The following is a 72,089-nucleotide window of genomic DNA, read 5'->3' on the forward strand; positions in this document are numbered from 1 at the left end:
AGAAAGTCAACTAATGCTGCTAGCAGAGAACTTTGAATACCTCAAGCAACTGTATGGTGAGTTTTGAGACGCCGTTTCTCAATGAAGCCCTTCCTCACCGATGGATAGGTCGCATAGGAAATGAAAACCTGGCTCTTCTGTCATGGCCCCCGAGATATCCTGATCTTACACCATGTGACTTTTTCCTGTGGGGGTATGTCAAACAAGCCGTGTACGTACCACTTCTACCACAAACTCTGGGCAACCTGCAGTACAATATCACAGCTGCAGTGAATTCAGTTATACAAGAGATGCTTCTTCGTGTGTGGACCTGGCTCTTCTGTCATGGCCCCCGAGATATCCTGATCTCACACCATGTGACTTTTTTCTGTGGGGGTATGTCAAACAAGCCGTGTACGTACCACTTCTACCACAAACTCTGGGCAACCTGCAGTACAATATCACAGCTGCAGTGAATTCAGTTATACAAGAGATGCTTCTTCGTGTGTGGAATGAGTTCGGCTACCGCTTAGATGTTTGCCAAGCAGCAGGCGGCGGCCATATTGAATATCTGTAACCTCTATTGTAAGATTGTAAACTTTACACTTTCCTCTCTCTCCTGTACGTATATTGTTAATATGTAATGTATATTCAAGGAAATATACATGAATGAAAGTGTATCCTTCATTTTGAATAATACTTTACATTCTATCACTGCTTCTGCAGCCATAAACCTTATACGAAGCAGTACTGAAAAGGTGTCGGTTCACAGATATGGAACGGAAAAAAATACACGTATAGTGAAGCCAAGGAGTCGAATATTGTGTTTGAATATTAATCAAAATATCAGTGATATTACCTAATAAAATCACAGAGCTAAGAACGTGAATAAAAATTTCAGTAATTGTAGTTTTGGTAATTAATATCCGAACGTAAGTGTCCTATTTTGAATTCGGACAATGAACCGCACTCTTCATCTAATACGGGGTGAAGTCCGAGGATTAATTACTCAGCTAATTTGAAATGATCTTGTTACCCAGAGGAAAAAGTTTTCTTGAAGTGACCAAAAAATAGCTTCTGGCAACCAAATATTTGTTGAACCAAGTATTTGTTGAAATGGCGACAAACATGTGATCGTTCACCAGAACCAAATTATTTTAGTATTTGCACACATTTGTTTGGAATTGCAGAGTTTATAAGGGGGTCCAATAAGGAAAAAAATTAGGGAAAGCTGGAAAAAAAAATTTATATCTTCAAAAGAGTGTTCTTAACAACATACTAATTTTGCATCCCTCTACCACCCCGGATTTGGCCGCCATCTTGGAAAAATGGCGCCCCAAATCAGTTTTTTGCAAATATCTCGCTTGGAAAGCATTTTATAGCAAAAGAGGTTATGACAGAAAATAATCTACATAAAATTCTCTACAAAAAAGTTCTGTGCATTTTTCTTCTAGGATGCCCCGTTTGGGTGCTAGCTGAGCGAGAAATGTTGTTCTTTTTCCTGCCCAGTTTTGCAAGTGCGGAACTCACGAAAACGTCTTTTCCATGATGTTTTGTAGCATTTATCTTCTATAAAACTGTACTTTTTACATTTGTTCTTTCTTACAGAATGTAATTTATGAGTTCAATTGCTTTCATCATTGCATGCAGTTATTTATGTCAGCTGTGTGCAGGAGATAATATGTTTGGTCTGAAAGAGAAGATAACTCCAAAGGAGCATGTTGACTTTGTCCATAAAGGTGGTTTCACAATAAAACGCCATTGTAATCAACGGGTCCCGGGTTCGATACCCGTTGACACAATGCACAGTGGCTCGGATCCCACTTTAAACTGTAGGTCCAGTCCCGATTAATCTTACCGTGCGTGCGTAAAGTGAACTTAAAACAACAATTCAAACCATAATAAAATGATCAGAAAAGTTCTGGTCATATATAACAACTGAGCCGTGATGCGCTCCATTAAGAGTTGATGTTGTTGTTGACTTGGTGTTTTGAGTCCACTTTATGCACAGAAAGGTAATCGGGACCGGACCTACAGTTTAAAGTGGGATCCGAACCTCTATGTGCCTCCACTGGGTATCGAACCCGGCGCTCCATTAAGAGTTGTGGGGGATGGCAGAGCAATTGCCAGAGTCAATGAATGCTAAGTAGATTTTTTGGCATGCTCATTAGTTTCCAGATAAAACAGATGAACAGCATGTCGATGCACGAAAGTCTCGTATATAAAAGGATAAGCAAGACTTTCAGTTCTTTTGTCAGTGAGGTCTCCCTGATGGCGCAGTGATAACGTATTCTCCTTGTAATCAAAGGGTCCCAGGTTCGATACCCGGTGGAGGCACATATTGGTTCGGATCCCACTTTAAACTGTACGTTCAGTCCTGATTAGCCTTGCTGTGCGTAAAATGGAATTAAAACTCAAACTCAATCAATATTTTGTCAATGATTCTCATCTCACCCACCTCCCTGATTTTGATGGCATAAAGTCAATGATTACGGTAGTAACAGGGATTAAGAAAACAAATCCTTCTGATGCTTATGATGTTGGAATGTCTTCAATGTTGAGTATCGTTGATAAAAATTTGGTAAATGTCAAGTTTGGACAAAATAAGAGAGTTAATCACTGGAGCGGTCACTTCTGAAGTGAAAATCAGATGTGTTGATCCAGAGTTTTTATTTAATAAATTATTTTACTAAAAAATCACAAGACCAATTCAGTGAAAACTTTGAGTACAAACTTGCCCCATACCAGTAATAGCTGATGAGGTAGGGATGTGGACAACCAAGAAGCCTTCTCTTAATGATCCTCTTTGTACCACTCGCTGAGAGACAAAGATGCTGCGCCGCCAGATTCTTCGCATTATACCCTTTAAACGCCTTAAAGATTACGCAAGCGGACTTGTAGCTGTAGAAAAATTGGGCTAAAGTGTTCAATAACGTGTTCAAAATCTGACACTGGTGCATTTACTTCGTAAGATTGGTTTCGAAGAGACACGTTCCGCTTCCGTCTGAAAGCTGCCTTGTTCTACTATACTCTGTCCCCAGAATCTCTGGAACAAGCCCGCGTGTTACATTAGAGAAGGGGAGAAAGCTTGTGGGCGGGCGAAGTAGTGCACGCTCCTGTAAGCGGTTAGTAGCTGCAGTCGTTTTCCCTCCACCATGAAATATATTCGCTCTCACGTATTCATTGGTCGAGTTACTGTCTTCTCGAGTTACTACTTGTGCATACCCTTGTCTTCGTTCGCTCTCTCCAGAGATTAGCGAAACAAAGTATAGAAGACGAACGGAGCTGTCAGATGGTATCAGCACATGACTCTTGGAAACCAATCTTAAGAAATAAATGCAACTTTTCGAACTGACGCCACACGGCAAGCTGCACGTGTCACTCCAACTGGGCCTTGTTCTCGATACCTTGCTTTGTAGCACCTCGTCAGTTGTGAGCGCATACACGGTGAATGTTTTGGACTAAAGGGGACCGTGTCATTACTTAGCTTTGAAATCCCTGTGTAGATTGTGGCTTGTCGCTTTGCTTCGATCTTCAAGCTCACGTCAATTCTGATGATCTATTCCACATTCACTTACAAGAATTCTTGCTGGTAGAAGACAAGCGATGTTTTGGTTTCTAACAGTAGCAGAAATACAGACATTATGTTCATTTGTTTTATGTTAAATATTACAAAATTATGTTTTAATTAATATACATATATTACCACTTGAGAATACATTTTCAAGAAGAGTCCTTACAACATTTAGATAGGCATTTTAATAAGAAATAAGGCTTCAAGCTGCCATGCAAAAGCGTTTTCTTGAGTTTCGCTCTTTCACAATGGAGCGGGGGAAAATGTAAAAAATACTCGATTCTCTAGTGCCATACTCCTATAAGAAAAATGCACAGAACATTTTTGTAGAGAATTTTATATAGATCAATTTTGGCATAGTCTCTTTTGCTGTAAAATGCTTTCCAAGCAAGATATTTGCAAACAACTGATTTTGGGCGCCATTTTTCCAATATGGTGGCCAAATCCGGCGTGGTAGAGGGGTATGTTGTTAAGGACCCTTTTATGAAGATAATAAAATTTGTTCAAGCTTTCCCTAATTTTTTTCCTTATTGGACCCCAAAATCATCCCTTGTCGACTGGCCTATTAGTCAAAATTACCAAATTTAGTAAGTCTTAGTACTTTTTTGTTTATAGATATACGTACCAACCAAACGTGTTTTGTTATTTCAAATAAATGGGGGTTTTCTGTGCATAATAAATGTTATGAAAAATAACCCCTCATCGAGAGCACTGTAAAGTAGATTTAAAAACTAATATTAGAAGGCTGTATAAGGGTAGTTAGCAGATGGACAAGACAGAAAACAATACATAACCACGCGATTATGCTGGTGTGAGTTCGAGCGTAACAGCCATGTTAACTTCAAAAATGTATTTTGTAGGGTATACTGTGTGGATCACAGGTTTACATTTGAGTGTCCACAAGAAAAATATCACCCCTTGCACTCCGTAAGATGTACGTAGTACATTTCATGTTGCAGAAATTTGAACGCTACGAAGAAATAAAGAAAATCGGTTACAGACCTCAGAAATGTGGCCAAGAGAATGTGAAATGGGCAGACAAAGAAAAAATGTTAGGAACAATTGATAAAAGAATAGAATAGCAATACTAAAAGTGATTAAGAAAAGAAAAATGTCAGGAACACCGGTTACCGTGCTAAAATATGTCCGTGAGGAATAGTTAAGGAGGTGAACAAGATATCAGGTGATAGATAATATGGAATTAAGAGGATCCTGGCATGAATCGTAAGGCGCAAGATCGAAAAGCTTGGATGCTGTACAGCCACGGACATTTCTGGGTTGTAACAATTTAATTTAAAGTCAATGGAGTTGTTACAACTCAGAAGTGTCTGTGACTGTACCTATCAACTGGGCAGAGAACAAGGAATTAAGTAAATTCTCGGAATGCTCCTTGGGATATAACGTGATCACAATTCCTGAGTAGAATTAAAGTTTCCAAATTAAAATATACTCAAAACTTGAGTTAAATTACATAATTTCAGTCGTAAAATATTAACACGTTTTTTAAATAACATGCAGTAACGTAGGAAACAAAATATTAGACACTATATGTCGAGTGTCTTTCATGGACTTTTTATAAATGATCTATGCTATCACGAATGTTGGAGTTAGGGATAAAAATTATTTTACGAAAGCCAAGTTAAATGAAGATGCATTCGTTTTTCAAGCAGACATTCACAAAAACACACATGCATGTGAAGACTCAATTAGTGGACGAAACATGAATTTCCGTGCGTCTAACAGCACGAGTCAGCGCACGAAATTTAATGTTGTTTTTTTATCTTCAGTTAACTTTATGCTTGCTTTACTTTGGATGGTAAAATCTTATCTTTCTCTATTAACTTCCAGTTGCTAACGCACTGGAAATATTTAAGGGGGGTCTTTACCATTGTTGTAAATCTAATATGCCAGTTTATTCAGGCAATCCAATGAAATGGAAAGTCAAGCAGCGTTATATCTGGAAAGCACTTGGATGAGTGACTATCTTTCTACCGAATCAAAACAATTCAATTACTGTTAATTAAAAATGTTTACTACATAAAACTCGTCATGTTCCGAGTAAGGGGTGTTCAATAAATATTCGTACAAAGTCATAGAGAGCAGCACCAGATAACCGAAGACAGACACAGCTTGAAGACCAGACGGAAAGATGCGTCAGTAGTGCACCAAAAGGCACGAAACGAGTGGTGTTATCGTGGCCCTGTTTGACGGTGAGGATGCCTTCGAAAGAAGACGTGTTGCGGGAACGTGTGTACAAGTTCTACGTGACACATGAGAGTAAGGGGAAAATGTATACAGTAAGGCATTTTGCAGCCGAGGGAGTGCCGCGAAGAACTATCTACGACATCATTAAAAGATGTGAGAGTGAGACAGTGGAAACGGCAGTCGGGATCAGGACGACCAGCGCGTATTTTCCCGAACAGGACGGTGCAGCAGCTGAAGAAGACACTTCAGAACAATGATGTGATGGTGTTTCAATGCGTATGGCGGCGCGAGAATTGAAGTCTTCTGCATCCATGATCCACTATGTAGTGCATAAGAATACGGACATACAATACAGGAAGAAACAAACCATTCCCAAGCGCACAGAACAACAAATAAGCATGGCTCAAATCAAGTGTGGCCGCCTGTTGCAGAAATTTGGTGGTCGTGCTTTCATCTTGGATGATGAAACCTATCTGACAATAACCCATTCCTCCATCAATGGAAATGATGGATACTACACTTCAGACCCTTCTCAAGCTCCAGCTAGTGTTGAATTTGCCACCAAGAAGAAATTTGAAGAGAAAGTGCTGGTGTGGATTACAATGGGTTCAAAAGGTATCAGCCAATCGTTGGTGCGGAAATCTGGATTCTCTATCAACGCCCAGACGTACCTGGAGGAGTGTGTTAAGAAGAGACTGATACCTTACATACGTGACAACTATGAGCCAGAGTCCTATGTGTTCTGGCCTGATCTAGCATCATCGCACATCTCCAGCAGGAAAATATTGAATTTGTACCGATAGAAAATAACCCCGCTAATGTTCCGGAACTTCGACCTATCGAAAATTTCTGGGCAATTTTGAAGGCTGCTGTTTATGCTAAGCAATGGCACGCAACAAACACAGATCAGCTTATTCGACGGATCCGGTACTATCTCCGGAACATTGATCTGTCTGTTGTACGAAACCTTGCAAGATCCACCAGACGTCGTATCGAAAAGGTGCCTCGTGACGAAGTGATTGAAAGCCGTTCGTGAAGCCATAATATTCTCTGTGCTGTGCCTTCCTATATGTATCACCGTCTTACCTTTTTCTGTATGTCTTGTTCAAATATATTTCTCACGGAATCTTGTGCGGATTTTTATTGAAAACCCCTTAGATTAATTAAATTAGGTCTATTGTTCCTATTACCTGTTCCTAAGACAATAAGTAGCAATAGAAATATAAGTATATTGTGTCTCAAGATTTTCATACCCAAGTAACACGACAGCGTGCGAATACAAGAGACAAGAGTAAGAATTGCAATCAAGACATGGAGTTAAGGCCACAACACGAACTACTGTAGAAGGCAGGGCAACAAAGTTGTCGAAACTTCAAAATAACAAGCCATTATAAGTGTTGATCTTGATTGTTGTAAAATTAGGTTATTGTAGTATTCGGCTTCATATTGATACAAAGATGATGAAAAAGGAATAAAATTGAATGTTTGCAATAAATTCTACACGTACGTTTACCTGCAAACACACTACCACCATGTAGTACGTGTACGTATTCTCATATTATTCGAACACAGTCTGTAATATTTTTCTTGTTTGTAATATTTTACATGATATAATTGATTTACTAGATAAAGATCGCTTTGGAAATGAATTTTCACCGCAGGTTTTTAAAAGATAGCGTTATACAAGGGTTTGTCTCATTTTACACATATCACACAATACATTATTAATCAACTTACGACAGTTCTCCAAATGATTTTAAGATTTATTGAAATGTGTATAATACTGTACTTGCAAAAACAAAACATGCAGAATAACAACTGGAGTTAGTGAATAACTCCGGTATATACAGTACAGTCAAGGACACTTCTAATTTCTAACGAACCCATATGTTATCAATGGTGGATTGCTGCAACTTGCTCCAAACCTTATAATCCTAATGTGACGTGGTTATTTATAGAGCCGGGCTAGGCACCAAATACTGCCCAAATAGATGGGCAAAAAGGCACTAGATATTCGTAGAAAGATCACGATAATTACCACTATTTTTTTTTCTAAAAACAACATTTGATATTAGGATTCTAATATTATGCATATGAAAAGCCAAAAATTCAAAATGTCTCATTCAAGAATTCATTAACTATCAAGTGATCCAAGCTTCTCTCATAGAAACTTCGAGAAAAAATATGCAGAAAAATCCTCTCAACTTTGTAAGAAGCTAATGAGGTACATTTCTCTGCAGCAATTCCAGTACATTTCCACAGTTCACTTGCGCTTAAAAATCTCAGCTATTCCCATATTTACTGCATTTATTGTCTTGCTAATTTGAAATAATATTTACGGCTACTTATGCACAGAGGCTAGTCGATCTTAGCAATCATTAAAAGCTTATGTGCGATATAACGGTCAAATATTGAGTGACAAGTAATTAATCTAATTGCCCGTTAGTAGGAATTAATTGCAATTGGTAATATTAATATCCGTCGCGAATACAGGTGTCTAGCGAACTGCCTTAGCCAGCACTAGCTTGCTCAACCACCGTTTTTCGCCCGAATTCGGATTTACATGCATTCTTATGGGAATAGCAAGAAAAATGCAACTTCTTAACCAATGGACCGAATTGGATGAGATTTTAACCAGCGGTAGAACACATCTTGAAAGTACTGATTTCAAGATTTGAGCCTAATCAGAACAGAACTACGGGAGTTATGAATTATTAAAGATTCATCGCTGAATTGAAAGGGAGAAGCTACCCTACCGAGTTGTTCCTGCTTTTCGTGACTGAATACAAAAGAGGAAGAGTTAGCCTAATCTCTGCGCGAGGGGCTGCTGCCAGGGGTTAAGGACCTGAGTGAGCATTGGCCAGGATATGAGGACAACGGTCAAAGCACCAGAAACAATAAACAAGCACCTGATCATAGAGGGTACAGCGTCACTACGTTCAAATCTGGAATAAAAGGGATGATTGGGAACAGTTTTGCACAGTTTTGCCTACAATCGCCACCTTAGAGTGAGCTACGCGCGACCGAGCTGCGAGTTGCAAGCAGACTCGAGGTCTGGATTTGTTTTTCCTCGAGTGAGTGTTTCAGAGCCATGGAGTAGAGCAGAATAGAACCAGGGGGTCCTTCCCCCTTCACCGTCAACGCATCCGTGCACATACGTGTGGTTATGTGAGAATAACGCCAGACACGTCCACCTGTGTCAATCGTCCGAAACAACGTCCAAAGTAGTGAAAGTTAATAACATTTGATATCCATGTGAAACCGCGAATGGCTCATCGCGTATGTTCGTCTCATCGCCCAAGTCACGTATCTGTACTTACGAGTGACCGCGAAGAACTGACCTATTATTGCGCAAGTTGTCGTATGGAGTCGACAGTGGGCGTGTACCGTCCTGGACGTCCCTGCGAAGTGAACGAGTGAAGCCAGGATCCGAGGATGCCAGATGGAGCTGCCGACTGATCCACTTTCGCCAACCAGGATAATCGTGAAGTGCAACACTGGAGTGCAGATGTCTTCCAGAACTGTAGGACCACTTTCACCCAACCCAGGTCAGAGGGAATGCAGCTAAGGTAAGATCCAACCATGTGCGTGTGTGAGAAAGACGACGACTATCTACCGCGAATCTGCGTGAATCAAATCATTGCTTAACTTAAATCAGTGCTATGGCAACCCTAGACATCTGTTTTCCGGCGGAGTAATCAAATGTTAAAGATGAGAGTTTATGTTAGCCGCAAACGATAGTTCATGAAATATATTTATACCTTCAGAAAAGATAGAAGGGGTTCGCACAAGGAACAATTATTCACTTGATACTTAAAATCCTAAACGATAAATTGTAAACGGCAATGTCGCCAAGACATAGCAAGAGTATGGTCAGAGTAGTAATTAATCTAACCTTTGTAATTGTCATATTGTCGCCATATGCCATGGAATGAGAGTATGAATGTGAGATCGAGTGAAAGAGGGCAAGATGTACTGTTTGTTTATCTGTGCTTTAATATATATGTATATTCAGAAACACCGTAGTATTATGTAACGTCATTTCAGGTATTTAAAATCAAATCCTCCTAGGTTTATTCTCGGTAACTCCGACTGTTAGGCACTTATCCTGACCGTATTATAATTAATGTAATGTTTAATTCGCCCAGCAGGTGAGGCGAGCGATTCTTCGTTGTTGCGTTGCTAAGCTCAGTTCAGCTGAGTTAATTGAGTTAATTAGTTAGTTATTAAATTAGCAGCCCGTAACAGCGAGGCAAGAGATTTGAATGTAGATATAAATAAAATCTTTTAAGAACGTAACCTTCATTCTTCCCATAGATAGACCTAACAATGAATTCAGTTAACGTAAGGGTAATAACATTACAATGAACGTTATAGATAAGTGGGTGCCACTGCAATTAACAAATTTGACTTATCTTGAAAACTGAAAGCCCGAATTGAATCGGAATGAAACGTAAGTGAAACCATTATGAACTTCCTTCCGAGATGACGTCAATAAGAATATTGAAAATGACGACAAGGAGGTGATTTCCTTTTACAATTATGATAGGTGAAGATTTACTTTAAGTTGTAGTCGCCATAGGGAATCACCTCCTCAATCTAGCTGTGAGAATACATCAACAAGGAAATATTTTGTCCCTCTTTTTAAACATATGCACTTATAAAGTTAAGCAACCCCCTACTTACTGCAATATGCTGTAATGGCATATGGAGGGGCTGTGAAGTTAGTGCCCAACACATTCATAATATTGTCATTTGTGGAAGTGGTGCGATCAGCACCACGCTCCGGCGGCCTATATTCTCCACCTGAATTCCTCTTCCCTTAGAATTGGATCCGGGTCTCCCAAATGACAGTCAGACGACTACTGACTTGATCACCATGTTTGTATTTTACACACTTCACGTTCGGAATTAGGACTACCAGTCAAATAGGCTATTTTACGCAAAATAGAATTTACGTATAATGTTGTAGTAGTCTGAAAGAAAAAAACTAGTACTAAGAGGCTACGAGTATGTTCATAGGAACAAAATATACTTTGATATGAAAAGTAGACTACTTGTATGTATTTTTTGAAATATAAACGAACAGACTTATGAAGACAATTTATATCAAAACAAATTAGGATTTGATTGGTCATTCAAATACAAGTTTTAACATTGTAGTTCCTTAAGTATGATTCAAAGTACAGGATGGCAAAATTGTTTCAAATTCTAATAAATATTTAGCATTATTTGATCAGTAATGAACCTTATCTTCCAGATTTTCAGACTTTTCGGAAATATATTGTTACTGTTAATGCAATGCCATATATGAAAGAATAACGCAAATTTAGAACTTAAAATTAACAGTTAATGGAAATATGTTGCTGTAAATAAGACACAAATGATCTAACCAAGTATGTTAATTCAGGCGTATATATACACAACGTTAAATTATAATTTGCTAGCTTTTGAACTCCACTTAATTGCAGATTGTCTATTAGAGGAGCATCGCGAGTTCATTTATGTTGCAATATAAGAGGAAGAACGGAATGGGTTATTGAGATTTTGGAAGATTTTCATTATTTGTGTGTATTTCTTAGGGGTGTGCGGGATCCCAAAATGTCGGTACCAGGATCGGGGAAAAATATCCCGTCTCAATCCCAGTTTTAGGAAATTCCAAATTCTTGAGATCTGCAGATTTTATTCCAGACATGCAGGAACAATCACTTCAGCGGAAATAATGTGTACAATTCGAGATTTTCACGCTGTCGGGAAATTTCGAATATTTGCCGACTTAATCTGGAAATGGTGAATGTTTCCCGTTCCGAACGCCGGGATTTGAAACGTTTCCCGTTCCGATCCCGTCTCGCAAACCCCTAGCATTTTAATAATAATAAAATAAATTTTACGCCAAAGTTTCCTCGCTCGTGATTGTGATAGTTCTTTCACGTATCTCCAATGGTTTACGTTAGTAAACCCAGTCAAGAAACTTTTTTTTTGTCCACCGTTGTCAAGAAAACAGCGGAAGAATTGAAGTGTAAAGAGCGCAAAGCACCAAATTTAGAACTGGAGTATTCTGCCAGGAAAAAAAAAATGATCTGGTGGTCGGTGAAACACGGCCATGCACGCCAGCGTGACTGGGTTCCAATATGACCGCTCACGTTTATTTCTATTGTGATGTTTCTTCTAGCAGTACGCCAGTGTATACTCTGTCCCGGGAATCTCTGGAGCGAGCGAACGAAAACATGTCTCTGCGCAAGTGGTGACTCGAGGGAGCTCGTGAGAGGGGAATTGAGTATAGCTACCAGCTGTTTGCAGCTGAGTCCACTGCTTTACTCCGCCAACTCGCTTTCTCCTCTTCTCTTCCGTTACGCGAGGCCTTGCTCCAGAGATTCCAGGGGCAGAGTATGGAAGTTCAGCCGAAACCGTATCCAATGTTTCCATACCATAACGCCGACGGACTATAAATACGTATCTGTTCATTTCCTAATCCCTGCATTTCACAAGGAACCTTAGACCTCCCCGATGGCGCAGTGGTAGCGTCGTCGCCTTGTAATCAAGGGGTCCCGGGTTCGATACCCGGTGGAGGCACATAGTGGTTCGGATCCCACTTTAAACTGTAGGTCCAGCCCCTATGCATAAAGTGGACTTAAAACACCAAATCAATCACAAGGGGCCTTACCCGTCGAAGAGGCAATTTACGTTGCTTGTCTCTTTCTGAATTTAAACCATGCGTTGAGCGTTATGGACAGAGACACGAGACGTAATCATACAACAGCTTTTTTCTAACACTCACATGTTAGAAACTAAGCATTTTCTCACACGTGGTCATAACTTTCAGTCGTTAAATATATAAGCAGTGCGCAATAATTTGCAAAAAGTACTTATACGATCATGAGATACGGGACGACATGAATTTGGCTTAACAACTCAGGCAGTACCAGTAGTTGTTGCAATCAGGACAATAGTTCCGGCACCTTTAACCTCACTAGAAAGTACGCTGTGAGCAACTTGCACACCCTTCATTACCGGAATCAGATCTTCGAGTATGCCTTGCTTACCTTCCCACACGAGACACCTGTGTTTGTCCGATGACTACCAAAAACTTCACTAATGAGCATTTAGGAGACGACATGAAGAAAGCTATGCGACCCCAGAGGGTCAGTGTGCTGCAACGAAACCGTTGGTGACAGCGATTATTACGCAAGACACGTACAAAAATTACCCAGAAAGCCCTACCTGATCTAAGTCATCAACTGCGGTGCCTTGGTTAGAAGTAAAACACTCCTCCAATTACAAAGTGCGCATAGGGGGAAGGGATGGTCATTTCCTTATTACAGAGTTCCAATGATCGAAATTACAAAGAGGAAGAAAGGTCATGTGCTCCACGTGGCGGTCTGTTATAATAGCAATTCTAATTTGCCTTTGACACAATTCAATTATGCAATACCGTGGCGTAAAATTAACACGTTTCATTGGCCACCTTTGAGTCTCGCGCACTTTCTCTCCGGCATTAATGGAGCGAAAAGAAACAATTGCGTATGCTTGATGAAGCTAGCCATATATTGACAACTGCTTGTATTCTGCTGATTTGAATATGACGTAAGACTGCACTTACGTAATCATTCTTGTCTGACAAGTACCTGAAATTTGGAAAGCAGAGTATAGGTCATGTATTCAAGATATTTCCACTCTGGTAATTATTGAAATGCAAGAGCCACAGATTATTTTTTTTTCACTTTCAGAGATATGGCGTTCATACAATGGAATTCCACCATTTTAAATGTTTTTTTCTGACATTTTTGGCTAATCGCGACGACGAGGATGAGTGGTGATGAAGGAACACTAACAAAGAGCACCCATGCACTGGAGGGAATCGAACTCAAGAACTTCAGTGGCGAAATCGAAAGTCGACAACTTCACGCCCTCGGTCACGGAGCTGGCTGGCTTTTGAGTGTAAAACCCTGATGAAACAAATTAAGGATCTCTGATTTTCCGCAAACAATGAAACCACTAATTAACTCTTGGCGTTTTTCTAAAACTCGAATTTGATTTTGTTAATTTGGTCAGTTACAAAAGAGAAATTTGATTATATAACATCTCCAAACCAAGTGTGTGAATTTCGTGAATATATTTTGTACATAATTTTATTATTAGAGTAGGTATACTAATGTGGATTCTCCCGTTATCTCTCGTCAATAATCTACTCACACCAGATGAACTCAAAGCAATTAACTCGTCGTCGTGAATTTTCGGTAATGCTCAAGGTATGGTGCGATGCACTACACCATGGACGTCAGGAATACGGGGCAAGAGACGGTCACAGCTCCCCCTGGAGCAGCGGCTAGCGTGTCGGGAAGTGGGATCGCGTCTGCGGGCAAACTGGATGCAATATCCGCGCAAATGGAACTATGTAATGAAATAATCTCGTACAACATTGACAGTTGCAATTAAAATGAGCACTTACATTGTTACAAGAGGTGTTGGAAATTATATCCTCCTGCATCCACACATTTACGGCATTTTTGCAGGAATTTTTCCCTAACACGTACCAGTTCCTCTTCCGAAATTGCTTCAATTTCTCTCCTGATGTTTTCTTTCAAATCTTCTAATGTATGGCTTCAGGTTTAAAAGCTTGGTAGCTCGCCACGTAGACGTCATGAAAATTTCTGTTTCTTGTGCAAGGCGCCGGAGGGATTTCTGACCGTACTTCAACGCTTCTCCTCATTAAGCATACGCCGTTTTACCCTTTGCTTCTTATCAAGAACAAACCCTGATTGCCTAAATTTGTTCCCAAGTATTCGACCACTATCTCTGTGTGCAACAGGAACATCTGGGAATTCTGCTGCAAAACGTATTCCAACTTCTTACAATAATTCGTAATGACGTAAGAGTCATATATAAAAATGCTTTGTTTTAAATTGTACGGATAGCGTGGCATTATTAGGACTGCAGAAAAGCACCAGTAATACGTAAAGTAAAACAAAACAATGTAAAACACTTGTTAACACCAGAACACTTCACAAACTGGACACCAGTTATCTGAATACTGAAGCACTGACGCGTACAGTGCCAAGGTCAGCGTACAGCTGTGGGTCTAAATACCGGCAGACGCGATCCCACTTCCCGCCGCGCTAGCCTCCAATCCACGGACGCCTCGACCATAAAAGGCACTGTATATATTTCACACATAATTTCATTTCAGTCACAGTAATTTACGTTAGTTATTATAAGGGTGTTGAAGGAGCATAATACTTTCAGACTGAAGCAGTGTTTTTTAAGGGGGCATCACTATTATGAGGAAAAATATGCCTCCTTTGCCCCGCATGGAAAAAAAAAATTACCTTACTTGCCCCTCCCTGGAAAAAATCCTGCGGACGTCCATGCACTACACGAATGTATGTGAAATAGTGGGGAGCATTTGGACAGTGTTATTTTCAAAACTAAATGAACAGTTACTTATTATGAAACACGTTATTCTGTATTTTCACACAATACAATGTGTAAAAATGGAAAATCCTTTGCCTCATTAATTTCATAGCCATTTGATTACGATACTTTCACTATGGTAGAACAAATATTTGTCAATCTCTAATATTAATTACCAAGCCTAAATAAAGCATTTTCATTGATTGTAGGGTGACAATGAAGATTCAACATTTGGATAGAAGATGGCGTCCATATATTTTTTCGGTTGTGCATCAGATTACAAGTTATCGATATTTCGGAGTAAAAAAGTTTACAAAGAACTAACATATTATAATATATACTTTTAATTGATTAAAAGAAACACGATCACGGGAACAAAATGAAGCAACAATTATACAATGGGGAAGAAGATGTGATATCATATTTCGCTTATCAATGCTGAAACAATCTACAAATCACGCCATGTTTGGTATCATCCAGAAACCTCATTGATTATGCCAAGATCTAGATTTCGCATAATGGAGATTGGAATTCTTGATGAAGGAAGAAAGCTGAGGTGAAAACTGACTTGCAGCCGATTTGCTGTTATCCACGGTCCCTCCCCTTCCACACCCAACGCGAGAAAACAAAAATTAGGAGCAAAAGAAGAAATCGTGCTCTGCAATACGTCATCCGAAAACATTCCAGAGTTCTGGTAAACGCTCGGGACTTGTTATGAAACAGAAATCTCTCTCTCCCATCATCACCCACGACCAATGAGAGTAAACAAAAGCATGAACGGCTTCTTTTTTCACCTAACAACACGGCAGATGTAATTTTTCCAATCCCTTGGTGTCGAGTCTCACAATCTATCAAGTACATCTTCTTCCTACGAAAAAAACAAAAGTAAAAATCGCCGTCCGCCATTTACGACTGACACCCTGATCTAATTGGGGAATCTCTTTTGTCTCCCTGCATGGATTTCACCCTTCCATTTTTTTCCAGTACTTCGCACCCATTTCGTCAACCACCGTGCACAAGTATAAAAGGGAAAGGTGGTGTTTTGCAAGCCAGCAGTCTGCTCACCTCCCAGGGAAGCATTAGACGATCTCCATGGCTCAAACAAAGGTGGGATTATTATTGTGTGAGAGTTATGAAGTGGAACGGTAGCTGTTGTGTATAACAGCATGCTTTCTACTCACTGCTTTGGTGTTCTGTGTTGGGTTTATCTTAGTTTCGAGCATTAGGGGGTATCGGTCGAATTGTTGTGCAGTCTCCACTGGCCAGCTGTACTGTGAATTGTCTTTCTCTTGTAAAATGGGTAGGGTACAACGCAGATCTACAAGTATTAGGAACTTGGGTGTGTAAGGAGCTACCTTCTGGTAAGGCAACCAAAGTCTACATCACTTTTACGTAGTAGCTGCTTCTTGCAGGCCAACGAAGCTCTGGCGCCTGGACCCAGGGCCAGGACAATCCTTTGTGGGATTGTGTTGTCCTGTGCTTATTCTTCTGTGGTACTGAGTGTCTCTTTACAGCCTCAGCTTAAAACCAGTGTATGAGGATTTTATCCTCGGAGACAGTATAGTCTTAAAATAATTCTTGAAGCTTTCATGGCGACGAATGATGAAGAGGTTTTTCTCTGGATATCAACCAGGTAATTTCCGGATAGGCTCCCGAGCTTTCGAGAACCTACGTCAATCTCATCACTTCAATCCCTGAAGAAGAGAGTTGCGCTGGTTCTCGGAAGCTCGGAAGCCTATCCGGAAAATACCTGGTTGATATCCCAAGTAAACCTCTTGATTAAATACGTAAAAATAGAATAACAAAGTTTTTAACAGACATATTTTATTTCCTTGTTAGGGGCCTGTCCTCAATTTTGATTTAGTTAAGGGGCTTATCCCCGTATTGAGTGACGGACAAATATAGCCTATGGACTGTGTACCCATGCTCAGTGATGTGCCGTAGACTATAAGTTTACGTCTACATGCGTTGTCTACACGTAATATACGCGTAGATTACATTGGGTTGTAGTTTGCATAGACTACGTAGACAATTTAAAGTGCATTAAAATTAATTTTCAAGGGTTTCATGAGAAGAAAGTGACATTTTCAACTATATTGGTTCCTAACGAACTGAAAAGAATCCTATTGACAACAAAATTTATCTTCTCTTCTATTATCAACTATGGAAGATAATAAATAGCATGCAAAAAAATAACAGATGGCAGTCATGAGGCAACATTAGTCTTTTCCCCATAAAACACTAGAATATTTCCTATATTATGTTTTTTCCTAGTTGAGAAATTGTTCGAATTTGGAAGAAAGAGGATGAAAAGTTCTCCTCACACATCAGCAACTGATACGCAGTATAATTTTCTTTTAATTCCACGGCGCCCTTTAATAAGTTATCACCTTTCGCCATGTTGTTTACATAGTTTACGTCATGTACGTGTATAAAATTGTCTACGTGTAGAATGTAGACTATCGTTGTTTCGCGTAGGCGCATGTCGCTGCCCATGCTACAAAAGTCAATCAACCATATAATGTGAGCCTATCGAGACTATAAACCTATTTAGTCTAGTTACCAAAAAGAAAATCTGGAGATACTAATTTTCGTTCTTGTCCCAGTTTGTTCACCGAGCGAAGATCATTGCTAGACTTTCTTGACCTTACAAATTACCTCTCATAATATCATTCTGAACATTCATAAAATGTTCAAAAGTACCATTTTTAAGTATAAATTACAGATGTATGATTCGTTCTGAAGATGTATGATTCAAATTTCACCATTCTCTTGTCACATTTTATATTGTTCAATGCACATCCTAGACAACTCCGTACCATAATTACACCGGTTTACACTTTTTCTGCTTCTCTTGTGTTCAATTAATAACACGATGTGGCTTATATGTAATATTAAATCGTATTTCTAGTGTAAAAATAATGTATATAAGCATAGCTAAAGGTCAGGTTTTACGTCACAGAAGAAAATATTGGCGTTGGTGTATCGAGAGAGTTGGAGTCTTTAAGTTAAATATAAGACAAGAATCATAGTTTAGGATATACAATTTTATTTAAAGTTTATGCATTAAGGAACTGAAAATTAAAGTTTAGTTTTGAAGCTATATTTCATTAATTGATATGAAACTTATATTTTTTACACTTTTAGAGAAATCCTTGTCAGCAGATGCTTCAGTACTACTAAATATCGTCTGCTAATATTTTATATGACTAAATTTCCATTTCTCATATATTATTTCTATTTATTACTATTTTTCACGCAGTAAATTACAGGTTCAGTTTTAATTTTCCGTACGTGTGTATACTGCATCGTTTTACTTTTTCTTTCCAATACTTCGTTTGAAAATGAAATATTCATATTTGCAATGTTGATTTTTTTGGGCTTAGTTTTCTCATTTGTTACCAGAATAATATCCGTTTCTCATTATATCTATAAACCACACGCCGGTCCCCGTTGCGGAGTGGTTAGCACATCGTGCTACTACGCCAGGGGTCCCGGGTTCGAATCCGTTCATGAATTTCATCACATCATCACGCATCCCCATGTTTGCAAATTAGCCAAAAGTAGCACAAAAAGCGAAGTAAAATAAAGCTAATCAATCACTCAATGAACCATAAACCACACAAGACCTACATGGTTAGTTTCATAACTATATTGGGCTGGTTTGCGTAACACGTTAGTAAGTCATGCGATATGCTTTTTTGTGTCATCCTCATCGTCGCGATTAAATGTAAAAAGATGACTATAAATTATCCAATATGGTAATCGTGCAACTTTTATTATGCATTGCATAATCCGTAGACAGTCTATTATTATTCCATGTCAATCTTATATTATTTCTTGCTGCATTTATGTCTCTTTGTTTTTACTATCTTTATGTCGAAGAGGAATAACACTATTATCCGTCTTTTTCAGATGCTCCTTTGCACCATCGTGCTTACTCTAGCCACCAAAGTGGTACTAGGGGGCGGAGGTTTTGGTGGTGGCCACGGGGGAGGCTACAGTGGAGGAGGTGGCCATGGAGGAGGAAGCTCCTTTGGTGGAAGTGGTGGCTACGCAGGGTCTGGTGGCCACGGAGGTGGATCGTTTGGCGGATCGGGAGGTTATGGAGGCGGTGGTGGATCAGATGCTTACAGCCAGGTATGTGTGCATAATTGATATCTTTTTCGGGCTGACCTCCGTGGCGCAGTGGTTAGCACATCGCGCTACGACGCCAAGGGTCCCTAGTTAGAATCCCTGTGTTTCTTCTGAGTGTTTTCTTCTTTTTTAATTACATCATATCGTCACTCATCCTCATCGTCGTGATTAGGCAAAATTGGCAGAAAAGCGACGTCATATAATCCAATTCGATGAATGAAGCAATACCTTTCTTTGCAGTCGCTAGCGCAACGCGCTACGGAGCAGAGATCCAAGTTTCGAATCCTGGGCAAGCCATTTCCGATCATCCATGTCATCAAATTATCCTCATCGTCGCGATTAAAAAAAGAGAAACAAGATCAGCGTGAATTAACTGAAACACAAAAGACAAGTATGTTTATTGGGGTTCAATTTTTTTGCTATTGACAGAAGTTCATGGGTATTTAAGTCCACTTTCCACACAGAGAGGCTAATCGGGTCTGGACCTACAGTTTAAAGTTTGATCCGAACCACAATGTATCCAATGGCTTTTTGAAATAATGAAATAATGTTAGTTTACATGCATTAAAAGTATCTTGTGATATGTATCAACGGTGTGAAATGTACGTTCAGTGTTTACGTTTGAATAGACTGGCAGTTTTGGTACGTCACAGTAGAAATAATTTATTCGATTAGTCGTGAAACATAAAATGAAAGAACACTTACTTACAGTAAAAATCAAGAGTTGATTAACTAACTAGCGCAACTTCTGTGCCATGATTATAGTTTTTTAGTGTATCGGTGCTTCTTATTTGTAATATAATCCAGGGGGAAAGTATATGAAGGGAATATATAATAGCTATGGGACATACACTCAGCACGTCACCATAACCAAACGGAAAGTAAGGAATATCATTTATTTCTTCTATCTCTATGGCCGTATAGTCATAAGAGCAATATTTTTGAATTAAATGATATTCCTAAAATACAATGGCAAACTAAAGATTTTTGTTGAGAATGTATGTGGATTTTTTTTCCTGTGAGCATAGTAATATAATTATTATGGCAGAAAAACCTGCACTAATTATATATTGACAGTTAGACGAATGAAAAATGTGTATGATATGTAATTTTGCAGAAAAAATAACTAAATATCTTCATGTTGAAAATGATGTGTAGCAAAAATACGTACGACAGACTGGTTCATTTAGCTGTGTTAGTTATTAAGTTCAATCTTTAGATTATCAATTCCCATGTTTCCTCAAATATTGTTATGTAGTCTAATTTTATCACTTTTATGTGAGAGGGTGCTTTCCTTGTGTACATCCTCGTTCTGATAATTTGCAATTTACAATTTACAATCTCCCTACCCACATTAATAATAACAATTATTGTAATGGATAACTTGTTGCAACTAAGCAAGTAAGACAGCGAAGAGAAAAGGTAAAATATTTATCAGTTCTATTTTCAATTGCTATAATTTCACAGTTCTACTTCAGCCGCTGTAACCCTTTTGGATTTCAAAGTGTTGCATGTAGAAATGAGGCTAATCCCCTTCAATTTTCTGTTTTTTAAAATGACATTCTTATGCTGCCTTGTAGATAAAAATATGATTATTATGATTGGATAGAGACGAACCAAGAACGAAATTGAAATTCTACATAGTGGAGTGACCATGTATTGAGCTATAAAGGGAGGTCCCTCTTAAAAATGTAAAGTTCCACAGCGTCCGTTGCACCATGCGATGAAGGCATGTGGGAGGATCTGGATGTTGGGCTCCACACATTCGCGATCCAGGCCATTTTCTTGGAAGCTCCAGTCACATTTATTTTCCGCGGTTTCGCCCAAGTACCCATTTTATTACATACTGAGTGAATCCAAGAGTCGGTTTATGCAGAAATACCCAGGATCATCCACCCCTGGAATCGAACCCGTGTCTTCCACATGGCTGCAGATGCTCTGCTGACTGGACCACCTCGGCTCGTGAAAAATGGTCATTTCGTTATTCATGAACTCGACATTTGTCCTCGTCACTGCCACTGTCCTAAAGAACAGAAACAAAGAACACATTTATAATGAAAACTGTCATCCTGCCTGGTACTTTTCCTTCTGGGATGAAATAACCAGTTAAGCTTTATCTGCCAATATGTATATTTCAACTATGAAACCATCCGGCCTTAAGGTCCTAAGATTTCGGCCTGCGTACGGGACCGTTGGCCACACACCATCGTGAGGAAATTGGGGAGCTACGAGTGAGTAGCGTAACCCGGTCATGGAAATCTACAACGACTGGGGATTCGTCGTGCTGATTGGATGATCTACCACCTCGGCTGGTGAGAGTGAGTGAGGTAGTTGGTAGGTAGACCCTGGCCCTCAAGGGCTGTTGCGCCACAGGTTATTATATTTATTTTAGAAACACAGAACTTAAAACGAAGGCCGTGGTTAGATTCGATCCAGCAATGTAGTCATGTCTGTGAAAATAGCACTGGTGCTATAAAGCTCAGTGAACCGCCTTGAGGTTTTACAACTGCAGAAAAGCCATGGAACTCCTTCCTTCTACCCCAAAAGCAGCTCAGCATCTTTCGATCCCATCACAAAATGCAATCCATCAATTTCAGTTAAGTGATAATTGATGAATGGGTTGGACAATGGCCTAACACTTTTAAGAGATTAATGCCACCAACGCACACGCCGTAATGGCTGCTTCAGCACGACTTCCAAATTATTCACAGCTCTTGCAAAATTCAGAGAAGCTCGTTAAAATCTATTGCCCAGTTTCATTCACGGATGTTCCGATACAACACCTCCACCTCTCTCAAAAGGGAAGCCTTATAATATTGTATAAAATGACTATCCTTAAATGGCAATAAACATCCTCACATACACATTTTATACATACACACACATACTTGAAAAGAGACGCCATCTCCACTACTTGAATCTTACTTACTTACTTAGTCTTTCGTTCTCCAAGGCTCTGCTCGATACATATGATGTAATGTTATTCCCTTCTTACCTTTAATAGTCGTTACCTTGTTACATATTAGCCTCTTAGTACTTACCCTGATCCAAGTTTTTGTCTTCTGTTTACCTCTTCAGCTGCTTTTTCAGTTATGTTGATTGTTGTTTTATTGATTTGGTGTTTTAAGTCCACTTTATGCACAGTAAGGCTAATCGGAGCAGGACCTACAGTTTAAAGTGGGATCCGAACCACTGTGCCAAGTGCCCCCACCGGGACCCCTTGATTGCAAGGCGACGGCGCTACCACTGCGCCATCGGGGAAGCCCCTCAGTTATGTCGAACCGATGTTTGAAACACATGTACTAATTCATAGGGTAATGCAGTATTTCCATTATACTATTCTCACAAAACGTTAGAGAGGAAGACGGCAAAGTGATGTGTTGTTCAAGCCCACTTTATGCACGAATAGCTAATTGGAACTGCACCTACTGGGATCCCAATTACTGGGATATATTATACATATACCAATGGAAATTAGACAAAGGAACCAAAGATTATAAGATGACATCGTTTACCAATACACTAAAGTGGGGAAAGAAAAGAAAGATAGTTTCACCCGCTCTCGTATTTAATGCACTATCGTGCTGCCACACACAGCTAAGGAAAGGCTCTGCACATCATTGACCTTCACAGCACATGCTACTTGATAGGAAGCTGAGTGTGGTAAACTTGAGTTACGGTACCACTTTCCACGAATCGAAAAGAAGGTGAACCATTCTTGGTCAGCATCATCTGCATATAGTCCATCCATGCAGGTCTTGTAATCCACCACACACCATTACTAACCAAAAAGCATGAGCCAAACTTTACTTTCGCCGACCTCTGTGGTGTAGCGGTTAGCATAGCGCGCTACGACGCCAGGGGTTCTGGTTTCGAATCCTGGCCCGGGCATGAGTGTTCTTTGAGAGTGTCTCTCCATCAATTGCACTATCATGACTTATCATCATCACCGCGATTATCCAAAAGTGGCAGAAACGCGACGTAAAATAACCTAATTCAATCAATCAAACCAAACTTTATTTTTCCTGATGTGCTCCTTAGTTGTTCTACAAGAAACAGAAAGAGATTAACTGATAACTCTGTAATTTGATCGACTACTTTTTTCCTAATCAACAGTCTATTACCCATTACATACACAATTATTCGACAGGTAGAAATACTGCATGATAAATAATGCAACAAAAATTACACCCTGTACCGTACCGGGAATCTGTGCAGAAAGCGAACGAAAACAAGTCCTCTGCGCAAGTAGTGACTCGAGACGGCTCGACCAATGAACTCGTTTGAAAGGAAGTAAGTGTATGTAGGGGAAAACACGGCTACAGCTATAGAGCGACCACAAGGAAAGGAACCTTCGACGAAAAGTCTCCGGCAGCTTTCCCTTCCTCCGTTCAGCTCGGGCCATAAGAAAGCATGCTCCACCCTGCCCCTCCTTTCCACGCGGGAATACGGTGCACAGGAGTCGCGGATCTGCGCAGGTTTCTTTGCTTGTGGTTCCACTATACCAGCAGTTTGCAGCAGCGCGCATACTTTACTCCGCCCACTCGCTTTCTCCCCTTCGCCACCGTTATGCGTGGCCTTGCTCCACACATTTCCGAGATAAGAGTGCAGGTTAGATAGTTCTGAAAATATTCAACTAAAAAAAAATCAGTGAAATGAAGGCGCGCAGAAAACCAAAATGTACAAAAAAATATATGTTTCTAAAACTTACTGCACGCAAAGCTCATAACAAATTCAACGAGTATTGCATAATTAAATAGCATTACGGTCACTTATATTCCGTCATGAATTTATTCATATCGTTGCTTCTCACTCCTGAGGTCATGATCCTGTCGTGATTCTTCTCCATGTTGCAATTTATCAATATCTGGCTCCCATGATGGTTTCTCAACGTCTTCCCTTTCCTACGTACGCTATGCTCCTATCCCCTGTCACTTCAGCGAACCTCTGCATGCTTCATTCATTATTCACTGTTGGCATCCACTTTCAATATCTTCTAATTGAAATTCAAGGCAGATTTCGCGAAACATATCTTCACTAGGTCCATCCGGAGAAGGTGGCACATGAACGATAATATCCATTATTGTTTGTCATCATGGGTATCTTTCATCCTGCCGCGTCTTGCATTCGGACTCAAGTACACATAAATACAAAGAATGTTACTATATTTTAGCTTTCCATATTTCTTAATATAAATGTAGTTTTCATTGATATAGATGCACACTTCATATTTCCTCATAAAATGGCTAAATACGCAGCAAATATACAAACACATATTCATTCATTCACGTACAATACATATAACATACAACATAGTACGTAACACATGAGATATATATACACTTATCAGTGGCGTAGCATGAGCATTTCGGATGGGAACGCCAAGTTAGAAGGAAGGGTAGGCCTTTTTTTTTTTTTTTGCTTAAGAGTTTACTTATGGAATTAGCCGACATATGTATTGTCTATTTAAAATCACAATCTCATTGTGTTTATTACATTAAGTCAGCCGGGTTCCGATAAAACATGATCCATGCTTTTTTTATGTAGAAAATAAGATGCCTCAGTGTGCAATAAATGCTTGGAGCACTGGTGTTTATACCATTTTTAATTAGATTGCTCAAGTCAGAAACACCGCACACCATTCGGAGTATTTTGCTCCACACGTAACACATGTGTAGCAAAACAGTATTTTATAATCAAGGAAACCTTTCGGCATGACGCAAGTAATTAAAAACCTACCTCAATCACAAGCGCCTTTAGAACAACAGTAGACTTCATTGTTGTGGATGATACAACTATTGAATGATTTGGTTTATTTTACTTCGCTTTCTATCACTTTTGGCTAATCGCAAATATGAATATGAGTTATGATATTGATGAAGTTGGTGAAGAGACACTCACAAAGAACAAACATGCGTAGGCTCGGGATTCGAACCGGAAACCTCTCGCGCTGTGCAAAACACACCGACACGAAGGGGGGGTGGATGATCCAACAATCGTACACTCTACTGACGTAACAGTGCCTATTAGTAGTAATTCAGAGTTTCAGACCACTGTTTATTGTATCTTGAGAATGCTGATAAATATTTTAAAATAATTTTGTCAAGAGATCATACAATGTTAAGAGTTTTGAAACGAATACTAAACATTTCCACTGGCACAATATTAGGCAGTTAGATACTAACGAAAAAATATTTTTTTAAATAAATAGTTTTGTGGGTTAGGTGGTAGAGCAGCCACAGGCTGAACTTCTACCACGAGGACTTTATCAATTTGTTTGACAAAAACTTTTTTGTTCTTTTAGTTTTTAATGCACTTCACTGTTCTTGCGATAAATTACACGATGCAGTGGTCATTAAAGAAAGATACGTCAGTCAATATTGCTTATTGTAGCATCACACAGCATGAGCAGAGGCACGAGCGCTAAAAACCGGGTAGGAATTCTACTTCTGTTGTCTGCATCGGAAGTACAGCGCCTTGAATCGGAAGGCAGGAAAGGTCACATGGCCCCTAGAACCAATCAGGTCTCCGTAAGCCCGCGTATGGCGAGAGCATTTCGCCCGTGCTGTAGAGATCCAAGCCACAAGCTTTCCCTTCTTCTCTCTGCCTACAGGCAGGTATGGTCCTGTACGCCAAACCTAGCCGGCGTCCGGCAAGCAAAGACATTAGAGAAATGCTACAAGGAGAGCTGTTAGTGGAGCGTTGTAGACGGATCGCGAAAAATAGCTTTTATAATGCCATTATGCTCAAACAAACATGTATATAATTAGTCACGTTTTACTTTATATTTACAGCATTTACGCATTTTTAAAATTTTAAATCAGGGAGCGCCGGGCGTATGGGCGTATTAGGACGCTACGCTACTGACACTTATCTACATACATTTAGGCAAGAGATTTATACGTAATTCACAAGTATTGCACACTGTAAATGGCAACATTTATATTAAACAATCTATATTCTATCAGAGTTTCGTTTTCTATAACACTGAATCTATTATTCTTTAATATTTGTCAAATGGAAGTGAAAAATCTACACATTAGTTGTTTGCAACAAGGATATTGTAACTGTGACACATTCTATTTATTGGTGAGTTTCTATACTTCTGAGTTTTTGAAATTTTAGAAGTTAGAATATTTCTATTACGCAGATTATTTTTTCTTATATTGAATTGCATTTGACCGAGAAAGGAACTGTTGTCTAAGACACCATTAATTGTTATATACGTACAAGTACAACTGTTCTAATATTTGTCTCCTAATACTAAGACTCTAAAAACCAAATATGTCAAGAAGGTTATTATAATTCACGTTATTTTGTCGTGGGGACATATCATATTTTTTGTGAAACACATACCTTAGGAACCTTTCTGAATTCTTTCTATGGTATTTTCGTACGATCTATACATTGGAGACCAAATAACGGATGCGTATCAAGTCTACTTCTTACTATGCTATTATATAAAGTTGTAACACAATGTATACTCTTAAAACCTCTAGAATTCCTTATAACAAAACCTAATGATCTGTAGGCTTTATTTACCATATATGATATGTGTTCTTTGAAGATCAAAGCAGAATCAATGAAAACACCAAGATATTTGATTAGATTCACCTCTGGAAGTAATTTACCAGAAATTGAATATGTACACCTCAAATTATTTCTTTTATTCGTTAATTGCATAAAGTAGTACTTATTTGTATTAAATGTGAGATCATTTAAGCAGCTCTATTCCTATAGTTTCTCTATATCTTCTTTGAGATCTATTGTATCGTCTAGACCATTAATTACTTTGTATAATTTAATATCATCAGTATACAAAATAATTTGTGAGTTCTTAACATAAGTTGGTAGATCGTTTACATATAAAATAAATAAGAGATGTCCTAGATTAGATTCTTGTGGGATCGGAGTTTACAGTATATTCACATGATTTTGATTCTTTGTAAGTTACATATTGTCTCCTATCCTGAAGATATGATTTCAGTAAATTCAACATATTATTTGTCAAACCAAAGCCTGATATTTTATGCAGAATAATATCATGGTTGATTTTATCAAAAGCTTTTGCACAGTCAGTATAGATTGTGTGTACAGCAGATCTACAATAGAACGCATTATATACATCTTGCACAAAATTTGTTAAATTGGTTGTAGTAGATCTACCTGAAAAAAAAACAATGTTGGCAATCGCTTATGAAGTTTTTATCATGTTTGAATATTCTTGTAAATAAAATTTGTTCTAACACTTTAGCAGGTGCACATATTACAGCAATTGGTCTATAATTTTCAATTCTTGTACTTTCACCTGATTTTAAGATTGGACAGACTTTAGTTAATTTCCAAATCTTGGGGAAACGTTGTGTCTTCATTATTAAATTATAAATAAAACATAATGGTTTCTGAAGCACTTCGGCGCAATCTTTAATTACATATGGAGGAATTCCATCTGGCCCACTGGATTTTTTCGGTTTTAATTTTGTTACTGCATGCCAATATTCCTTGTCAGTGATCCCATCATTAGTGAGTGAACTAGATACCTTTAATTAAATTTCATCGGTAATTTCGTATGTGCTAGGATATTCAGAATAAACAGATTGTAAGTATGAAGCAAAGCTGTCAGCTATAGTTTGATTTGTTTGTAAAGTTCTGCTGTCATGTATCATAGTTTGATTTGGATACGCGTTTCTACCTTTCCTATTATGTACATACGATATGCTTTATTCATAATTGCCTTTGCCTTTTTGAGAGTTTCTCTATATTTTGTTTTACTATCATCAGCGTATTTCATGCACTTTCTATAATATTCCTTAAGTTTTAAAGCTTTAATAATTTCTCCAGTAAACCACTGAGGGTATTTGTATTTTCTGTGGACCTTTATCTTTGGTAAAGTGTTATGAAATACAGAGTTCACATTTTCATAAAAATAGTTTACAATCTCTTCCACTTCACCCATGCTAGTAATGGGAGCCCAGTTTATGTCTCGTAACATTTCGTATAATGTTAAAAAGTGTGCCCTCTTAAAATCTAATATTTCGACTGGATTTGGTTTCAACACATTTGTTGATATTTTAAAATGCACATTTAATATTAAAGCCGGATGGTGAAGATCTTCCTTGACAAGAGGCATCTCATCCCTATTGACGATGATATTGTTATGTACATTTGTTAGAATTAAATCTAGGGTTGTACTATTGTGATTTTTAATATTGATAATAGAATGTAAGTTATAAAGATTCAATAAATTGTCCAAACTTCTGTAACAAGTTCCACCTGTTTGCAGGTTTTAGTTGGAATCTAAAATTTTCGGCAGATTAAAATCACCAATTACAATAATGTTATTGTTTTGCAATACTTCGTAGTCTTCAAACAGATCATAGAATGATATATAATCATTGAGAGTTGAAGAAGGGGTGAAGTATACAGCAATTACATAATATATTCTATTATTTAAGTTTACTTTTACATATAAAATATCCCTATTATTGTCTAGAATAATATTATTAGATCTTATATTATGCTTAATAGCAATTAATACGCCTCCTCCTCTCTTATTTTCTAACCTGTCATGTCGGAACACATTATAGTTATCATCAAACAATTCATTACTGTATACACCACTATTTAACCACGTTTCAGTAATAACAATTATTTCGTAACAATTCACAATATTATTTATATAAAACTCTTGTGTTTTTTTTTGTATTTAGACCTCTAACATTTTGATAGTAAATGGAAATGTCATTTGGGGAAGCCATTTAGAGTCATGCCAATTTAGTAATATCTTCAATTGTCTTTAAAACAAAAACATTCCTGTCGCCTTCTCTTTTTCTTAGTTTAATCGTACCTGACCTGTGAACCCACAAGAATGCATATGTTTTCTCTCGTTTTATTTTTCTTGCTTGACCAGCTTTATCATGAAAATACTTTTTTATCCCACAAATATATCCATTAAACTGACTCATCCTATTCACAATATTTATATTAATTTATTTTCTTCTTACGAAGAGGTGTTAAGCTTTCGTTAATATATACACTGTCATTACCAGAAAATCCTGCATGGGTACAATTAAGATTCCTTTTAACCTTTCGTTTATTTTTTTCTTTATCTGCCCGCCTTACAAACTTGACAATAATACCTGCTGATTTTTGATGAGGAAGTTTTCTTAACCTATGGCAAGTGTCTATCATCTCATTTTCCACTTGCATATCTAGAGCCCGTCCTACATTTTTCACAATTTCATAAGGATCTTCATTTGGGTTTCCGTGAATGCCGAAAATTTCCACTATATTTCTTCTCCCGTATTGTTCAAGTTCATCAAGCTGCAACTGTGTCTCCTGAAGTTGCTTCTTGAGTTGTGACAAGCTCTATACGTGAAATTGGATCTCACCGCCGAAGTTCTTGGGTTCAAGTGGCGACCTGGGCATCTGTGTTCTTTATTGGTGTCAATTGATCAATTTTGTCTAGCTAATCATCACTCATCCTCATTGTCGCGATCAGCCGGAAAGTTCCAGAAACATGGCGTAAAATAATTTTTTATAAAAAAAAAATCACATTTTAGATTTGCTTTATTTTTTACTTTTTGTGCCACTTTTAGCTAATTTGCGCACATGGGGATGAGTGATGATATGATGAAACTGAGAAATGGATACTCACAAACTTCCATACCCAGGCCGGGATTGAACCCGGGACTTCTGGCGTCGTAGCGCGATGAGCTAACCACTCCGCCACGGGGACTGGCTCACATTTTAGAGAAAGTTTTTCCCAAATTCGAAATTATTTGTAACTTGTCGTTTCCATTCGTCACCAATTATATAAATTCACTTTTCCTATTACGGATAAAATCTTAAAATAGTTTTTTTTGGCGGCAAATATGTTATTTTCTTTGTCATATGATCACCCAAAAAGACATTGGCATAATGAATTACAATGTCCAGGCATTATGATTCCCTACATTGATAACCTTGCTTATCTCAAAACGGAAGACTTCATAATAAATAAAGTAGACTATTCAGCATTTGTTTCTCCTTTATATATATATTTTTTTACATATACATCAGACTTTAAGCTATTGTTCTGGTTTTTTGAATTTATCAAATACTTTGTGTACGAGGTTATTATCCCAATTAGAGGGTGTTGCAGTCGTGATTCTGCACAAAGTTATCATCAGGGCATATCGTATAGGAAACACAAGTAATATGGTAAATCAGTTAACAAACAGATAGAATATCAACAATAATGAAATGTTAACAGTTGTTGCGGTGGAGACAAGGTTATAAATTTTGTCCTGTTGCTAGCTTGGTTCACGAAACAAGGTCAGATATTCTAAATTCATTTGAACTACAAGCAGTTTTGGTTCCATGGAAAAAAGAATCGTTCATTTTTTCGATTCCCGCTTTGCCTTATTAATAACATAACAATGAACCGTGGTGCAACAGCTCATTGAAGGCCCAGGCCTACCTACATGCCGGCCTCACTCCCACCTGATCCTACTCACTCACCCGAGGTTGAGTTACGGGGTGACGTGTGGTCAGCACGACGAACATCCAGTCGTTGCTGAAGATTTTTCATCACTGGGTTACGCTACTCATTCCTAGCGCCCCAATTTCCTCACGATGGTGGGTGGCCAATGGTCCTATGCAGAGGCCGAAATCTCAGGAGAAAAGTTGTTACGCTTCCCCCAGGAGACTCGAACCTGCGCGCGTCCCACAGCCGGAGCCCAAAGCCTGACGCTTTAAGCTTGACGCCCACTGAGTCGCGGAGAAACGAGGCAACAGAAAACAACAGAACCTACATTGAAATCAAATGGTGTAACGTCCACTACAGGAAAACGTGCAGAACCTTAGCGGGAATGTCCATGCCAGAAGTCTGCAGGTTAAGATAAGGTTATCGCCCAATGAGATGCCGGTAACTGGTCTGTTGCGTTCAGTTGCCGTGTTTCTCCGCGTCTCAGTGGGCGTTAAGCTTTAGACCGCAAGGCCACGTGCGGGACATTAACAAAGATAAATTAAGGCAGCTTTCAGACCGAAGCGATAGGAAGCACGGGGTTTTCACACCGAAGTGAGAACCGACAAGCGACACGGGCCAGTCTGTAGCTTGTCACGCCACTTCTGCACGAAAGGTTATACTCATTTATAAAAGTTATTTTCCAAGTTACACGTCGCTTCGGTCTAAACCCTCCTTAAGAGATTTATTAATACCCATATTTCTAGGGATAGCCTAGCCTGAAGATACTTGTACACCCAGCGGCGAAAGAAACAGTAGGCGAATTGTTCACCAGCATTTTCATTCGCTCTGTATTACACAATGTGATGACAATGAATTGAAATAAAGACTTCAATAAGCAGGGAACGAACCAACACAGTTTCATTCCATAAAACAACACAGGATGTAGAATAAAAAAGTAACGAAAATAGCGGTGGACAATTTGCCTACCATTATCTTTGCCGTTGACTGTACGCTTGTGACGAAAAAATGTATTTATATTACAGCCTCAGCCGTACAGCTTTTCCTACGCTGTGAGAGACGCCCACTCTGGAAACGACTACAAGCAGCAGGAGAGCAGCGATGGGAACACCGTGAAGGGCGAATACCGGGTTCTTCTTCCGGACGGCCGAACGCAGATAGTGAGCTACACAGCAGACTACAACGGGTACAACGCCAATGTGCAGTATGAAGGACAAGCCAGCTTCCCGTCAGGTGGAGGAGGCCATGGGGGTTCTGGCGGTCATGGAGGATTTGGAGGGGGTTCTGGGGGTCATGGAGGATTTGGAGGGGGTTCCGGCGGCCATGGAGGATTCGGAGGGGGTTCCGGCGGTCATGGAGGATTTGGAGGGGGTTCTGGGGGTCATGGAGGAGGCTCCAAAGGGGTATCTTCCTCCTATGGCCCTCCAGGATATGGTAAATAGTAGTCCTTAAAACGTTCCAAATATAAGGAGGTAATGACGGGTATGTATTAGTGCCTTTGTATTTAATAACGCTTTGACTGTAAAGCAAATAGTGATATTAATATTTATGTATTTATTTTACTAAGCATTTATTTATAACACTGAAGTATGTATATTTATGTAACGAATAAAGTATGGCTGTGTGAATAAGAGTAAAACTAAATGATGTTTTCCTTATTCGTTCCTAAAGTTTTCTAATGAAGATTACAGTCACATGAAGTTTGACTTGTACGCTCCAACATCAACGTTCTTATCTTACTTGTCTTTCGTAAGAAGCTCTAGCCAAATACATCAAGATCGTTTTGAAAGCAGTATTAAATTCATTACACTAAGTATGAGTTTGTGTATATAATTTTAATTATACTCAACCAAGAATCTTACCATAATTATACAAAAGTTCCTGAAGCATAAAAATCTGTTCATAATCAAGGATAATGTGAAGAATGTTGGAGCAAAGATCCAAGAAATTAACACCCTTTTCATGCATTTCTCATAATTAGTGGCGACTTTATAAAACTTGTTACTGATTAATAACACACAGTACAAGTTTTGCATTTCTTCCTTTCACTGGTAAGTTAGCCCACAGTAATCTGTAAAGTATAGTCAAATGAAAAATTAAGATGACATTCTGTTAATAAGATTGAGGAGAAGTATCTTAAATTAATATGGTCGATTTATTTTGTATGTTAATAGTATTTTCCAAGACTCACAGTGAAGAAGTAAGGTGTATATATTTTTGTCGCTTGCATTTTAGAATTCGATAGTTACTAAGGTATCAGGAAGACGAACTCACCCTAAAATTAATTTCGTGGCTCACTGCAGCACAATAAAACCTTATGGGATAATGTTGCAGAACGACTGGATGTTCGCCGAACTGATTATACACCACTCCGTAACTGGCTGGAAGATCTCCAACTTCTGGTGGGAGTGAAGACAGCAGTCGATAGGTAGGCACTATCCCTCACGGGCTGCTAAGCCACGGGTTATTTACAATGTTGCATAAACATATCCTGCATCTTAGTCAAGCAACAACCATGAAAATATTTTGTAGCAGGTACGAAAAAGGGTGACGTTAGCAATGGAAAACCTTTTAGAAATTCACCTGGTTAATATTCTGAGAGAATCTAACCAAAAATGATACAATACAACGTACCGTAAATGTTCATTGAAACTTCATATTGATAACAAAAGTGATCACTATTCTTTGATGTAAGGTTGTGCTACAGAAAGGACTTTAAAAAAAACACATTTTTCTAACTAAACCTGACAATAAGAAGACAGCGTGAGATGTAGTAGAACGAAAAGAGAATAGACTTAAATGAATTCTAAATAAACCAAATTTACTAGCTGAGGATAGTGATGAATGAAAAGTAATAAGCATTTGTCATTGAAGAACTTGACAGTAATCATTTCGCACACATCTTGACTTTAAATCAAACTTGAGATTAATATGATTTAGTGGGAGATGGAGCTTCACTACGACGAAGTTGCATCAGCGGTCAATAAATTATATGGAAGCACGGAAACAGTGCATGCACAAGAGGTGTTATGAAATGTGAAAGAAATAAAGGGATGCCAATTGTTCTTAGCAACGAAAGAAAAAATATTGTGTGATGGTATCGCGATGGAGCACCGTGGTAACAACAGACAGCTTTATTAAGTGATGCGTTGCAGTTCATGAATACATTACGTAATATTTGCAGCTCCTTAATCTCAATCGTGAATCTCTTGCTGCATCATTTTTCGTTTTAATTATCCCACAAAACATGACTGGAAGTGGGAAAGTGTTTCCCTCTCTCCCTCTTATTCATCTTGCCCTGGTTTCTTATTTTTCGTACCGGGCCACCATCCAGAAGAGGAACGCTCCGAGGTGGAGCAAAGGGTCACATCACGATGCGGCCAGCCGACGCAGCATCCCTTCCCCAACTTGGAAGACGAGCGTGACCTCGGTACTGCTTGGACTTCCATCGTGATGGAAGTAATGAACCGATCGTGGGTATCCTTCCATCGACCCTGTTTGCAGACGATGGCAACCAGGCAGGTGAAATATCAGCGGGTTGTAGACAACCTCCAGAGGAGCGTGGCGATTTATTTCTTCGATATCCCGATCTCGCTCGGGGTATTTCTTATCGATGGGATCCATTGTTTTCTCTGCCAGGCTTCGTTGTATGGGTATTTTTTAATGATCGATTTTGCGCCTGGGTTGATAACAATGCGCCCACCGCGACACTTAACAGTCGAGAAGGAGATGGTCGTGCTTCCAATATTACTCCTGCGTGATCCGAAAGATACGGATCTTATCGAAGGTACCCTGCAGAAACTCGTGGAGACGGGTGAGATGTTACGATTGTGGATTTGAATTCAGAAGGTGCTAGATCAAAATCTAGTTTTCGCTTTCAAATAAGTGCCTGCAAATACTTGGAAGTTGCCAGGCTACCTTCAAACTACACTTGATGGTGCAAGTAATGCTAATAGGTGAAGCGATTTGTAATATGGCCAGATGGACATAGTCAAATGGTGATTTGGAGGTTGATGCACTCACGTTCAAAGGTTGCGTTGAATTTATGCACAGATATGCTAACCGGGACTGGGCCAACAGTTTAAAGCAGAATTTCAATCACTATCTTCCTTGACCTGGTATCGAACCCTAGACCTCTTGATTCCAAGGCGACGAGATTACCACTACGCCATCGTAGAGGCCTAAGGTTTAATAAATCCAATAAAATTTATAGTTTCATGTTTTTCACTAACTCTCTACGTTAATCAAGACGTTGAAGATGAATGATGAACTCGAGAAACACATAATGAGACAAAGAAATATCCATGTCTTACTCAGAATTCGAACCGCTATCTTTTGAATGAATGAATGATTTATGTTACTTTGAGTTTTTGCCACTTTTGGCTAATTGCGAAGATGATGATGAATGGTGATAAGATGAGCTGGATGAAGGGAAACCCACAAACATATATAGGAACGACACAACACGAACCAGATAGAGGATTACACTGGCTGTGAGTCCAGACGCAAGAGCCTCAATAGTTCTCAAAAAGCAGTCTAGGGTGTACTACGTGGAAGTGATGGATAGACATTGATACCCTTTGAAATTCAATCACTTTCTTATTCAACATTTTCACATTTTTATCGTTGCAACTAGCTGGAAGAACCATGTAGTTGAACTATTTGATAGTAACAAAAAAATCCAACTGAAACAACCAGGAACACACCTTGAAAATTCAACTATAGGGAAAATGTGTCCAGATTTCAAGATGTAGTTCTGTATATCTGAGGAGAAATGGGTGGCAAGTTATCAAGGCAAGAACAATGAAGGTAATATATATATCACACACTGCTGAATCTTCAAGATAAAGGCAAAAGGAGAGTGAACAAGCTTTTGAATCTTGAAGATAAAGCTTAATTGAAAGCATAATACATAATATAGGTGAGAGCAATTTCTTGTCAGCGTTTTTCCCACACATCTGAGCAATTAATGTACCATTGCATAGAACCGCATTCTTGTAATTTCTTTCATGAACATTCGGTAGGGAAAAACCCTCAGCATTTTTTTTCTGCGAGCGTTGTGTGTTGTACAATTGACGATGTCAAAAGATTGATTGCTTAAAAGGAACATCTGAGGAAGGAGTAGTCCTTGCAGAAGAACAAGCCAGCCCAGGCAATAAAACGGCAGGAGCTTTACATAAATCAAACTTGGAGAAGGGAGGAAAGCAACCGAAAAATCATCAAATGCTTCTCTCAACTACAATGTTATGTTCCACAATTTGAGTAATGTCCTTGATGTTCGTCACAGTCCACGCCCCATGAAATCGAAAGAAATTTCCGCAGCAGCATAAAATTTGCAGAGGACATTCCGTTAGCTACATTTCACAACAGTAATTGGAATTGAAATGTAAACAAAAGAAGAGAGATAAATGTAAACTCTATCCTGGGAATCTCTAGAGCAAGCGAACGAAAATTAGTCTCAGACTCGAGAGGGCTCAACCAATCAACGCGTGCAAAGGAAAAACGTGGCTGCAGCTACGAGCCGTTTGAAGCAATGGGCACTGCTTTGCTCCACTAGCTTTCTCCCCTTCTCTTCCGTTATGTGCGACTTTGTGCACAGATCCCCGAGACAGAGTACAGGAGTAATGCGGAACTACTGAAGAGATGTGCTAGCCTTATAGTCGCACAGCGTCAACCTACGTGGCTTAGAGAATTTATCCGGGTTCAATCTTCTTCACACTCTAAATGCGTATGTAGGGAGGTACAAGTGAAAGAAGCCTCATGTTCACCACGCCACCTCTAGAAAGACTCGTGAACGGAAACAGGTATTCTGATATCGCATATGTGCGAACATCCTATTTGTCTCTGTGTATGGAGCGTGCACCATCATCGAAATTTTCCATAATGTTGTCCTAAAGGGGCGTTATGGCCTAAAATGTGCGCTACCCCGTTACATATGTACTACTCATACATGCAAAATTAAGAATCCGAAATAATTTTATTAGTATACTTGTTTCCGAGATAACTACAGCGATAGAGATGAATTGATGAAAGCCGACCTCCGTGGTGGAGCGCTTTGCAGAGCATGCTACGACGCCAGGGTTCCCGGGTTCGAACCCCGGTGTGGGCACGGAGTGTCGCATCATCAGTATCATAACTCATCCTCATCTTCTCAAGTAGCAAAATGCGAAGTAAAATAGCCACATGAGTGATAGAATGAATTGTTGAAAGAGATGATGACAAGCAGAACGAAGTTATTGTAAGCACAATGACGTGACTTCTGAGAAATAATTTATTTCATGCTTGATAGTTCTGATGTTAATTTCATGACTATATTATTCGTATCTGTACAGATCGTAATAAAAGACCTCACAACTTTAAAATTGCAGCCACGTTATGTCTTTAACAACACGTGCTCTATAATCCTTCGAATAAGATTGCTGCACATATCACACGTTTTATTTATATATTCTTCGTTTTCACAGTGGACAAAAAATAGAATAGAATTCTGATCTCTGGAATCAGAGCATGATACCAATAATATTTTCTAAAGCTGTTGAGATTGAGAGATCAGTATTAACATGGCGTTTCAATAATCATAACTAGGACCCGCATGGTTATGCACTTTCCATAATGCATATGCAAATGCATATTTTAAATATATTTTTTAAAAAAATGCATATTGCATATTTCAATGCATATATGAATCATATGTATAAACTTCTTCCATATTGTAGAGACAACAATGTTTGTATTTACGTTTGTGCGTTGGACGTATTGTCTTCAAATAACTTTGTTTTCTTCCATCATAATCGCGGGAACATTCAACAACAATTTCTTTTTAGAGAAACCAACAACAATGCAATTGTGTGTCTATACACGATCTTGAACTTGATGTGTCAGATACTATTGACTTAAAATATTGTCCAGTTGTATCTTGTGTAGTAGAGAACGTTTTTTTTTTCTGAGTATAAAATGTTCTTGCCGAAAACAGGAGTTTCAAGGTTAAAAATTTGAGATATCATGTTGTAATCAAGTGCAAAGGAATTCAATTTTCCATTCACTTGTACAACAGCAATGTAAAGTAAACAATAGTGTGTGGAAGAATTCAGAACTGTAGCTCCTACATTAATTACTTGCTAAATTGTGGGAGCTGACAAAATAAGAAATATCTGTTTACATGTAGGGTTTACGCAGTAACTGAAAGAAAATATTGAAAAAAGGTAAGATGTTTTCTAAAGTGTATATTTATTTGCATATTTCGAATCTGTTTAGTGCATATTTGCATGCATATTTTAGATATTTTAAGTGCATAACTATCCGGGCCCTAATCATAACCATATTAAAGTATCGAATAAATCTATTCCTAATTTCTCCCCTATTGACTTTACTTTGATGTAAACCAATCTCTCTACTACACTTCTGCTCTGAAGCACTTTCCTGTAGAAGTGACACGTGCAAGTCTCCGCTAACCGAGATACGTTACAGTCATAGAATACAGCACGCAACTCACATAATAGCATGTTATTATACATTTCTAGATAATATAATTACAAGCTGTAAAACTTCCATAGTCTACAATCTAATGTAATTAGCAATCATTAGAATCCAAATGTCTATTGAATGAAATTCCGCACCATAATTGTCATATATTTAACCCCACACTGGTCTCCAATTCTATATTCCCTGATGATGAGAGCAATGTATGCGCTCGAAACGTTGGAAGCTAACTCCAATCTAGCCTCGTTGGTAACCCGACCCCACCTGTTCGAATCACGTCGCCAGGAAAGCTACAATTCCTACTATTGAATGAAGCTTGTTTTTTATGAAGGCGAAATTGTTTTTTTTTTTTTTGGATGAAGCTACTTTTTTCGTTCCCAAAATTAATTTCTTACTGAAAATCATGTGAAAAGTTAACGGGATTTAATAGGTTTCATTTCGGATGTGGAATCAGTTGGTAAGAAAAAAAGTAAAGGCCGCTCTGAGAGTGTTGACATATTTAGTGCAAAAATCTTGAGAAATGATCTGTTAGAAGGTTTAGATGAACCTCATAATATGTTATGAAATAAATACTTTAATTGGGTTGTACTGTACTTTAAATGTTAGTTGTCCCATTACTTTAAGAAGTAGATGACAATTAGTGAAAAACTTGCGGTGTTAATGAAAATTACAATAGGTATACTGATATGTCTGTGTGGTTTGATTTTAAACAAAGTTCCCTGATTCGTGTTGCAGGGAAAGGAAACTCACTACCAAATTAATATACTGGAATAAAATGTTTGCTGATTTTTCGGAGTTCTCTTAATATCGGTGCGCACCAATCACTTGGAAACCTATTGTGTTATTACTTGGAAGGCTTAAGGTCAGTACTTTGTATTAAAGCTTCCCTATATTCAAAACAAGTTTGACCACCTGTATTCCAGAAAATATTAGCTGGCTTGAGTCTTGGAAGTATTATCTTTATAAGATTTCCTTACTCCGGCGTTTCTTAGAGCAATTTTTCAAACCCAAAACCCAATCGTCATAATTGATTACAATATTCACAAATAAGGAAGAGTCTCACAAACAAGTTCAGAATTAAAACAATTGTGTGATATTTAGTTACCATGTAATAAAAATGCATGTAGGAAAGAGGACGTACAATACAGATAGTACAAACACTGTGGTGCAGTGGTTAGCACAGCGCCCTGCAACATCAGGGATCTCGAAGATCGAATCCCTACCTGACGCGGGTGTTCTTTGTGAGTGTCCCTTCATCAACAGCATCATAGCATCACTCATCTTCATCATAGCGATTATCCAAAAGTGGCATAAAAGCGAAGTAAAATATAACAAATCAATAAACAATACAGATTTCTGACAAAGGAACCAAGACAATTTTGTAATTTTATACATCCGGTTTAGTTTACAGATGTTATTAATTTCCCATGAATGAGAATGTGATCATCAATGAAGTAATGAACTAATTAATGCAATGATGACCAATGGAATTTTCACAGAGAAACTTATGCAAACATTTCTAATGCAGTTGCGTCTCAGCTCATTATACTCCTCCTAATGAAACAAGCAGACCGTGAGAATTTTCTCACCATATGATACCGAATCTCGCACGTGTGATAAAATTAATAGGAGTTGATGGTGCGCAAAGCAACAAGCTCCACAAAGCTCCCTTTCACTTCTCAGAATCCACACATATCGCAGTGTTTCATGTACTTGCGACCTGTCAGCGTTATCTCTAGCACTTGTCAGTAGCAACGACGAAGAACAAGTTTTCGTCCATTCTAGTCTGCTCAAAACAGCGGATGACCTTTAACCTGTCTCCCTGCGAGTCACGAAAAATTTGTCCGGCATCCAGAATGTCTCAAGGTTGTGACTTTCATCTGTTTTTCTTGCCTTTTATCTTCAAGGTGGTTGGTTCTTCCTGCCTGTGGGGGATTCTACCATAAGAGTACTCACCTCAAGACTCTTCGGCGTTGTCTCGTGACATTCCACCAGCACTGTTTGCTGCTGAGTATCACCAGAAATGTGCTACTACCTTTCACTCTTTTCTCATTTTTCATACATGACGTAGACAGAACCCCAAGGAGGAATGTTGGCTCAAGTTGCCAGGGAATATGAGGATTTGAACTAGTCCTCAAAGTTGACTACATATTGAACTACGGAAGACAAATATTCTGTTTTCTGTGGTAAATGTGTTGAACTGCTATAACGTAATTCCTTGTCTCTCTCTTCAGTTTCTGGGTATATGTAATTTACAACCTTAGTGACAATGAAGTTCGACCAGTCACAAATATAGGAGTGCGTTGTGAAAGAAGGAGAACACATGCATATGCTGAACATATTTTATTCAGCAGGCTACATGGAACAAAGGAAAACATAAATTTCCGCTGCAACGCAGCAATGTATGGTGTCCACACAAAATAAAACATTTTCGTCCATCTACACGTGACATTGAAGTTCGACCACTGTTAGAGGGGATCCTATTTATCATGGTGTGACGCCGCCCCGTCGGTGAATAACTGTGGCAATGCTTCGGGGCATGCTGCGGACGAGTCGTTCGAGGTATTCCACATCGATGCAGTGCCATTCCTCCTGCAGGCAGGCGATAAGAGCAGCCACTGTCGTGGGTCCCCGCTGTTGCACAATTCGTTTAAGAACAAGCCACACATTCTCAATGGGCGAGAAGTCGGGACTCGATGGTGGCCATGGCAGAGTTCGCACGTGATAGCGAGTCAACCATTCTCTTGTCAGCCGCGCTGTATGAGGCCTGGCATTATCGTGTTGAAAGATGAGACGCCGCCTGTGGAACAGGTGCCTTGACACTGTGGGAAGATGCCGCTCCAGTATGCGTGTATAGGCTTGTGCATTCACAATGCCCTCACAGACGTGTAGTGGGCCAACCCCAGATGCCGTCATGCATCCCCAAACCATCACTGACGCAGGTTTCTGTACCCGACGTGCATTACATTTTGCTTCATTCTGTTCCTCCTTCCGACAAATGACTGTTTTCCGTATTTTCCCGTACACAACATTGAAAATGGATTCGTCCGTCCACAAAACCCTGTTCCACTGCCGAAATGTCCATCTCCGGTACATTCGTGCCCACCGTAGTCGATTGTTTTGTTCAACATGGAAAGGAAGGGTTTACGTTTCGCCTTGTACACTCGGTAACCGCATTGCTGTAGGTAACGGCGAATGGTTCTGGTTGACACTTCAATGTGAAAGCGTTCTCGAGTCCACGGTCGTAATTCGGCCACAGAAACATGATTGTTGGTCTGGATATAGCGCCTAAATATCCGTAGGTCACGCACGCTCAGCAGGCGTTTTCGACCGGGGGCCTTACCTGGCTCTGTAGTACCCGTATTTTGGTGGTGTTTGATGATGCAGTGGACGGTTGACTTGGGTAAGTTCCGTTGGCGCCCTATTTCCCGTTCACTGAGTCCATCCCGTTGCAACACCACCACTCTTCTCCTCACGGTGTTGTCAATAGGTTTGCCCCTGGCCATGGTGATGATGCACTGCAGTTCCTCGGTGCACAGCACGCGCTTATATACGGCGGACTCCCTTATCGTGTCCGTGACGTCACGCTTCCGTCGAATGCGCCACTATCTTGAATTTTTACGTATGGGTCTGGTGCCTGGTCGAAGTTCAATGTCACGCGTATAGTTCCCCGTTTTCGTTCTTTACGTGACCTTGGGTGCAACATGCTGGGATCACGATTCTTGCTTGCTCACACGCCTCCTCTTACACACATGCGTCACTTCTGCGGGTCACCCATTCCACCGTCTGTGCCTCTGTGCATTTAATCACGTATTCCTTTCTGGTCGAACTTCATTGTCACCAAGGTTGTAATTTCCCTATAAAATAACGGAATTTATAAATGTTACGCTGATCTTTAGCATGTACACCTTTCATTTTTTGTTATTTTCTCACTTAAGCCTGAATCACATGGAACTGGATATCCAGTAGGAATGCCCTAGTTGGCGCTGGACTGGCTACCCATTTGATAGTTTTCGCTTGACACGATACTTGTACGGTACTTGTCGATAGACTTTTGTTCCCATAAGACATTGCGCAGAGCAGACAATCTGTAAAGATGGACGAGCAATTTCAAGAACGTTGTAGGAGAATTACTGCTTTGTGCCTTTATTAGAAATTAAAAAAAAGAAAAGTATGGACTAGAGATTGGCTCTAGAAAAATATGGTATTCAATGCGTAAAAAGAATCAAACATTTAATTTAATACACTTGAAATAATAAGGATTTTCATTTTCGGTAATCATATTTGTTACGTACACATCTCATCGTTTTGATAAATACCTAAATATTAATGAACTGAACACGACTGCACTGCACGTCATCTACTTCCTTTTTTTTTTATCGAGAAAACAGCCAAAACTCAGAAACCACAGACAAAAAACTCCTCTTTGCAAACTCACAGATTATCTTCACATGGCCAAACTTTGCTCTGATTGGCTGTTCCACAGAACCCAGTCGAGGAAACCCAGTAGCAATTAGAACATGTCATATTCCTTAAAACCAGTAAAGCAGGCAGCCATCAAATCCGGGTAGGTAGTCAGTTCCGTGATTCGGCCTTAATACGATTTATTGGTTTGTTTAAATATGATTGTTTGTTGCTATCGGTTTTATAGTTTTTGGCTTTGATTAAACGCAATGAAATGAAGTGTGTAAGAACTCTGGGCCCAGTGGCGACGATTAGGGGGGGTTGTCGAGGGTGGTCAGTTGCCCCCCCCCCCCACTTTTTACCACTTTTGCTGCCGGACTATGCTAAACTTTATGTTTTAAGTGAAAGTAAGATGTTCTTGCCCCAAAGTTTTGACGCCTTGCCCCACCAGTTTTGGAACCCAACACCTGGGCCCAACACCTAACAACGGAAGTTGTAGCCATTCCCAGTTTCGATAAATTTCTACAAATAACCAGTCTGGAAACGATACTGTCTGTTATTCAATCTGGATCTAAGACAGTGAATAGACAGAACGAAGATTGAGATATGGGAGAAAATGCGAAATTTGTCTAAGATAGTATTAAAAAAAAAAACTTATTGACTTTGTGTAAGTGATGTGCTAGTGACATTATATTGCAGAAAGTGTTCAATATGTATGGCTTTAATAAACCTTGGGCCAAGATATGATATGACGTTTTCATTTTTGACATCACGTCTTGGGGAGATACGATCGGTGGAACCATAATTTTAAGGAGATTCTCTTAACCCTACCGCATACAGAGATAGGACAGGTTACCGTGATGTAGTAATCCTTGGTTCCCAAAAAGGAACGCCACAAAAGAACATGATGGTATGAGAAAAAACACTTTCCAGGTGGCACATATTCATGATTACTGATATGCGAATCTGTTAGGAGAACATGTATGCCTCGTTCATACAATTCCTGTTCTGGTATGGACATGATTTCTCACTTATCTACAATTTCTTAAGGTTATTAGCAAAATAAATTGCATTCACTTAACATTTTCTCCGACGAATGGCTATCTCTGTTAGCCACTGGTAACATGACGAGATATTAATTGATATTGTTCTGTCCACGAGAATCTCCATGTCCCAATAAGTTTATCTTCTTTTAATTCCGGTCTGCATCGTTGTATTTCTTGCAAATAGTTTTATAAATGAATATTAATATTTGTATGGATTCCTGCGAGCTCAAACATGGCATCTTCACGTAATGTATTTCAGAGTCTGCTGTGCTAAGAAGCAGCACAGCATATGTTTGGAAATTTGCCCAGTGTAACGATTGAAAATTTTTTGGCAAATCTTTTTAATATTTAATAGCCCTCGTATAAATTCATTTGGAGTTTTAATCTTTTGAATGTACATTTTTATCTTTTATCTTTGTTAACATTGTAACGCAGTTTCGGCCCAACGAGAAAGAACGCAAAGCAAGTAGAAGCTTGCGTTGTTTTTCTTCCTTAACAACAATGAGTTCTTTTCGTTCGGCGCTGCGTGGGTTTGTAAATAAGTTTAGCTTGCATTGTGTTTCTGGATATGTCTTTTGGAAAGGGTAATTGTTAGATGCTAAAAATAACTTTTCAGTTTGTCGAAATCTTTTGTTGAGAAATAGGATTGCGCAATCTCGCATGTATAAATATCAGCGTTCTCGCTGGCAGATTCATTCAGTATAGCAGTAGATTCCGGAATCGTTAGGTGATTAAATCGCTTGTCGAGGTCCAGGGCTGGGAGAATACGGGCGTTGTGTGGGAAGTGGCTGGTCAGCTCTCCCTTCCACAATGTCCGAGGTTCTCCGAAAGCCACCTTTCAGGATTTGTGCTGGTCAGCATGATCCTTAAAGGGGATTTAGCGAGCATATAAATAATTTGATTTATACATAATTAATCTTAATAATTTAAAATTTTGTTTCATAAATTCTATCGAAGTTGGCACTGGTCAGTGTGACTCCGATATAAATTCAAGTTATACATCCTTCTCGTCGAGTTATTTGTTTTAATTCTTAAATCATTTTGAATTCTCCTGGTCAGGAGGTTCATTTAAATAAATTTGTTTCTTTGATACTTAAATCCGAGAGCATACCTCTGGTCAGAGATGTCTCTTAAATCTAATAACTTATATAGTTTCACGTCCGTTTCTAAAGTCTGAGTATCCGGAACGTTTATTGGTTTTTCTTATTTTGGTTTTATGTTAGATATAATTTTGAAACAGTTATAATAGGTGACCGGTCGAGTAAATGTTTTTATAGAAATTCGTTTTATGTAAAAGTCTATTGTTTTGCTTTTGCAATGTAAGTAGCCAAAGAGGGTAGACAGTGTCCCCTGTTATGTTATGGAATTCCAAGCGAACATTTGTAGTTTGTGGCCGAGAGATGGCTTTGGTAATTGGGTAGAGACAGGCTCCCCTTATCTTTAGTTATGAATGTTATTGGAGGTTGGCCCCGAAGAGGGTAGTATACCTCGAGAGTTCTAAAGAACATAATACTGAAGTGAAAATATGACAGAAGCACAAATAGATATTTACGGATAAGAAGTTTATGTAATTTTCTTTTAGTTTTGGTTAATGGAAATTGTCGATCATTGCTGTTAATTTGTCACCTGTTTATTGAAACCAAGTTAAGCTGGGATATGGACGATATATATATACCTATATAAGAGAGAGCTCTCTGGATTGTATTTTATGAGAAAGCAAGTTTCAGTCTATGTTTTTCGGAAGTTATTTGAACAGAAAGTAAATTTTGGCATTGTAATTTTCTCTCGATCTGAAGATTGTATACTTTCTTTTATCCTAACATATGTATGGATTAGTAAATAAATTTATAATCGTTATTTGGTATTTCTTTGAAGTAAGTTTGCCTAATAAGTATAAATTAACTGACTTCCTTTTGGTTGGAGAGGTGTCCCGCCGTTACTGGTCAGTGAGGCGGAGGCCTTATCAATCCAAAGGACGCCAGAATTGATTATGCTGATTTCAATCGCGAATCGTATGCGTGTCCTCACTGGTCAGTGGGATGCGGGTGCGATTGCGGTGGAGTTCGAGCATGAGAAAGGGCTATTATATTTTGAAGTCTTGGTTATGTAAGTGTAAATTTAACTTTTGATTATATTATTATCTTGAAACAGACCCTTACCCGAACTTTGAGATGCGGACTCTTATGCCCCGCAGGTACTGAGCGTAGTCGTGGCATTTATATATTTATAATAGAAAGATATTTGGTAGGCAGCGACGCCCGGTCTTTGTCTGTCGAGGGGACCGAGCCGGTGTGTCGTGTGTCTTGGCAACGGCAAGACGCCCGTACTTGTTGCACCAGGGTAAGCAGTAAACATACTTACAGGCCAAAACCAAGTGGTAAGTTATAATCGAATATACGTCTTACCATGTAGGCAGATCCCTTTTAGTGGAGTGTTGAGATTTTGAAGTCCTTTGGTGTGTGCAATCTGAGAGATACAAATACAGGTATGCATATATCATTATTGATATTTTGAAATTAACTAATCTCGCAAATTTATAACTTATTCGTGGTAGGAAAAAATTAAATTTCTCTCATTTGAAACTGCCCGAATTTATAATTTTGAAAATAATTCGATTCGTATTAATAAAAGTAAAAACAAGTCGAATCTGGCAAGATAACCATTTCTGTTACCTAACGTTGCTTTTCTGCTACTTTAGGCTAATCGCGAGGATATGTGATGATTACAGGAAATTCATGAAGGGATACTCACATATCCATACCTAGGCAGGGATTCGAACCCGGAAACTTGGGTGGCGAGTCCAATAGTTGGCTACTTAACGCGTTCGGCCACCGATCCAGCAGTCGACAGATCATTGCGACCGATTTATGAAGAATGACAGAGCAAGATAAGAAATGTATATTTTCCCTGGCTTCGTCCCTCCACGCACTGAATACGAGAGCTGCATGAGTTTTATATTAAAATCATTGATAACCCCACTGGCATTCTAGCTGCAACAAACGCATTTCCTACTTTAAGCATGACGTACAATGTACTTTCCTTTTCATACTTCCTAAAGACTTATCATTCTAAGTACACCCTGTTTTTTCTCCCATGTTTTCGTTGATCTGATACACCATGTTTTCTTCCTCTGAGAAAGGTGCATCTGAAAACGTAGGAGGATCGGGTTTCGAAGACTTTCGATAAAAACTGGTTCACCTCATTTTTCCAGCGACTCCCGACAGTGAATCTTGTATTAAATTACACAATGTTAAGATCATGAGTTGGGCGACTTCCTGAAGAGGCGACCCTCACTCTCTTGTGCCTGGAAGGCATCTGTCCAGAGAATCTGGAAGGTGTTCACTTTCTTTGTTCGAGCCAGGTACTCTGAAGTAGAGCGCCTCTGGAGGACTCGCTTGGAACTAAAGGAAGAAGTGAATCCACTGCTTTGGCTGTTTTGCGTCGCACATTTTTGCCTCCTGTATTCCGTCAGTCAACGATAATGGATAAGTAAGATGGAACATCATACACCAAAGTTAAAGTGCTTGTAGACTTTGCAGCTTCAAATGATCTGTACTTTACCCAAGTCAAAATTGTAATAAATAGGGAAAACTTATAACAAACAGGGATTTGATTATAACTTTAAAGTTGGACTAGAATGGATGACGTCAGCGGCGCAGAGCATGATGGGAAATCTGGCCAAATCCGCACGTGGTCGGGCTCAGTCCGGCAAACTACAGCAAGCGTGAAGCGAAGCATATGCTGCGTGCATGAAAATGACCTGATGTTTTACATTTTTAATTGTATTATTGTAGATTTTTAAATGTAGTTTCCTTTTGGTGAATTAATACGTTGTGTGCAGGTGTGTTGTGTGTTGTGTGTTGTGTGTATGTCATTGTTTATCAATTGTAAGAGAACATCATACATTCAGACAGTTTCGTCGTAGGTTAAGATGGCGTGATTTTTCCAATCCGGGGTGAAATATGAATCGTATTTTAAGGCAAGTACTGTGTTTATGGCTAGCGTTATATGACTTTTACGCTACTCTTTACATCCGCATGCTTTGCAACACGCGTGGTTGCTGTACGATCTCTAATAACGTTCACAAAAAATGAAATGCTGCTTATCAATCAGCGGGTGCGTTCGCAGTATGCGTATATTTGTACGTATATACTTTTCAGCATATCTTCTATGGCTGTCTAAATATACATACGAAAAGTGATAATGGTACATTACGACCTTAAAAAATATAGTACACAATTTTGTACTTCGGAACATTTCTATAAATTATTATTTTCGCGAGACAAAGTTTGACTTTAATTCAATTTTTTTTAAAAATAAATATTTTAATTTTTTGTTTTAATTCCTCTCCACCGGGAATCGAATCTTGGATTCTTCGATTATAAGGGGATAGCATTAGCCACTCCACTATCGGATAAGTCCGATTAATTCCATGAGAAACAGGCTCACTAGTCCTGTATTTTTTCGTATCTTACGTAGATTTATACAACGTTGTTTTGTGGCAAATAGCATCTTTTTAGATACTCTGGCCATTGTTACGAGTCTTAGGAAAATATGAAATACTACATCTGGCATATAATCGTTATATTTGTAACTTGAATCACTGCCACAAAAGTTGTGATCGAAATACTTATCAAACGGGTTTCCATCACGCTCCGAAACGTTTGCCGGAATCATGGCATCGGGCGTGCTTTCGCGCAATGAATTGTGGGGGAAGTTGTTCGCTGAATATCATCCAATTCTAACATAGCAGTTATGTTTATATAGTCGTGCAGATAAACATTACAAAATTAATTCAGAACTGATATTGTGACCTTGGAAGTGAACGAAATTACATTATTTGGGTATGCAAATCCTGACCTCGCCACGATATAGTGAATTTTGTGATTGATGATATTGAAGCTTTCCTCGCGGTAAATGATTAAGATATTTTATCGGGATATCAGCCAGTTGATTTCCGGATCACCTGACTGATATCCTGAGAAATCCTCTTTATCATAGTGGTTACAATGATGGCTGTAGCATGTTGCTATGGGTTTAAGGAAATTAATTATTTCATTAGTAACATTATTGTAGTAACATTATTATAGTAACTGCGGAAACAAATTCGATATTAGCACAAGTGATGTACTAAGCAGCTGTCACAATCCTAGAATTTTTTACACAGTGGCCAAAAGAGTGTTTATCAACTTGTGATAATAATAATGGAGAGTTGAAGTTAAGAAGAAAAATAGGTAAGAATTTGCTTTTAACATACACAGAATTACTAAATAAAATTGGCTAAATTGTGTGTCGAAAGATTAGATTAGTGCATCTAGTTCGTGGTACTCGTGAGCACAAAATTAGATAGAATGAATGAACTTATAGAAAAATAGCTATTGGCAGTCTCTGTGATCTACCAGTTCAGTGTTTGAATCCAGGGTAAGGCATATATTGGCTACATTAACACCGAGGAGTCGAGAGTGTTCGCTTTCAGAAATTCTAGGAAAGTTTGGAGTTGCGATTATCACCTGTAGTTCCAAATGTCATAGTGGATGATCAAGAATATGATAAAATTTGGTTTTATTGGTGACATAAGAATCGTGCATCATTCACGGAAAAGCTCCAGACTGCCTGTCTGGTTCAGGAGGTTTTGAAATATTTGGTACTTAAGTGCATTATCTCAGCTACACGGTAATGCATATGCTGGAGGCAACACTGCAATCAAGATTAAATCTTCTTTGCTTTTGCTGCCACTGGACGTTAAACTACTGTATGAAAGTGTGCAGCTGCAGAGAAACCAAAGTAAACGATAAGCGCACTTTTCAGCATGATGGAGATGACATTTTACATTTGCTTCCTGAGTTATTTGCACAAAAATCTGCCTAGTCACAGCTTTTTTTAGCTACCGGTGAGTTCTTCCAGGAATCGTTTCGTGCAACGGTCTCCGATGGCAAGTTGAAGGAAGGAATTGTCGAAAGTTATAGGTGCAAAGGGGTAAAATTTAATCCAATTAGCAGAATGTTGTCAGATCTTTCCATCGGTCTCTTTAAAAAAGGTGTGGAAGTGATATAACTAATTTCTTAACGAAACTGAAGATTTTGTTTGTTTCCCCTTAAAAGTCTGACAAAAATTACAGGACAAACTGTAATCAGTTCAAATTCACATGATGTGTCGACTGTTATTTACAAAACGATCTCAAGGCTGCAACACTGATCAAGTGAGCTTCACAACACTATTTTTATCATTTTAAAGACAAAGGCCTCAGTCCGCACGCAGATGGGTGGAAAGATCACGGTGGCTCATAAGTAGGGACGTGAAGTTTTTATTTTTATTTTCCCCTGAATTTCGATGTTATTTTTTTCTGCAATTGGGTGTTGTTTTTCGCGGTTTAGGGCAAAATTCGGTGTGATTAAATTAAAATCGGTGTTACTTTTACATGCATTTTTATTGTTCCTTCTATGCTTAAAATTTTTACATTGTTTTAGTTCTGGAAAATTAAGACACACTTTAGTTTTATTGACAGAAAAAAAATATGGCTTACCTTTGTGAGATATGACTAAATTACTTCCATTTGGCATTTGGAAATCTACTTCATCTCATCAGCAGCTAAATATGAAATGTTTATTGAATGATAACACCCAAATCTTTGAACACAATGATACACATCACTGTAACGATTGAAAAATTTTTGGCAAATTTTTTTTAATATTTAATAGCCCTCGTATGAATTCATTTGGAGTTTTAATCTTTTGAATGTACATTTTTATCTTTTATCTTTGTTAACATTGTAACGCAGTTTCGGCCCAACGAGAAAGAACGCAAAGCAAGTAGAAGCTTGCGTTGTTTTTCTTCCTTAACAACAATGAGTTTTTTTTTCGTTCGGCGCTGCGTGGGTTTGTAAATAAGTTTAGCTTGCATTGTGTTTCTGGATATGTCTTTTGGAAAGGGTAATTGTTAGATGCTAAAAATAACTTTTCAGTTTGTCGAAATCTTTTGTTGAGAAATAGGATTGCGCAATCTCGCAAGTATAAATATCAGCGTTCTCGCTGGCAGATTCATTCAGTATAGCAGTAGATTCCGGAATCGTTAGGTGATTAAATCGCTTGTCGAGGTCCAGGGCTGGGAGAACACAGGCGTTGTGAGGGAGTGGCTGGTCAGCTCTCCCTTCTACAATGTCCTGCGTTTTCCGTAAGCCACCTTTCTGGATTTGTGCTGGTCAGCATGATCCTTAAAGGGGATTTTGGCAGGCTTGTAAATAATTTGATTTATACATAATTAATCTTAATAATTTAAAATTTTGTTTCATAAATTCTATCGAAGTTGGCACTGGTCAGTGTGACTCCGGTATAAATTCAAGTTATACATCCTTCTCGTCGAGTTATTTGTTTTAATTCTTAAATCATTTTGAATTCTCCTGGTCAGGAGGTTCATTTAAATAAATTTGTTTCTTTGATTACTTAAATCCGAGAGCATACCTCTGGTCAGAGGATGTCTCTTAAATCTAATAACTTATATAGTTTCACGTCCGTTTCTAAAGTCTGAGTATCCGGAACGTTTAATGGTTTTCTTATTTTGGTTTTATGTTAGATATAATTTTGAAACAGTTATAATAGGTGACAGGTCGAGTAAATGTTTTTATAGAAATTCGTTTTATGTAAAAGTCTATTGTTTTGCTTTTGCAATGTAAGTAGCCAAAGAGGGTAGACAGTGTCCCCTGTTATGTTATGGAATTCCAAGCGAACATTTGTAGTTTGTGGCCGAGAGATGGCTTTGGTAATTGGGTAGAGACAGGCTCCCCTTATCTTTAGTTATGAATGTTATTGGAGGTTGGCCCCGAAGAGGGTAGTATACCTCGAGAGTTCTAAAGAACATAATACTGAAGTGAAAATATGACAGAAGCACAAATAGATATTTACGGAAAGAAGTTTATGTAATTTTCTTTTGGTTTTGGTTAACGGAAATTGTCGATCATTACTGTTAATTTGTCACCTGTTTATTGAAACCAAGTTAAGCTGGGATATGGACAATATATATATAAGAAGGAGCTCTCTGGATTGTATTTTATGAGAAAGCAAGTTTCAGTCTATGTTTTTCGGAAGTTATTTGAACAGAAATTAAATTTTGGCATTGTAAATTTTTCTCGATCTGAAGATTGTATACTTTCTTTTATCCTAACATATATATGGATTAGTAAATAAATTTATAATCGTTATTTGGTATTTCTTTGTAGTAAGTTTGCCTAATAAGTATAAATTAACTGACTTCCTTTTGGTTGGAGAGGTGTCCCGCCGTTACTGGTCAGTGAGGCGGAGGCCTTATCAATCCAAAGGATGCCAGAATTGATTATGTGCTGATTTCAATCGCGAATCGTATGCGTATCCTCACTGGTCAGTGGGATGCGGGTGCGATTGCGGTGGAGTTCAAGCATGAGAAAGGGCTAATATAATTTGAAGTCTTGGTTAGGTAAGAGTAAATTTAACTTTTGATTACATTATTATCTTGAAACAGACCCTTACCCGAACTTTGGGATGCGGGGTCTCATGTCCCGCAGGAACTGAGCGTAGTCGTGGCATTTATATATTTATAACAGAAAGATATTTGGTAGGCAGCGACGCCCGGTCTTTGTCTGTCGAGGGGACCGAGCCGGTGTGTCGTGTGTCTTGGCAACGGGCGGACGCCCTTCATTGTTGCAAGTGGAACCCATAACGTGGGGCTAACTAGCTGTTTGTTGCATCACATTTCCCTAACAGTGCCAAAAAATCCTTCTGCGACCGTTTTGTGTGCACACAAATACGCGACCCCCCCCCCTTCCCACCCGCTTCTGAAACATAACAGGTGCTTCTCCCTGAAAATGTTCCCGTTCCTACGAAATTTCCTTTCTGGGAACATCTCCCCTGAGCGAATTCTATTTCAGGACGAAGTTTAAACACTCATGTCTGAGCGAAACTGCAATAAATGAAGCGTGATAATATATTTTGAATCGAACTACCACCAGCTAGACTACAAACGACAGAATAGCGCTTCAGGTAGTTCTTTTTAAACAGAAGAAGTGTTATTTCCGGTTTATATTGCATATTTCACGACGTTTTTCGCGTTAAAGTGTAAAATTCGGTGTCATTCTGAACAATGGCATGACACGCGTTATTTCGCAATTCCGAAACACTGAAAACTTGCTTCCATTACCTACCCAAATACATTTTCGACACTTTATTTTGCTTTCCTCAACTTTTCGGTGTTATCGTTAAAACGAAAACTTTACGTCCCTACCCATAAGTCACTGCACATAAATTCCAAATATGCTTCTTCCTGAGGCATCCAGGCTCCAACCCAGACTTGAAAATATATGTGGATCAGCAGCATAAATGCAGAAAACTTGTGCAAATTTACATGCAGAAATCTACCAGATAGAAAGCAAGAAAACAAATTAAGGTTCTCATTTGACTGTTTCTCGTATATTATTTTCATTTGCCATCGAATACAGAGAATTCAAAATCATTATGAAAAACTATTAATTAAGTAATCAAACAAGAGATTCTATTATACATGGAGCGATTTAGTAGATTTTTTTTTCAATAAGGAATGAACCTTCCTGTAACCTTTACTAACAATTTTTGTGTGTGGCTGAAAACGAAATTATATTCAAGAATATAATCTCCCTCTTTCATTATTACATATCATCCACTACATATGAGATATTGACTACGGACCGTTTCGCCTTATTACGTTTTCACCCCAATATAATTTCGCGTGATTTATGTGACACTAACTTCCTAAGGTGAAACGGGACATCCCATTTCGCCTTACACAGAAAACATTTCCCACCAGGGAATATTATCGACATGAAGGGTCATTATTATTAATGTATTGTTAACCTAACCTAACCGACAGGACAATGGGAGCCAAGGTAGGCAACATCACAAGCTCTGCGCTCCCATTATGAATTACTCTTCAAGTCGATAATACTCCCAGGTGGGAAATTCTTCGTGTGTAAGGCGAAATGGGATGTCCCGTTTCGCTTTAGAAAGTTCGTGTCACATAAATCATTTGAAATTCTATTGGGGAAGGTGAAAACGCAATAAGGCGAAATGGGAGGACACGGAGATATCTAATGTGATTGATTTGGCTTATTTTCTTTCGCTTTTCTGTCACTTTTGGCTAAACGCCACGATGAGGATGATTAATTTGATGAAGGGATAGTGGCAAAGAACATCCGTGTCCAGGCCGATATGCGAACCCCTGAATCCCTAGCGTCGTAGCGCGCTGTGCTAACCACTCCATCGTGGAATTCGGGTATTTCTAAGGTGCGTGTGTATGCGCGCGCGCGCTTGTGTGTATATGGTATGTACTCTCCTGTGTCTTTATTTATGTATTATAATTTCTTGAAAAATTCCGAATACAGATGGGATTCATTTTGTATCAGTATGTCAGCAAAGGAAAAATAACACAATATATTTGCGTGTGTGTAAAGAAAATATTACCAACAACAATAACACCAATATTATGAAGTCTTCTGTTGTTTAATGGAGGCTCGGGTGAGTTTGTTTAGAGAGAAGAATAAGAAATAATCTCTATTCTAGGGTGGCATATATTTTTTTTTTTTGTAGAAAAAGTTGTAACATGCATTCGGGGGGTCGTGCCACTTGCACCGATTGAGGAGTGTGAGAGAAAACAGCGTGCCGCTTGCGCCGCTGGGCATTTTTCTATTTACATTTGGCAACGTAGTGAATCGAAAGGTTTACAAACTATAAACTACAGTAAAGGTTTATAAACAGAAATAAATTTCTAGTTTATTAAGTAAATCAAAACATTATAAACAGAAATATCTTTCTACAACTTATTCAGTAAATCCAGAGAGGAATTATCACAATGAAATAACAGTGCAGAACCTACGCAGGTAATTATTACAATTCATCACAAGCAGAAATTATTACAAACCAAAGCAGCAATTATCACAATGAAATAACCTATGAAGTAAATTGCCACAGTTCATCACATGGTCACAATGTCTAGCTGAAACTATTGCAATATGACAGTCTTCTAATGCACTTTCTCAGATCGCCGTTGTCCTCTAGAGATTTCAGTATCTTCTGGATTGTTTCATCGAGCTTGATGTAAGTTGGTTTTCTCTTCTTTGCAGGGCACATGGCTTCCAGCCTTTGATAAGTGTGATAATTTTCTTTTGCGTCGTCCATCAGAATATATATAAGCCTGTACACATTTGGTTTATTTTTGCGAGTGATCCGGTTGAGTCGTGAGTGCCAACTTTCTAACACATTATTTGTTCTGTGACGTTGATTGTAAGTGTTCCAGAGGCTGGTTGGAATGTTGGAATTTTCCATCCATTGAGAAACGAAGTAGTCGTTGAATTGGGTAACTTTATTACTGGAGGGACACTCTTCCATTAATAGCAATCAGGCGTCTTCTATGTACTGTGCTGGGACAAGCGAAAGTGCTGCACACATTTTGATGTGAGTTTTTACATCTTCGTTATTGCGATTCTCCTCAGCAAGTCCAATGCTTTGTACCTTTCGCCAGATACTTTGATTAAAATGGAAATTACATCCAGAAATGCATGATTGTGGAAACACTTTTCTCAAGGCGTTGATAGCTGCACTCTCAAAGTCAACTTTGATAATCTGTGGATTGAAGGTAGGCATCCATGCCTTCATGAACAAGAACAAACGTCTGTATATATTTTCTGTCTTCGCAGGAAGGAAAGCGTACAACACTGCAATCACTGATGTGGTTTCTTGACAGCTTCCTATGTCCGCATGCACTGTGTACAGTTGGTAGAACTGTTTGGAGAAACTGCTGAACGTACCGTCCATGAAAACACATTGAGTGCTTTCTAGAGCATATTTCAAGCCCTCATAAGCAAAACAAAGTATTCTTTTCCCATCGACAGTTTCATCAAGTTGCAGAAATGTTGCTCCTCCTTCAAAAAGCAGATTAGATTCTTGCAAACTAATACTACTGGCACAAGTTGCATCTTGTGTCACACAAACTGCTAGTTGTTTCTTAATTTCGCACTTCACCTCATCTGGAGCACAAGAATGGGAAGTAAGTTGGATGATATTTTTCCCCTCTGTCTTTAATAAACCCATGCATTTCATCTTCTTCTCATTGTTGCAGGTCTGAAATGACATATAAAGTGTGATTAAAATGCTATACAATTCACAACAAGACCTAACATTCACAACAAGTATGTCTACATAAATAAACTGTTTATATGTTATATGTTTAACTGTTAATAATATGTAAATAATAAAATAATAACACAAGCAAGTAAGATAAATAGTAAGAAACAAACAAAAAGTACTTACCCATGTTATGGAGTCCTTGTTTTCACGTCATTTATGATATTCGTGCCCTAAGTACTGGAGAAGAGGCTTCCCTTTCGTTGTTTCTAAGAGATACATGTTACTCTCACTAAGACGTCCACACAACTAACAATTTTAGACGCAGTCCGGTGCAGTCACTTCTTGTAAACAAGTGTACACCTGTGTTTTGATTCACTGCGACGTTGCCAAATGTAAATAGAAAAATGCCCAGCGGCGCAAGCGGCACGCTATTTTCTCTCACACTCCTCAATCGGTGCAAGTGGCACGATTTTCCCTACCGGCGCAAGTGGCACTGCCCCGCATTCGGGTGACATTTGAAGTATGGGATGAGGGACATTTCCACTCCAGATTGCTAATATTGGCACTTGGGAGGTAAACCTTAAATTATACCAATATCACATATTCAGAAGAAAACTTAAAGAACGAGATGTGTGTAAGACTTAGGAGAGAACAAATGTGTCCCTTGTTTACTATATGTATGGAAAATTTCAAAAATTTCCACCGTGTTTTGCTCTATTTCTCTTCTAGGGAAAGTAACCTGCCTTGGTTAGACCTGTTACTTGTCTTCGTTAGTTCCCCAGGCAAAATAATTAGCATAACACTTAAAAAAACTAACAAAAACGGTTCGATCGAATTAAAGACATGGAATAACTACCATATTCTTTACCATGGATAATAGGGAAAACTCGGTTATTTTATCTTGAATGATAACTCGACGTTCAGTTTAAAAATATATATATAAAAAACTATTTATTTCGTTGATTAAATACGTAAAAAGGATTATATATGAAATAACCCCCACATAAGAAATGACATGATCCTCTTTAATTGAAATGCTGTAATAAATATATATATGTAGGAGAGGTTTGTACGCTATTATGTTTCTCTAATTCCCTCCCCCTTCTTGTTTATAATGAAAAATTGCCTCTTTAATTGAAACACTGTAATATATATATGTGAGGTTCGTACGCTGGCCTAGACCAGCAGTACTAGTTCAAAAATGTATATATATCTTGTCACTAGTATACATGACATGTTTCTCGAATTCCCTCCCTTTCTTGTTTATAATGAAAATAGCCTCGAAAAAACAGACTAAACTTGGTTGAAATTACAACTTATATGCGCTGTTTTTTAAATTATATAAAAACAAAACTGTTATGATTATTTTCCACCCTGTCACTGTCCCTTTATTCCCAGATTTAAAAAAACCCGGACCCTTGACAGACTCGAATCAACAAATTTTAAAGTAATACTTGCGCGAAACAAGTTATATAGTTTTTGTGACACACATAGACATACTGTACTTGAAATTAAACGTGTCCCTTAAGTCCCTCGAATACGACGTTTATCTAATAATAATAACAAATGTCCACCGAAAACTAAGCGTTCGCTTGTCACCAAACGAATCAAGAAAAAATGCATGGACTTATCTATGTATTTCGATGAAAATAAATGGTTGATCCTTGACCGCTGGCCATTTGACTAGCCCAGCCACTCTACCGGCACCGAAGAACCTTCCAAGGGTCTCCTCCTCCTGACCAAAAAACCGTAAGAATGCCAACCCCCGTTACTCAATCGGTTTCCTTATATAGGCGATTCGAAAAAAACAAACAGGAAACTGGGCTTTGTCCACCTCCCTTCGGGATTGAAAGGACAAGATTTTGAAACTACCCGCCTTCTGCAAGATGGCTTTCACCGCCACGTAGGCCATCCCCAGTGATGTGCGTCTACGCGTAAACAACGATAGTCTACACTCTACACGTATACTATTTTATACGCTTAGATTACGTAATCTATGTAAACAACATGGCGAAAGGTTATAACTTAGCAAAGGGCGCCGTGGAATTAAAAGAAAATTATACTGCGTATCAGTTGCTGATGTGAGAGGAGAACTTTTCATACTCTTTCTTCCAAATTCAAACAATTTCTCACCTAGGAAGAAACCTAATATAGGAAATATTCTAGTGTTTTTAATGGGGAAAAGACCACTTGTGCCTCACGACTGCCATCTGTTGTTGTTCTTTGCATACTATTTATTTTCTTCCATAGTTGATAATAGAAGAGAAGAGAAATTTTGGTGTAAATAGGATTCTTTTAATTTCGTTAGGAACCAATGTAGTTGAAAATGTCACTTTCCTTTCATGAAACCCTTGAAAATTAATTTTAATGCACTTTAAATTGTCTACGTAGTCTATGTAAACTACAACCCAATGTAATCTACGCGTAGATTACGTGTAGACAACGCATGTAGACGTAAACTTATAGTCTACGGCACTTCACTGGCCATCCCTACAGCAAGTTACATTGGAAACTGCATAAAAAAGAAGTATAGCTGTCACTAAAAAAATAACATTGAACATACATAAAAACTAATAATAAAAAGGATCTTGTAGTGATCCTTACATTACAACCTCTGTGAATGAAAATTGTTTCCTTGCTTTAGCTAAACACTCTAATTATTTTGAAGTGACAAATATGTGCTGCTCTAAAAAAAAATAAGAACATTAATTTATTCCAAACAAAGAATATTCTCCAAATCTATGTTATTTGTCCCTTTTTTCACTGTGTGTGCTTGAAAGAGCAGACCAAGCACCCCGCCCACAAGGCAAACTCGAACTCATCTCTCGGTGCGCAACCCACTTTTTTTGCACCTAATTGCACTAAAAAGCAGGGCAGTTGTTGGGGTCAAGGAACACGTAAAAGACACGTTATGGCGTGAGTGCAACGCCACCTCTGTCTGCTCCTTCTTTTATGATTTAGGTGGAACAATCGAGGCTCGCTAAAAGCGAGAGTTCGTGCACACGTCCTTGCACTTCGGAAGCGATTACCCTGCCTACATTTTGTGCTCCTTGGCCTAGTCTACCAGTGTCTCGGATAGACAGCTGTCTTTATTCCGCCTTTCATGTATTTTTGTTACAATTTTATAGTTACATTACTGCAAGCATGCAACAAAAGAAGCTCATACAAATGGCGTGTCGGTTTCATAAGAGTTGTCAAAGTAATAAACAATGGATGTAAACTAACCACATTTGAATTGTAAAAATTTGAATTATGCATGCATGCAAGTATGCGTGTATATACACATACACATGCTTTCATTCATGAAAAATAGCCTGACTTTATGGTGGGAGAAGTGTGAGTACTAGTGAATGGAAAGATACATTCTGCTATTCGCCATCATCAGGAAACAGATTTATATGTACTAAGATATGTACATATACATTAAGTTACTGTATGGAATTAAATATGGGCATACAATTGTGAAAAATAATTTTCATTAAGCAACCGGTTCACCTAGCTAAATAACATTTATTAGGCTTACATGACATTAATTGTGATGCAAATTCAAATACAAAGTGTCCATTATTTTCTGTGACCAAAACAATGGATTACAAAACTTTATCATAAGTGCTGAAACATGTGTATCCTTATGTTGTCCCTAAAGAGGGTTTGATATTGATTGAAACTGGTTCAATATCGCGCGAAGTAATGCGAGCATATTTAAAATATGCGACGGATTTCACCGCGATAGCTTAAGCTTGCAATCTCTATTGTTGAAAAGAATGTTAGAATAACAGATGCCTTGTCTATCATCAAGATTTAAAATGAACAGAGAGTACAAAATCAACAGAATACTGAAAGAAAAACCTTTGGTATTTAGGTAACATAAGAAGGGAAAATGTAGAAACAGCATGAATATGCAAATTGTATGAAAACAATAAGTATTATATATGTGTTATTATATTGTGTTTGTATATATGTGTCCTTACATTCTTCCTTTAAGTCGACGCTCTATATCACTTTCCTCACCACAACAGGTTATATTTGACGATTTGTGCATCATTTAAATATATTTCATTTTCCTTGTTCAACATTGATTTACATGTGGTGACTCAATTTCACATACCTTCTTCCTTACCCACTAGTTCATCACTTTGCGAATTTTACCATCATAATTTATCAGCATATGCACTAACTGTGCACTTTTGGAATCATTTCCATGCATTCTGTAAGAAATGCAGTTGCATTATTTCATCACAAGGCTGAAGATAACTACCACATTCCTTACTCATTCCTCCTCCATTCTTTTGGTGATTTATTGGAGAACCTTATGTGCAAAGTTGCCTGCATCTTATTACGTTGCGGTTTTCCATTTTCTTCACGGTCGAATTCCTGGTGAACATAAAGCACTTGTATTCGCTAGTATGTTTCGTCACGGACAATTCCACCTGTCTGCGGCCACTTTTGTAATATCTTTATACGCGTTCTTCTCTACGGAGAAAAATCCTTATGCACTGGCCATTGTCTTTCATCTTCTACGAAGACAAACGCTTATATGAAGTCTACTTGCATATCGGTGGTCATGAGCAACTTGATTTGTAACTACTTGACAGTTATTTGGAAAATGTAACAGGTATAACCAAAATCCTTCTATTATAGTGCAGATTCAGTGTGCAATTATGCAATGTTGATATTTATATCTTCATGCAAGTTCCATTTGTAGATGATGTGAAGTTTTTATTTTACTAGAAAAATACGATGCATAATTATAAAACAAACAGTAGATTTGAACTGCAGTAGGTATGAAACCCAGTAAATATCATGAAGATAGCAACATAAAAATTAGACTTCAAACTAAACTGACCAAAATATAGCACTAATAGTTGATGAAATGATGAAATGCCAGACGAGAAATCGCAAAATTAACTAAAAAGACAATATTCTGACATAATCACGTGTGGATGAATATTATACACTAAATGCAAATTAGCTCTTTCTTTTGAAGAACCTATATTTGTGTGAAGTGCTCTTGTCCAAAGGGACCTAATCCTCGAAGGCGCCTCCCCCATGGCGCAGTGGTAGCGTCATAGCCTTGTAATCAAGGGGTCCCGGGTTCGATACCCTGTGGAGGCACAAGTGGTTCGAATCCCACTTTAAACTGCAGGTCCAGTCCCATAGCCTTACTGTGCATAAAGTGGACTTAAAACAGCAAGTCAAACCAAATCCTCGAAGGCATTCAGACCTAGTTATTTTCCTATAAAATGTAGGTCAGGGTAAAGTCTTATTTAGCGTTGCATTTCTGCCACTGTTAGGTAATCGCGACGACGAAGACGAATGGTGTTGAGATGAAATGTATGAAAGGACACTCTCAAAGAAAAGAAACATCCATGACCACGCCAGGAATCGAATCTCGGACCTCTGTTGCGAGAAAGTCAGGAGAACCCGTTTCTTGTCCAGATCGTTAGCGCCAATTTTTACAGGCATTTCGTAAACGCAGAAATGGTCATTTTTCTTGTAGACGTAATAAAAAAGGGGAAAAAACAAGTTATGCTTTAAATGAGCTAATTTGAGTCATTCGCTATTGAATTTGCATTCCCAAATATGACATATAGACAAAATATAAAGGATTCAAGAAGATCTGCAAATCTAAAACTTCATATTCTTGTAAACTCTCAATCTAAATTGGTGCAAATTCACTGTCCCTCTGTTAAAAACTCGTGTTAGTCTTAACCGTTAGAAAACTTTTTTTTTGCTATTTGTGCAATTTATATTGTGAAATCATCCAATGTTTTTATTGCAACGGTGCAATCATATAGCAGAGAAAATGAAATAAAAATACACAGATGCTTCATAAATCAGCTTGCGGCAAAGATGACGGTTCGTTACCAATTATACTACGCGCAGAAGAAAGTTGAGTGAAAAAGAAAGTGCTATTTCTTAATGTGTACTGCACCAGTTGACCTCGTACCTTGGTATCCGGGTACACAAGTGCTATTTTATCGAGGAGAAGGATTAATAAATTGAATTCTTAATTACACAGTCCAGAATTTTGCCCGTTTGGTAGTCGTACCAGAATTGCAACATCCGAAGACATTAATGGCGCATCAGAAATATGCAGCCAAGACGAAAAAGATAAACCCAGATTCGAGTTCGAGATACGACAATGGTTCAACATAATTAACTGCAATGCCAGCAGCGCTACAAAGCAATTAATTACTTTGAATTGCCACTAACATTGATGGAGGATGATGCTACATCGCAGTCCAACATCCTCAAGAAGTCCCCGGGGCGGATTCATGCACGGTTGAGTCATCAGGACTGCACCTTCCAGTTCTGGAACAATTCTGCTCTTTTGTTCACGGCCCAGGTCACTCCGGCCGGTTCAGTGAAAGTAGGTCGATTCTGCCTCAGCTGCTTCTTGAATCGCCAATCGCCTTTTCGCATAAAGAACGTCTGCTGGCGTATTTGTCAAACATCACGGGGGCCACCAGGTTTACCAAGTACTCTGGAATTAAACCATACTTCATCCCGGGACCATATAAGTAACCTGTCTCAACCATCACGGCCTTGGTCCTGTTCTCAAGAGCATCCACTCGTGACATCCCCGGGGAGTTACACTTCAGAGAATTTATTGAAGAAGAGCTTCTTCAGAGATGGTATCCTTGATTGGTAGTGGCAGGGCCAAGGGGCATTCATGTTAGTGGATGCGATAGACGTAAATATTTGCCAAGGAAATCTCAAATGAAGAGCCGAAAAAAACAAGTCAAATATTGTCAAACTCCAGAAAATGTACTTTCATTTTAAAAACGTTAGTGAACACGTAAATGAAAAGATTTAAAAGCCATATGTTTTGATAAATGGAAGTGTCAAATGTATAGAACGAAAGAAAGCATGCTGTAATGTCCAGTACAGCATCCACATGTCAGGTACCACTACTTTGCTTACCACAGAAAATTGACTTATTTTACCCTGAACCTTCAAATGCTTTTTATCTGTGTGAAAATGGAGACATGTAAAAAAGAGCATATTGAAGATATTGATTTCAATACATCATTCAAATATTGCCTTGCAATAGAGCCTAACCTACAATTGTTAGTCAATAGTGATGGAAAGAGCAACATTATGTGCTACACTGTGACACGTTTAGAAATGTATCTACTTGTTCATACTGTTAATATTACATATGGTACTTACCACATCCCTTCAGAGACCAGTGGGCCATGCACTCAGAACTGATTCAGGCAGAAACGTATTAGTTTGTTATTCCACATTATCCCTGAAAAGATATAAATTAATCGAATGCTAATTTCTCAATTTCTACGGGACACAAAATCGTGAATTCCACCTTCAATAAGTTTTGCACGATTCTATTGACAAAAATGTTACAAATTTTAGCAAGATGTTCACACGATTTTGAATTACATATAATCAAGTTTGTTACGTTGCCCGGTTTTTATCGCAGTAAAAACTTCTTGGAGAACGAGACGTTGCCAGCCTACTCTGAGGGAGGTCTGGTGCGGGGCACGCCCAACTTGCGATAAACGCTAAAACTAAATGCTAAAAACTCTAAACTTGACCCACCTAACCTAAACACATGTGTATTATTAGACGTAAGCGGAATTTGAGATCAGGAATTGTTAGCATTAGTTTTGGCGTTTGTTGCAAGTTGGGTGTGCCCCACACCAGATCCACTCTTGAGGGCACCTTAGACGTGGAATAAACCTTAACACATTGGATGAAATATCGTAAACATCCATGCTACCTGTCATTCAACACTAAACACGACTTCCACTTGTGACAGTTCCACATAACACTTACAACGAAAACAGTGAATTTGAAAATAATAATATTAACTTCAAAAACCTTTCTTTAATAACACTACAGGTAGTACCCTGTAGTGTTATAGTACACTCAGAGAGTACCCTTTATCCTGTAATATCAAGTTTTTATTAGGTCCCCCACCAGAGATATTGGGGCTCAAATTTTGAAAACAAAATGAAAAAGGAGCATTTTCAAAGAGCTATTACTAAATGAGGAAACCAGAAACAGAGCTCCAATATTTTCTGCTAAACCTTTGCATGTTTTCTATAAAAAAAATATCGTTCTGATATTACATTATTTCCCTGTTAAACAAATCCTAAACTTTGTTTTTTGTTCAAACTTGAATATCAGTTTTAGCTTAAATTTCAGCCATTTGCATCAGAGATGGTGAAAAAAAAGGTACAGAACATAAAATGTAGATTGAAATGTACTGAAACAATGTTTTTACCCAAGCTTTGCAACCTTTTTCTTAGATGACGTATCATAATTATCACAATTGTCTGAAAGGACCAAAATTGTCGGAAGTCATGAAACAGACATGGTCTCCATATTTAAACGAAGTCAAGGTTTAGAAACATGATGTCTGTTTTGAACTACTCTTGCATGTGAGTTACAACAAAATTATGAAAATGTTTAAAAATGGTCTTGGACCATTTTGTATGGATTTACCCTAAGGTAGAATTCTCGGAAATCTCTTTATGTAGAGATTGAACAGTTCTGGTTGCAAGGTCCTCCAGTTGGACACCAGTCAACACAAAGTTAGTCCGCTGCTCCTTGTGTCGGGAACATGAGACTCTATTTAACTATCTAGAGCTTGCTGGGTTTAAAACACAACACGGTTCTCAAAGATACACAATCGCATACATCTCCTATAGTATATGAAGTTAGAAACGACGTACAGATTTATACACGTTCCTTCTCTCATTTGATGCCAGAAGAGGCGACAAGAACAATTCTTTTAGCATTTCAAATCGCAATCACTAAACACAAGTGCATATAAAATTAACGTTGGACAAGATAAACGAAAATACACGAAGGTTTCTGTACGTAATTATTACTTCTGTGTACTGCTAGAAACAAATTAATGCAAGCCACTAACACTATTCTTGCATTCTCCTAAGCGTCATCGCGTTCCTGTTGATTTTTCAGCTTCTCTTGTTTTCCAACTCAGCCCGTTTTTAGGTAACAATATTGAGGAGGGTCCATTCACTTCCTCTGGCGAGTTGGAAATGTGACGTCAACAATGACAGATTATGGCGCATTTCAGAATGTTTCAAGTTCAATTAACTGCTTTACCGTCTAGTTATAGTTGTCTGTGATATAAGTTGAAATAGCAAACTTTTTTTTTAAAAAAAAAAATCTCACTATCTCAACAAATATTAAACGTTTTACACTCAGGTTCGTTACATGGTTCACCATATAAGACATCAAGTATTGTAGGCGTGGGGAGAACGTGTTTTGTCGTGCATCAGTCCAACACTACACTCGCCCATTGGCGCATAATGAGCTCATGCATTCGAAAGCAATCAGTTCCCACCATTGCGTGCATTTGGTCACATCCTCATTAACTTCCTTTCACTCGGCGAGCGGAAGGAAATTACAAAGAAGAATCAAAAATGGCAAAAGAAAATAATTTCTGGATGGGGAATACGTGACTCCATTTTTACCAGTGTATTCTTCATCTTGATCGCAGGTAGCCTTCTGCGTCGCCTTTGGTTGCGAGCAATTTCGACACTTTTCGGTGTAATGTGTGTTATTAGGTCTTCCCACGCGTATACTTATGCGCACGCATTAACTTGATATCTGCTAGTTGGTGCGAGTGATGGTATCTTATCTGATGCGGCAGGGTGATTTGAAATATCATCCTCGTCATTTGGCGCTATTTTGCAATGAATGGTGCATGAAAGTGCAAGCCAAATGATCTTTATGAAGATATTACCTCAATCTTGCTTATGACAGTTCGGTACGATAGGTTCAATGTGATGCATATCCGGTTTTCTGCAACTGCCAGCAACTCTACCTCTTCATGACGTAGAGCTACAGAACATCTTTTTGCAATTTAACAAGATTTGATATTGACGTATAAATTTATGTTTTCTGTTTGATGTGTAAACTACGTAGGATACGTAAAATGATGCAAATTCAATAATAATGATCATAAGCTAAAAACATTTTAAAATATTATGCCAATAATATTATTGCTTTTATATACTTGGGAGACTTTTCTGCTCTGTCCATCAGATGAGTAAATATCCAACACAACCTTAAAAGTTAGGGAGAAATTATGGTCGTCGTGTGGTAACAACCTCTATTTTGTTGGAATTTTGAAAACTGTGAAACAATTCATTCTTTGATGAAGCTAAATTGAAGAATATGAAAATATAAACTATTCCTGTACTTTACACTAATTTGTTTTAGAGTATTTTACTTTGTTATTCTGTTCGAATAGCAACTAACTGAACATAACTTCTGTTAGTAACAATAAAAGTAACAAGCTTTCTGTTTTTGTAACTTGAAATGAATTATGCAAATTTCCAGTGGGAGTGGGGCGACGGTTCGGTTCGACCCCTCCCCTCCTTCTGACGCCCATGATGTCTCGGCCTTGTCTCGAATTTCGAGACGAGGCCTCGAAGATCTTGAGAAAATTGAGACTAGCAAATAGCAGGAACTAATTCAATGAAAGATTTTACGTAACATACATCAGAATGCCATTATGTTCTTCAATTTATCTAAATAATGTTTTGATTTAAAAAAAATATGGGAAATAATTAAGGAAAATTGTTTATTACGCAAACGTAACCAACGGTTTTCTGCACTAAGTAAGTTACTAGTAAAATACATATAATTTGCGTAAAATACGTATCGACTATTTTACCTGTTCAACTCTGAATCTGAACCGTATTCTATCACTTGCAACCAACTGATCATGTTCTAACAAATCGTGTTGCTCTCGCCCTTTCCAGTTGTGGTTAATTCAAAATTCTGCACACGTTAAGGATCTTTTGCTAACACGAAATCAGGAATTCCAAAATATTCGTTACGAACATTATATTCATAGCAACTTGACAGTCTTCAACGTTTTATGCATCTGACATTATTGAGCTCCATAGTAACTTACATTAGACTATAGCAATAGCCTAATTAATATACTGAGATAAGGAACATTCATGTACTAAACAATATTCATGCAGAATTGGAACAAAGAGCAATAAAATATGTAAATGTAGCTGGGAATGCCCTAAGTATAGAAGGGATAGAAACATCTTACAAAAGACTTACCATAATTAGGGGAGATGTGCTTTTTGGGTTATTTGTTAACAACTAAAACGCTTTGAATTATGCTTTACTTATTAAGTATTTTGTGCTGAATAATGGGGTAATGGTGAACACATTTGATTACACAAAAGTTATGTTATGCATGAAGTTTGGTTGCTTCTTAAGAGGTCTATTTAAACCCTTTGTAGCCTAATTTTTGTTATGGAACAAAATGGCAGGTTGAAACATTTATGTGTATGGGTAAGACTTCCTTTGGCAACAAGAAATCATCTGACATTGTAATTATACTAATACAATTAATGTGACTTGAGAGTCCGGAAAGGCCATTAGTGTGTTATGTATAAACAGAGAAATGATATATCAGATGGTGCTTGGTTGTATATACTTCCTCCACAACACTTACCTAGGTACATGCAAAATATCTACACCCTACCGGTTGTACATTTAGAATATACACCTCAGAATACAGATATATAAATTAAAAGACAATTGAGCAAGAAATAGTAAATAAAAAGAGTCATCACTCTTGACCTGCAATCAGTGGCGTGCCCTGGATTTTGGTAAGGGGGATAGTTATATATACTTTCTTTTAGTAGTCAGCCCTTATTATCCATCTTTCCCACCTTTTTGACGGTCCTTTTTTAAAAATAATAGGCCAAGGGGCAGGGGAGGAGAATTATGACCCCTGCCAACAACCCCATGGGCACGCCTCTACCTTACATTCATCGCTATTATCCTCAAATGGTGTCTCTACATCCGAGAGATTTTCTGCTAATCACCTATTAATATCCTCATCCACATCGATCATTGTGCCATAGCCCTACAACATCAAAAAGAGCTGTCTAGATCATTAGGGTGGGCAAGGAAGAGGGGTTGGTGAGGGTCATAACCTCCATTTGGCCCAGTATTCGTAAAAAAAGAACGTCAAAATTAGGAAAAATGGCAAAATGATAGCTAACTGCTAAAAAAGAAGTATATACAAAAGTTTCGAAAATCCTGGGAACGCCACTAGTTTAAAAGTGAGGAGAACAAGAGTTTTTTTCGGGCAAAGTAGACACCAGAAGCCTGTCGGGACTGTAGTGTTGCCCACAAGACGAGACGAGACGAGACTTTGGTCTGTCCCGTCCCGTCTCGTGAAAATGCTGTCCCGTCTCGTGTCTCGTCTCGAAAATATTCGTTTGTCCCGTCTCGTGTCCCGTCTCGAAGGGTTCTGTCTCGTCTCGTCTCGTCCCGTCTCGTTTTGTCTCGTCTCGTCTCGAAAAAGTGATCCGGGATATCATGCCAACAAAAGTCAAAAGAAGCAGAAACACGAAATATTTTTCCGGAAAGTGGGATAAAGCTCCAAATATTTTACCCATTGCGTGGTGAGAATAAATAAGGTTCGTTAATAATGAGGACATTAATATTAAAAATGCAGTTTTTGGTTACTGATTGCTAGGTATCTTATAAAATCTACCTTGTGTTTTTTCTGGCTTCCATACAAGAGTGCTCTTTTCATTACTGCTATACCTTTTGGAAGTTTTGAAATGTTTTCCACTAGACCTTCTTTCTTTCTGAATGTCGAACTTTCGTGCACTATGAAAATGTACATTTCTTCTTTAAATTCTAAGCTCGGCACTCGGGAGCAACAAAAAAGTTTTTAAATGTGTAGTACGAACACAAAAGACTATTTAAAATTTCAATACTTAGTATATTACATGTATTGTTCTTAACATTGTTAAACATCTTCTATGACATAAAATAGCCTCCCCCATGGCGGTGGTAGCGTCATTGCGTTGCAATCAAGGGGTCCCGGGTTCGATACCCGGTGGAGGCACAAGTGGTTCGGATTCCGCTTTAAACTGTAGGTTCAGTCCCGATTAGCCTTACTGTGCATAAAGTGGACTTACAACGGCAACTCAAACCAACTCTATGACATAAGTTTCAAAAAGTGTTTCTTTGTGATATTGTGCTGTTTCTTAGGCTCAGCTTATGACGCACATACTTCTTTGTTTTCTCTTTAGCCTCTAAGTCCGGTACCACCACCGCTTGATCTAATTTATCCTTCGGCAGACACGCATCTAGAAATATATGTCGGGGGAGGGTGTCCGAGCCAAGTGTTTCAGAAAAAATGATGATAATAACATTAACGACAAAAATTAAGCAAATGTGTAAATTAATATATTAATATAATTCATAGGTCTATTCATTTCAATATGTAAATTAATCAATTCTATTATTATTATTACATGAAATGTTACAAAGATTGTAGAAGAATAGTAATATAACAGCACGAATATTAGCTAATATCTAGCTTACGTGTAGTTAAGATTGCCAAAATTTGCATAAAAACAGCTGTCCTGGCAAGAAGTTTAATGTAAAAAAAGGTGATGAATTGAATATTTGCTGAATAACAAAAAAGGATGTTACATCCAGTTGACGAAAAATAAAGTTCCTCATTAATATTTTATGCTCATTATTATAAGTAGTAGTGTACATAAATCTTCATTGATACTGTCATTCAAAGCCGTATGATCGCAACAAAATCCTTGTTCGGCAGGAAAAAGTAACCCTCGATTATGCTAAACAAATATATATTTTTTTGTTTAGCTAGAGCAAGGCCCCAGGAGGATACAAGAAGTCGTTCCTGCAAAAGTGTATGTTGTACGAAGCGAAGAAACGTGACAAAACCACCACGTATGGAAGGCAAACCTGCAGATATTTTATATCGCACATTTACAGAGCCGTGCCTCCTGAAGTTATAAAAATCCCAACTTCAATGATTCTTTTAGACATGCTATAGTTGAAAAAAATATGTTTAGATGCACCAAAAGTGCATCATTATCAGATTATGCATATAACGTGTTATTGAAATCAAAAAATTGTGTAAATGGATGCCTCCCCGATGCCGTTGTAATAACGTCGAGGTCTTGTAATCAAGGGTCCCCGCGTTCGATACCCAATGGAGGCACAAAGTGGATCGGATCGCACTGTACGTAGGTTCGCGATTTAGCCTATTTGTGAATCAAGTGGACTTAAATAAACAATATCAACCTTAAGAATATTAGAATCCACTAATTCACCCGCACGTAAGTCAAATTTCACATATCCCTTTTCATCGTCGTTCATATACTTCCTGCAATACTCTTGTGCATATATGTTGCATCGCACCAGGTGCGAGAAATGTGAAGTTTTTCTTTCCCTGTACTGCGTTATTTCTTTTCATAACAGTAAGGCTAAATTCTCGTTTTATCTGAACTTTTAAAAAATGTGCAAAATACGTCTCTATCTTTAAACAACCACCCTTTCTCATGTATGTGTAAAATAATCCCACTCTGTCTCAGAAAACCTCTTCCTACGATCAAATGAAGGAAACAACTCTCAAGTCTCGACAATTATAATTTTTTGCTTAAATTTCCTATAATTTATACAAACAGTAGCACATATCACGTCCTTTGGTGCAACACTGTCAACAGCTAATGTTACTTTCCTCATCCTAATAAATTTACTTACAACCAGTGACGGCTCCAGGGAAATGTGACGGGGAGCGGAAGGGGGGCAACAAAATATTGTAAGGGGGCAGTCACATTAAAACGCCCGAAAACGCTACACACACACACACACACACACACACACACACACACACACACACACATATATATATATATAATACTTATAATAATAATAATAATAATAATTATTATTATTATTATTATTCATGTATGGTGTTTTGTGTTTGTCTTTTATTTAGAGTGGACGTTTACTGCCTTAATTTACTTCTTGATTACGAGTTTATCTCCACATGATTCGTTTTAATAAAGACATTAGGCCTAATTCTTTTTTATTGGTAAGTTTCGTTGTCTCTAGTGGCCTATTTCAGTATTGGAAGACATTCATAATTTTATAATTCATCGTCTTTCTTGAGATGTAACTACTGGTATAAATATTTAAGTTATAAGATAATAATATAAATGACGAAAAAATGCTTCGAAGAGTTTAATTTTCTTGCAAAATAAATGTGACGTTGGAAGAAATGAATCTTCTTGAGTATTAGAAACAATGTGAGGCACTTCTCCTGTAGGAGAATTCTGCTCTATGTGCTTTGGAGAACACATTGCCCACCTTTGGTACGTCCAGGACTTGACATTTCTTCTCAATGGCAAGAACAGCCAAATGAGGCAGTTTGCATCCAGCATCCTGTTTCGAGCAAGCCTTTTCAAAGATTTTAAGGACAACCATCTTCGTAATGCTGAAGAGTTTTGGGCAAAATTTGTGTTTCACCTTTCAGGGAAACGTTATCACAGGATAAAAAAATCAGACAAACGTTAGAGTTATCTCGTAATTTAAGAAATATTCTGACCCTGGCATTACTTACTCTTACTCTACCACTCCAACGTATGTCTGTGCTACCCAATTACAGGCACCTATGGAGTTCGTGGGAAGTCGTTCTTCGATTTTGATATGTACGAGAAAGAGCGAACCTGCATCCAATGATTGAAGAGTGGCAAATCCTAATAAGCGTTCTTTTACCTGCCCGCGATATGTTTTGAATCGAATTTTAAGTGTAATTTGCATTTTAAGGTTCACGTTCAATACATTTCCAAATAATATCCCCTCATTAACTTCAAGAGTATCGAAGAAATTCACTTTGTTAAGGCTTCCTCAGACTCATCATCTCGAAATTCAAGTCCCTGAATAGTAAGAAACAGCGATGAATCCCCAACAACTGACATGTAGTGACGGGTTTTCTTCGATCACCTTTGGTCCTGGGTTCGATACCCAGTGGAGGCACTTTAAACTATTAGTCCAATCCCGATTGGCTTTTCTGTGCATAAAGTGGACTTAAAACACCAAATCAACCAACCAACCAAATCTTGAATCAAGTTTCAATGTCTTTTAATAATTAGCGTTGTCACTAACGACCACGATTAGAATAATTTGCGCGTACTACAGATGATGTCTTGTGGTCCTGAAAATATTCGTGATGTTTTAAAACCATCCACATTCACACTTTTCCCCAGTTCTTAAGACTGGGTAAAACTTAGGTTAATCTCGGCTATTACAGGACATAAATGAATGAGAAATCGCCTATGCCCGGGTCGGCGCTCGAATCTTGAACGAAAGTCACATACACATAGCTCTATATATATACTAAACAAATTAATATTTGTTAATCAAGTTGGTATTATAAGCAGGAAAGTGATATC

General features: G+C 38.4%; 1 protein-coding gene across 1 annotated transcript; it reads left to right on the forward strand.

The window, feature by feature from the left end:
- Positions 1-16,228: 16,228 nt before the first annotated feature.
- On the forward strand, positions 16,229-32,403 carry LOC145978613 (uncharacterized). Its single transcript, XM_083111342.1, has 3 exons — positions 16,229-16,276; positions 19,085-19,309; positions 31,799-32,403. Exons 1-3 carry the CDS (start codon positions 16,262-16,264, stop codon positions 32,213-32,215), a joined length of 657 nt encoding a protein of 218 aa, XP_082967468.1. The 5' UTR covers positions 16,229-16,261; the 3' UTR covers positions 32,216-32,403.
- The last annotated feature ends 39,686 nt before the right edge of the window (positions 32,404-72,089 follow it).

The sequence above is a fragment of the Lepisma saccharinum genome, chromosome 25 (genome assembly GCF_977018435.1).
Source record: "Lepisma saccharinum chromosome 25, izLepSacc3.1, whole genome shotgun sequence".
Classification (NCBI taxonomy): domain Eukaryota; kingdom Metazoa; phylum Arthropoda; class Insecta; order Zygentoma; family Lepismatidae; genus Lepisma; species Lepisma saccharinum.

What these genes read in the sequence shown, in the direction of transcription:
- LOC145978613 (XM_083111342.1), top strand. An exon ending in GATCAGATGCTTACAGCCAG is followed by an intron (nt 19,310 to 31,798) that starts GTATGTGTGCAT and finishes TTTATATTACAG; the next exon opens with CCTCAGCCGTACAGCTTTTC.